Raw genomic sequence first — 72,089 nt, 5'->3', positions numbered from 1 at the left:
TTTGTTGAAGGTCGGCTATTTGGCTTTCCTGATCCTCGACATGGCCTAGGTAGGTTTCTACTTCAGCAAGTTTCTGCAAAAAGGGAAAAAGGTAAGAACAGGACCAGGTGATCCTCAAAGAAACATAATATACAGACAGGATACTCAGGTAGGATAGCAAACAGGGGCAATGATCCTTACTTCATTAACATAATCAAGAAACTGCTGGCGAATCAGGGGAAATCCTTGGAGATCCTCAGAAGTCTTTCTCTTCTTCCCCTTACCCCTAACAGGTGCTTTAGGGGCCGAAGCAGAGGGACTGGCAACAGAAGTCTTCTTTCTTGAAGACTTGACATTGGCAAGTTCATCAATCCCGAACTTGGAGGCAGACTTGGCAGACTTAGCAGATTTCCCAGCGCCTACACAATCAAAACAAGATAAGTTTTCTAACTAATTTAACAGTCTTGCATAGAACTTACTTTTTGGTAAGGATACTTACTTGACATTGTGGCAGATGCGGAGGATACTTCTTGTGAATCTTGGATGGTGACTTGAAAACTTCTGGTCTCAGGATCAAGCTTTTTGAAAGCTAAAACTCTCTCTCTTGCAGCAGGGGTCAACTTGAGATGAGCAATGGATATAGCTGCATAAAAAACAAAGAAGACATTAGTGATCCTCATTATAAGGAACAAGTCTGATGGCGATCCTCCCAGGATCCTCTATCCTACCATGAGTAGCCCACTCCTTGGGCAGATCCTCCCCGTTAGGGATGGTATCCCTCCTAACAAAGAAGAATTGTCGCTTCCAGTTGGTATCATTTTTGGTGACCTTAAAAATAGGGTGATCCTCTCCGGCTTTCCGTTTCAGCAAATATCGATAGGAACCAAACGTGGTAAGATCATAAAGATCAGCCAGCTCCGCCATCCCTAAGTCAATCCCCTCCTGCTCAATGATCCTCTCGAAGGTATACAAAACCCTCCAGATCATCGGCATGGCTTGGATATAAGATATGCCGGTCAAGGAAAAGAAGGATTGGGTGAAGGCTGGAAAAGGATACGAATATCCTATGGTAAACGGAGTTGCAGGAAAAGCCACCCATGTGTCGGAGACAAAGTCACTTAAAGCAGTGGGGGTGAAAGATTTAAAGACAACACTCGCCGGAAAACAGTGACGGATCCTATCGATGTGAGCATCAGAAAAGCAGCACCTCTCGGTGGGAGAATCCTTAATGATCCCTTGACCTTTCAAAGGGCTTTTCTTCTTGTGATCCTTGTGAGGAGAGTTCCGGAGCAACATATTCGCGGAAGAATAGAAAGAGAAAGAAAAACAGAGTAAGAGAAGGAAAGAAAAGAAGAAGAATACCTGATCGATCTTTCGGACGAGATTATAAAGGGAGTACCTCTTGAATTTAAATGCAGATTGATCCTAACCCTATCTCCTATTTATAATCATGATTTGCAGGGATTGTCACATCTATGACGTAAGGGTTGCAACGGCTAGTTCGAGATTAACGGCTAGTTATCCGAGTCGTTCGTTGAAGATAAGATCAAAGCAAAATATAACTCGTAAATTTACAATAAACTCCTTATATTTTGGGGGCAATTGTTAGGGCTGGATTTTTACAATACATGATCCTTACATGTGATCCTAGCCAGTGATCCTTGTTTCTTTGGCAGATAGTGATCCTCAGCAGAGTTCCAGGATCAGGATCACGGACCATCACAAGGATCCTCATGCTAACAGTTGCTTTCGTTAACTTTAATGTTGTTTTGCAGGAATGACTAGCAGGATCCGCTCTTAGCATCATAATCAAAGGACGCGTCTTTACAATTATAGCATGTGCTTAATCGGAGATGGACGTAGCAAAGGATATGGAAACTTGGCATGATTTAAGGGCGACAATTTAGGCTAGATTTACTTTTATTTCTAAAGGGGTAATGAGCTGATTATTAGTCTTTTTACCTAAAATAGGTCACCTACACTTGTATATATAACACTCTTCCCCATTCGGAAGGGGACACAACACAATTCTCACACGCTTAGACACTCGAAACTATAGTGACCCTTGTACTCAGCTCATTGTCATCCAAAGTTGTAACTATTTTTCTTATATTGAAGTTTGGTGATCGGTAGTTGCCATCACCCGAGGTTTTTTTATGCCGGAGATCATACATTGATCAGGGACTTTTTCCTCGTATAAATCATTGTGTCTTTGCATATTTCATACTAAAGTGATCCTTTACTTTTTCAATAAACCAAGCATCATACCCCGTTTACATAGAGTTTGGTTGCATTATCCTTGTGTGATTTTTGACCAAAACACCAAGTACATGGCTTCATCATCAAAGAATACCTCTACTGCAATGTCTGCGGTCAATTCATCTCAGGGCATTCCACCTTTGCCTCCACCACCTGCTGGATCTCAGAAAAATGCTGAGAAGAAACCAACTCCCATTTTCTCCAAACCTCCAACTTCTTCTGCTTCTTATACTCCTACTACTAGTGACATGTTTACTTTGATTTTGCAGATGAAGGAGCATATACAGCAGCAGGATAAGACCAACGAAAGGATTCTCAAAGAAATCGGAGATCTCAAGAAACAAAAGAAATCGGCAGAGGATCATTCCCCACTGGTGCCCAGATCTTTGAATTTTGATACTCCGGCGATAACTTCTCAGCCTTCAGTGATTCCAGATGTTCAATATGTGGGAGGACCAAAAGGAGTGCACTACGGATCAACAACAGTGACTCAGGTATCAGGTTCATATTTCCAACCAACAGGATCCTATCCTCAGCATATGGGATCCTTCACGAGTTCAGGAGAATACTCAGGAGCGCAGCAGATTCAAGGGTTCTGGCCGTTTCCAGGATCATCCCAGGTTCAAGGATCCTCCTTTGTTCCAGGATCATCCCAGGTTCAAGGATCCTCCTTTGTTCCAGGATCATCCCAGGTTCAAGGATCCTCCTTTGTTCCAGGATCATCCTAGGTTCAAGGATCCTCCTTCGTTCCAGGATCATCCCAGTTTCAAGGATCCTTCCAGATGCCAGGATCCTTAAGGAGTTTGCAAACAGGAAGTTCAGATGTCCATCAGGGAGATTTTATTCCGATGCAGACCATTGCTTCTACTGGTCCTTCGATCATTCCAGAGTCTCAACAATATGGGTTCACATCCGGTGTTCCTAATTTGAACCCGGTGGGAGGTAACACTTTTAATAATTCTCTTACCACTAACCATGGATTCATGCAGGATACAGGTATCAACCATGCCATGGCCAGAGAATTGCAAAAGTTAAAGGATATGATATCAAGTGTTCCAGGAGTGGTCAAACCTATCCCAGAGATTGCAGATGGAAGCCATAAGATATCTCGTTTTGCTCCACCAATCTGTGATGCTGAGATACCCAAAAGGTTCCATGTGCCAACCATGAAGCTGTATGATGGTTCAACGGATCCTGAAGAACACATAGCACAATACAGGGAGAGGATGGAGATCAATCCAATCCTAGAAAGGTTAAAGGAAGTATGTCTGTGCAAGGGATTTGGATCCACTCTTACTGGATCAGCTCTCAAATGGCTGCTAAGTCCTCCCCTACTCTATTACCTCATTTGCTAATCGAGTTAACCTATTTAATAATCAGTTTTCTTGTAGTAGAAAATTTGAACGTTTATCTAGTGATCTATATAGGATAACCCAGGGTCATAATGAATCATTGAGGAATTACATTACCAAATTTAGTAAAGAATCCTTAGACATTCCCAACCTGGATATAGCCACGGTTGTTGAGGCCTTTAAAATGGGATTACTTAGGGATTCATTGTTCTATGATGATCTTGTTATGACACCATGCAGGAACCTAGATGAGGTAAGAACCCGGGCACTCAGGTTCATTCGGCTAGAGGATGATAAGAGGATCCAGGAGAGATTAGCAGGATCCTCAAAACAAGAGAAGCAAGGATCCTCGTTCAAGAACAACAAGTTCAGATCCTATAACAGATCTGATAACCAGAACGTGCATGTTATTGATCAAGAAGAGGATGATGAGGATTATCCTCCAATTTCTGAATATTGTTTTTCTGTTGATAACAATGAACTAATCCTTGCAATGCAGAATTTAGGTGATAAAACTAGATGGCCCAGGAAAAATGACAGACCAGCTGCAACCAAAGATAAATCAAAGTGGTGTGCATACCTTGAAGATTTTGGGCATCTAACAGAAGAATGCATTGCACTGAGAAAAGAAATTGGATACTTGTTGAGCAAGGGGCATTTAAAAGAATTATTGGGGAGAAAGAAGTCAAGGACTCAGGATCCTGAAAGGATCCCTGAGAAAGCTCCGGCCCCTCCAGCAGATGCACAAGTAATAAACTTTATTTCTGGAGGATCAGACATTTGTGGCACATGCTTCTCCGCAGCTAAAAGGCATGCAAAGGAAACCAAGATGGATAATGGAGACAGGCCTGTCCGAACATCCAGTGTCTCTGAAGGGAAAGTCATAACCTTTGATGAGGATGATCGTGTTGATATCCAGGATCCTCATCACGATGGTTTAGTTATCAGTCTTTTCATTTCTAACCATTTTGTCCGCAGGATCCTTATAGACGGAGGAAGTTCTGTGAACATTATCCAGCTTGATGGTCTAAAGAAGATGGGTATCCCCGAATCAGATATCATACCGAGATCCTCTGTGCTCGTGGGATTCAGTGGCGAAACTAAGAATACTCTGGGGGACATTAAACTCCCAATATACATCGAAGGCCTACACTCTTATAAAAAATTTTGTGTTATTGACTGTTTATCTTGTTGTAATGTTATCCTTGGCAGGCCCTGGATACACGATATGAAGGCAGTCCAATCCACCTACCATCAATGTGTGAAGCTCCCTAGTCCTTGGGGAATAGTGAAGATTGATAGTGATCAACAGGAAGCTAAGAACTGTTACACTTCATCGATGAAACCAGCCTCGAAGTCAAGGGAGCAATAGCAATCAAAGTATCCTCCAAGGAATGTCTTGGAGGCAAGAGAGAAGGATGTAGTAGAAATCCTCATGGATCCTGGTGATCCTGAATCCAAAATCTATATCGGATCAGGGATCCTTGGCAAAATGAAAGAAGACCTCATATCCTTCCTCAAAAGGAGGAAAACTACCTTTGCATGGAAACATGAGGATATGACAGGTATATCTAAAGATATTATCACTCATAAACTTGGCATTGACAGGTCATTTAAACCAATCCATCAAAAAAGGAGGAAGTTTGCACCGGAAAGAAATGCCATAATCCAGGAAGAGGTAGAGAAATTGCTCCGAGCAGGTATTGTTATGGGTGAAATTCTGAGCCCATATCCTGATTTTCTATCTTGATTTTTTATTAGTTGTATATGATCAGGATACCAGATCAGGATACCGGATCAGGATTCCGTATCAGGATACCAGGCCAGGATATTGGTAATATCCTGAGGCAGTATCCTGACTATTACTAACGATTGGCTTGTAAAACGTTGGTTGCAAGGTACCAACGTTAAAAGACTTGATCTACCTGAAGATTCGCTCAAGGTGGTTGAAAAATGGACGTTGATGGTGGAAGAATGGGTCTTGTAACGGTCAGAAAGGCATATTCCGCGAGAATATCGGATGTTGGTCAATGTTATTGACATTGTAACGGTTATATGAGCTGAAGACCCGGTTTTGTAGTCAATAAGCACGTGGAAAACAAGTAGAAAGAGTCCCCCAACGTTCAGAATGGAATATTCCTAGCATCCCGGAATAATAGGAGAGTTAGTTTGTTTTTGTAACTATATAAAGGGGCGATCGGATCATAGGTAGACACAACTTTTCACATACTTTCACTCACACTCTTTGCTCTCTAGCTACTAGCAACCACTACACACAAACACTTGTACTCAAATCTCGTTGTAACACTTAGCGATCCGATCAATATCCTGCACTGTATCCTGACGTTTGAAGTAATAGAAGAACAAGGCAGCTGCGATTGTCGGCTCCCGAGGTTTTATGCCGGCGATCTAGATTGATCAAGGGCTTTCCTCGTATATTTACTTTTTTGCTCATTGTTTGATCACAGATACGGCTCTATATCCTGAGCCGTATCCTGAAACTGTTTTTGCAAATAACTCAATTAACATATTTTTGAACACATTCTCTTAGCACACTACCTCACTTAACTAATTTGATCACTTAATTGCTTCGGTAATTTTTGACCAAAACAATTTGGCGCCCACCGTGGGGCAAGTGGTGCTATTTCTACTAAAAACTTTTGCAAAATCGTTACTTGGTTTTCTATTTTCAAAACTTTTTGCTACATTATTTTCAATGGCCTCGAGATTAAACATGAGCTCTTCCACCATGTCAGCTACAACCTCTGCAACAACTGGTTTGGTGCTTCCTCCTCCTTTACAAGTTCAAGCTCCTTAAAGAGAAATGAAAGCCAAATATCCTGAGACACTCCTTCCGTTCAGAATGTCAACAGATCTGGTGTTCCAGGGAGAACTCCTGTTATGGTTTCTAATGATAAAATTTTAACTTTGTTTGGTGATATACACGATCAAATGAAGAAACAACAGGAGACTAACCAAGTCATAATGAAGGAAATACAACTCTTGAAGTCCAACTCCAAGAGACCTGCTGAGGATACTGATACCCATCTGCAGGCCAGGATGTTGAACTTTAGTTCAGCAGTATATACTGAGGATAATCAGGGCAATATCATACCGAGTCGTTCTCAGAGCAATATTCCGGAGATACCCTTAATGGCTAGAATGTCGACTGTGAGGGATCCAGGATATGCTCCAGGATACGCTCCAGGATATGGCTAGAACCGCCAAAATGGTAACTTGTCTGTTAACACCAGTATCCTTGTTACTAATAATCGTGGATCATTGCAGGATACAGGTGTGACATCAGCGATAACCAGAGAGCTTCAAAAGTTGAAGGATATGATATCAAGTGTGCCTGGGATAGCGCAGCCTATACCGGAAGTATCCCGGGATAGTCACAACATATCCCGCTTTGCTCACCCCATTTGTGATGCAGAAATCCCAAAGAGATTCCAGACTCCCAACGTGAAGCCGTATGATGGGACGACGGATCCTGAGGAACATATTGCCTAGTATAGTGAGAGGATGGAGATTAACCCTATCCCGTCAGATCTTAAAGAAGCATGCTTGTGCAAGGGCTTCGGCTCTACCTTAACAGGATCAACCTTAAAATGGTTGTTAAACATTCCTCCTCACTCAATTACTTCTTTTGCTCATTTGGTTAACTTGTTTAATAATCAATTTTCTTGCAGCCGGAGTTTTGAAAAACTAACAAGTGACCTTTACAGGATAACACAGGGGCCTCAAGAGTCCCTAAGGGATTATGTGAACAAGTTCAGTCGGGAATCCTTAGACATCCCGCATCTTGATGTTGCAACAGCTGTGCAAGCTTTCAAGATGGGGCTGCAAAAGGATTCTCAATTTTACCAAGACCTTGTAATGAACCCATGCAGGAACTTGGACGAAGCTCGAAACAGGGCCCTAAGATATATTCGATTGGAGGATGACAGAAGGATGCAAGAGAGGATGAATGCATCCTCAACATATGAATCAACTAACAGGAAGTCAGAATCCCCGCACAAACCATACCGCTCTAAGCCGTATGGTAGAAATGATAACAAGAGAGTGAACGCTGTTGAAGACGAGGATCCTGAAGAATATCCTGAGTTATCTGAATATTGCTTTTCTGTTAACATTCCTGAATTGATGTATGCCATGCAGGGTTTAGGAGACAAGGCTAGGTGGCCTCGAAAGAATCAGCAAAAAGCTGATTGGAAAGATAAGTCAAAATGGTGTGCCTTCCAGGAAGATTTTGGACATGTGACTGAGGATTGCATTGCCCTGAGGAAAGAAATAAGCTATCTTCTGAGCAAGGGTTATCTGAAAGATCTCTTGGGAAGAAAGAAGAATAAAGGCCAGGATACTGAGAAGGATCCTGAACGAGCAGCCTCACCTCCCGCAGATGCCAAGATAATCAACTTCATTTCGGGAGGGTCCGACATTTGTGGGACTTCTTATTCGGTGGCAAAAAGACATGCAAAAGAAGCTAAGGCTGAGAGGGGAGACAAACCTGTCAGGATGACTACCCTCACTACTGACAAAATGATCACATTTGATGCTGATGACAGGGATACTGTCCAAGATCCTCATCACGATGCTCTAGTAATAACGTTATATGTGGCTAACCATTTTGTACGCAGGATATTGGTTGATAATGGCAGCTCCGTCAATATAATCCAACTAGAGACTCTGAAGAGAATGAACGTGTCTCCGATGGATATCACTTCAAAGTCCACCGTGCTTGTTGGGTTCAGTGGAGAGGCTAGGAACACAGTGGGTGAGATAAAGTTACCGGTATATGTTGAAGGAGTCAACTCGATACAACGTTTCTGTGTGATGGATTCTCTATCCTGCTATAACATCATACTGGGAAGACCATGGATTCATGATATGAAGGCTGTTCCATCAACATATCACCAATGCATCAAGATCCCTACTCCTTGGGGAGTTGTGAAAGTTGATAGTGATCAGCAGGAAGCGAAAGAATGTTACTCATCCTCGATGAAATCCTCGACCAAGCCTAGTGCAGCATAGCAATTAAAGATGCGGGCCTAGGATATCGTGGAGGATCCGGAGCAGGATGTGAAGAAAATTTTCCTGGATCAGGATAATCCTAATATCTCGGTGCTCGTAAGAACCAATATCCCTCAGGATATTGAGGAGCAGTTAACTAACTTTTTGAAATGCAGGATGTCAACATTTGCATGGAAGCATGAGGATATGACATGTGTTAGGGGAGGATTTTCTAACAATTAGTGATCCTTATCTGCTGTCCTAACTAGTGATCCTTACTTCTGTGACAGATAATGATCCTCAGAAGAGCTTCAGGATCAGGATCATGGATCACCCTGAGGATCCTCATACTAACGATTGGCTGTTTGTGTTTCGTATTGTTTTGCAGGAGTATTGAGCTTGACTTGGTCTTGGAAACGTTACTACGGAATATTCCACGGGTATTTCGCACACATTTGAATAGAAATGGACGTTGTGGAGAACGTGAGAGCATGGCACAAAAGTCGGACAATTAGTTAGCTTAGTTAGCTTTCATTTTTAAAGGGGTGACGAGCTAAAATTAGAACACTTAGCCATTTTCGGTTACACACACACTCTCGTACAATTGCAGTCTCAAAGCTCTCAACAAACACTTAACAATTCTCACACTTTTACACGATTAACCATAGTGATCCTTGTACTTAGCTCGTCACTATCCGAAGTTGTAAACTTTTATTGATTTATGTGAGCTTGGTGATCGGTAGTTTCCATCACCCGACGTTTTTTATGCCGGAGATCATTCATTGATCAAGGGCTTTTTCCTCGTATAAATCCTTGTGTTGTTTGTGCAATTTACATCGAAGTGATCCTTATTATTGTTCTTCATTTCAAGCATCATTCCCCGTAACTAAGAGTTTGGTTGCATTATCCTCGTTAGATTTTAACCAAAACAGTTTGGCGCCCACCGTGGGGCAATTGGTGCTTCATTTCTAAGAAAGTTTTCTGTTGGTGATCATTCCGGTTCATTGCATACAAGTACATGGCTTCATCATTGAAGAATACCTCTACTGCAATGTCTGCGGTCAATTCGTCTCAGGGCATTCCACCTTTGCCTCCACCACCTGCTGGATCTCAGAAAAATGCTGAAAAGAAACCAACTCCCATTTTCTCTAAACCTCCAACTTCTTCTGCTCCTTACACTCCCACTACTAGTGACATGTTTACTTTGATTTTGCAGATGAAGGAACATATACAGCAACAGGATAAGACCAATGATAGGATCCTCAAAGAAATCGGAGATCTCAAGAAACAAAAGAAAGCGGCAGAGGATCATTCCCCACTGGTGCCCAGATCTTTGAATTTTGACACTCCTGTGATTACTTCTCAGCCATCAGAGGTTCCAGATGTTCAATATGTGGGTGGACCAAAAGGAGTGCACTACGGTTCAACAATAGTGACTCAGGCATCAGGTTCATATTTCCAGCCAGCAGGATCCTATCCTCAGCATATGGGATCCTTCATGAATTCAGGAGCCTACTCAGGAGCGCAGCAGATTCAAGGATTTTCCTTTGTTCCAGGATCATCCCAGGTTCAAGGATCCTCCTTTGTTCCAGGATCATCCCAGGTTCAAGGATCCTCCTTTGTTCCAGGATCATCCCAGATTCAAGGATCCTCCTTTGTTACAAGATCATCCCAGGTTCAAGGATCCTCCTTTGTTCCAGGATCATCCCAGGTTCAAGGATCCTCCTTTGTTCCAGGATCATCCCAGGTTCAAGGATCCTCCTTTGTTCCAGGATCATCCCAGTTTCAGGGACTCTTCCAGATGCCAGGATCCTTGAGGAGTTTGCAAACAGGAAGTTCCGATGTCCATCATGGAGATTTTATTCCGATGCAGACCATTGCTTCCACTGGTCCCTCCATAATCCCAGAGTCCCAGCAATTTGGATTCACATCCGGTGTTCCTAACTTGAACCCAATGGGAGGTAACACTTTTAATAATCCTCTTACCATTAACCATGGATTCATGCAGGATACAGGTATCAACCATGCTATGGCCAGAGAGTTGCAAAAACTGAAGGATATGAAATCAAGTGTTCCAGGAGTGGTCAAACCTATCCCAGAGCTTGCAGATGGAAGCCATAAGATATCTCGTTTTGCACCACCAATCTGTGATGCTGAGATACCCAAAAGATTCCATGTTCCAACTATGAAGCTGTATGATGGTTCGACGGATCCTGAGGAACACATAGCACAATACAGGGAGAGGATGGAGATCAATCCAATTTCAGAAAGGTTAAAGGAAGCATGCCTATGCAAGGGATTTGGATCCACTCTTACCGGATCAGCTCTCAAATGGCTGCTAAGTCTTCCCCCTTACTCTATTACCTCATTTGCTAATCTAGTTAACTTATTCAATAATCAGGTTTCTTGTAGTAGAAGATTTGAACGATTAACTAGTGATCTATATAGGATAACCCAGGGTCATAATGAATCATTAAGGGATTACATTACCAAATTTAGTAAAGAATCCTTAGACATTCCCAACTTGGATATAGCCACGGCTGTTGAGGCCTTCAAAATGGGATTGCTTAGGGATTCATTGTTCTATGATGATCTTGTTATGACACCGTGCAGGAACCTAGATGAGGTAAGAACCCGGGCACCCAGGTTCACCCGACTAGAGGATGACAAAAGGATCCAGGAGAGATTAGCAGGATCCTCAAAACAAGAGAAGCAAGGATCCTCGTTCAAGAACAACAAATTCAAATCCTATAACAGATCTGATAACCAGAACGTGCATACAGTTGATCAAGAAGAGGATGATAAGGATTATCCTCCAATTTCTGAATATTGTTTTTCCGTTGATAACAATAAACTAATTCTTGCGATGCAGAATCTAGGAGATAAAGCCAGATGGCCTAGAAAAAATGACAGACCGGCTGCAACCAAAGACAAATCAAAGTGGTGTGCATACCATGAGGATTTTGGGCATTTAACAGAGGAATGCATTGCATTGAGAAAGGAAATTGGATACTTATTGAGCAAGGGGCATTTAAAAGAATTGCTGGGTAGAAAAAAGTCAAGGACTCAGGATCCTGAAAGGATCCCTGAGAAAGCTCCGGCCCCTCCAGCAGATGCACAAGTGATAAACTTTATTTCTGGAGGATCAAACATCTGTGGTACATCCTTCTCAGCAGCTAAAAGGCATGCAAAGGAAGCTAAAATGGATAATGGAGAAAGACCTGTTCGAACATCAAGTGTCTCTGAAGGAAAAGTCATAACCTTTGATGAGGATGATCGTGTTGACATCCAGGATCCTCATCACGATGGTTTAGTTATTACTCTTTTTATTTCTAACCATTTTGTCCGCAGGATCCTTATTGACGGAGGAAGCTCAGTGAACATTATCCAGCTAGATGTTCTGAAGAAAATGGGTATCCCTGAATCAGATATCATACCAAGATCCTCAGTGCTCGTGGGATTTAGTGGCGAAACCAAGAACACCCTAGGGAACATTAAACTCCCAATTTATGTTGAAGGATTACATAATTATCAAAAATTTTGTGTTATTGACTGTTTATCTTGTTGTAATGTTATCCTTGGCAGGCCCTGGATACACGATATGAAGGCAGTGCCATATACTTACCATCAATGTGTGAAGCTCCCTAGTCCTTGGGGAATAGTCAAGATTGATAGTGATCAGCAGGAGGCTAAGGATTGCTACACTTCATCAATGAAACCAGCCTCGAAATCAAGGGAGCAATAGCAATCAAAGTATCCTCCAAGGGATGTCTTGGAGGCAAGAGAGCAGGATGTGGTAGAAATCCTCATGGATCCTGATGATCCTGAATCCAAAATCTATATCGGATCAGGGATCCTTGGCAAAATGAAAGAAGATTTTGTATCCTTCCTCAAAAGAAGAAAGACTACTTTTGCATGGAAGCATGAGGATATGACAGGTATATCTAAGGATATTATAACTCATAAACTTGGCATTGACAGGTCATTCAAACCGATCCATCAAAAAAGGAGGAAGTTTGCACCGGAAAGAAATGCCATTATCCAGGAAGAGGTAGAGAAATTGCTCCGGGCAGGTATGATTAGAGAGGTCAAGTATCCAAGATGGTTGGCCAATGTGGTTGTTGTTCAAAAGAAAAATGGAAAGTGGAGGGTATGTGTCGATTTTACAGATTTAAATAAGGCATGTCCCGAGGATCCTTTCCCATTACCCCATATTGACTCCATGGTGGATGCAACGGCGGGTCATGAACTGTTGACTTTTATGGATGCTTCATCTGGATTTCAACAAATTCAGATGGAACCATCCGATAAAGAGGATACGGCTTTTATGACTCCAACCGGTATATATTGTTATATAGCTATGCCGTTTGGATTAAGGAATGCAGGTGCAACATATCAAAGGCTGGTGAATATGATGTTCAAGGATCAGATTGGACAAACAATGTAGGTTTACATAGACGATATGGTGGTAAAATCCATAAAAGCTGAGGATCACCTAAGGGACTTGGAGGAAGCATTTGATATCCTTGACAAATATAACATGAAACTTAATCCTTCGAAATGTCACTTTGGTGTTAAAGCAGGTAAGTTCTTAGGATACATGGTGACCAAGAGAGGCATTGAAGCTAGCCCGGAACAGATCAAAGCCTTAGTGAATATCAAATCCCCTGCCAATGCTAAGGATGTCCAAAGATTAACAGGCAGGATAGCAGCTTTGAACAAATTTATATCTAAATCCTTCGAAAAGTGCAAAGAATTCTATGATATCCTAAGGAAGAACAAGAAATTTGAGTGGACTGAGAAGCATGAGAGTGCTTTACGAGCTCTCAAAGATTACCTATCCTCAGCCCCAGCCTTGATGAAACCAGAGAAAGGAGATGTGTTATCCTTATATCTTGCAGTATCCTCAAAAGCAGTAAGTGCAGTCCTTGTTAAGGATCATGAAGGTACACAACATCCTGTCTATTATGTATGTAAGAGTTTACTTGATGCCGAATCCAGGTATTCACACCTTGAAAAGCTTATTCTTGCATTAATTATGGCATCCACGAAGTTGAGACATTATTTTGAAACTCATGTTATCGTTGTTAAAACTAATTTTCCAATTAAGAATGTCCTCAGGAAACCAGAGATGTCAGGAAGGATGGCTAAGTGGGCAGTGTAGCTTAGTGCCTATGATATAAGATATGAGCCCAGGACAGCCATCAAATCCCAAGCATTGGCCGACTTTGTGGCTGATTTCAGTAGTGATTTACAAAAAGAAGCTGCGTTAGAAGTCCAGCAGCTAGAAGAGACCAAGGATCCTCAAACGTTAAAGGCACAGGGCTTGGTATACTACTAAAATCGCCACAGGGGGACATAATACCCCACTCCATAGCTTGTGAGTTCCAAACCACTAACAATGAGGCTGAATATGAAGCCTTGATTGCTGGTTTACAAATTGCTAAGCATATGGGGATCAAGTACCTTGAGGTACATGTAGATTCATTATTAATTACAAATCATTTTAATGGATCCTATACTGTTAAAGGTGAAAAGCTAACCAAATATTTAGAGATAGTCAAAGAATTAGCACTCTCTTTTGTTTCCTTTAGTTTGACACAGGTACCAAGGGAAGAAAATACAGAAGCTGATGCATTGGCTAATTTAGGATCATCTTTGAAGATCCCGGAGGATATAAGCATTCCCATTATCCATATCTTGGCTCCTGCTATCGAGGATCATGTGGCCATGGAAATAGGGGAGGATTCTGCAATTATCCCTAGTGAGGATACTCAATCTAATCCAGGATCAGGATCATGGATCTCACCAATCATGAGATACTTACAACACGAAGAGATTCCTACGGGAGAAAATCCTAGGGCTTTCAAAATTAAGGTATCTCAATTCACAATCTTAAATAATATGTTGTATAAGCGATCTCTTTCAGGACCATATTTAAGATGCATCGAGGATCCTGAAGTCCAAGAAGTTTTAAAAGACTTCCATGAAGGAGATTGTGGAAACCACACTGGGGGCAGGGCATTGTTCTCAAGGATCCTAAGGACAGGATACTACTGGCCAACTATGAAAAGGGATGCTGTGGAGTATGCTAAAAAGTGTGATCCTTGTCAGAGACACAGCAATATCCTTCATCAGCCGGCTGAATTTCTACATCCTATATCCTCCTCTTGGCCATTTATGAGATGGGGGATGGATATAGTTGGTAAGCTCCCTAAGGCACCTGGTTGGAAAGTGTTCATGCTTGCTATGACTGATTACTTCTCCAAGTAGATAGAGGCTGAAGCTTTTGCCCAAGTCAGAGAAAAGGAAGTTATATCCTTCATTAAAAGAAATATTATAACTAGATTTGGTATTCCTTCTGAAATTATATGTGATAATGGTTCCCAATTTATTGGGGGCAGAACCACTAACTTTTGTGACAACTGGGGGATTAAGATGATAACATCAACACCAGTCCACCCACAAGCCAATGGTCAAGCAGAATCATCCAACAAGATCATCATCAACAATTTGAAGAAGAAGCTTGGATCCAAGAATGGGAAATGGGCAGAAGAATTACCTTATGTGCTTTGGGCTGATAGGACAACACCTAAGAATGCTACTGGTCAAACACCATTCTCTTTGGTATTTGGGGCAGAATCAGTGATCCCAACAGAAATGGTAGTTCCAACTGCTAGAATAAGTACGCGTGATCCTGAGGAAAATGATGTGAACCTGGCTCAAGACCTGGATACTATTGAGGAAATCAGGGATCTGACTAGGATAAGGATGGCTAGTTATCAACAAAGAATGGCTGGTGCTTACAACAAAAATGTTAGGATCAGGAAATTTCAGATTGGTGATATGGTATTAAGGAAAGCATTTCAGAATACCACCAATCCTGCTGATGGAAAACTGGCACCAAAATGGGAAGGCCCTTATTTGATTGAAGCTAAAGCAGGAAAGGGGGCATATAGATTTCTGACCATGGAAGGTGATTTGTTACCAACAGCTTGGAATGCTGTCCATTTGAAGAAATATTTCATGTGAGCAGGATCCTCCTGCCACGTATGATCCTTACATTAGGGGTATCCTTGAAGGATCCTTAAAGCATCAATGATCCTTACTCTGGTAATGTCCTAATCTTGAACTATTTATTTACTTATTTTCTCATACAAGGATAAGGATCATGTGTCCTTTATCCTTCTCTCACAAGATTTTGAGTTTTGAAAGTTCAGGTATTCTTAGCATAATGTTGATTATCTACAGAAGCAATCCAGATCCTTGGGTTTAACCCCAGTTATTTGGGCTTGACCCCAGTTCCGCCTGTAGCGCACGATGATCCTGGTATAGTTCAAGGCATTGGGACCAGTACTTGCTTTATTGGCTGATAATTCCATTGTACTGGCTATACCTAGGATCCTACGTACAATGGTAGACGTACCATACATCCGTTCCTAAGGTTTCAATGTTTCCACGTTAGCTAAGGTTTTGGCATTATCATGTCACTAAGTTTGGATAGTCGCCAGTTAGGGCCATACTCCAGTTTACATACGATCCTTGGGCTTGTCCCCAGTTATCCTTGGGCTTGTCCCCAGTTATCCTTGGGCTTGTCCCCAGTTATACTTGGGCTTGTCCCCAGTTGCTAACTCTTATCTTATATTGGCTTAGTCCCAAGTTATGCTCTATTTCAGGTCTTTGAAGTTAAACAACTAAGGATCCTTGATCCTTATTTCTCTCTAAGGTTTATCTTATAGTTATCCTGATTATGGTTAGGATCCTAACTTGGATCCTCAGGTATGATCCTTAATTGTTTTTAATTCTATTCATTTTTTCTTTGAGTAACCCTTGAAATTTGACAACTAATCTTGTAATCCTTAAAATGTATACTACCTTTTGGGATTTTTCAACTACAGGATATTTGATCAAGGATCATATCCTAAATGTTTTCAATCTGACTTATTTAAAACTGCTGATTTAATAAGTGTATACCAAAACAACTGAGAATCAAAGGAACTAAAAGGATAACAACACAAGATAAGCGACAAAAGATTAGGATTTTATTTATTAACAAAAAGACTAACCCTTAAAGGTTGTCAAAATTACCTACCCCAAGCATCTACCAGCAAAACGTGGCCCGTCCGCTGGGGTAGGTAAAGGGTGTCCATGATAATAGGTTTGAAGTTGTGCAGGAACATAAAGGCGGCAGGATCACAATGGTTTCATCCCCCAAACAGAGGATCCCTCCACCATTTGCAATCCTGCCTATTGTCTGAAGGATCCTTGATCCTTAAACCTAAAGCTATTGTTCAAGAGTACAGACCATCATTGTTCAACAAAACAAACTACCATCAAACAAAATAAAATTGGGCTCCGGCTATGTCTAGAAGTTTCCTTCATCGCCCAATCCTGCAGCCTAGACCTTTGCTGCAACACCACCTCCTGCTCCACTTGCTTCACCACCTTCACCCTTGCCTCCAGCCTCAATGGTCAGGATCTCTTCAGCCTCTTCTTCATCCTCCGGTTCAGCCAGCCTTGCCTTCCAGCCCTCCACATCCCAGATGTTCTTGTCAAAAGCAGGATCCTGAGCTTCCATGGCCATTTACAGCTGGGTCTTGTACATTGCTATGGCGGTGGAGACCTTGGCATCTTCGGTGATCTCGTGCCTCTCATAGTCAAAGTTGATCAACACCTTGGCCGTTTCGTTTCTGGCATTCTGGAGATCCTTCTGAAGATCAGCTATCTTGAGGTCCTTCAGCACTACAACTTGTTGAAGATCAGCAATCTTGCTATCCTGATCCTCAACATGGCCAACATAGGTCTCAATCTCAGCAAACTTCTGCAAGGAAGACAAAGGATAATGTCAGAACCAAATGATCCTCATATCAGCAGGATATAGGGGCAGAGATGGTGATCCTTACCTCATTGAAGTAGTCCAGAAATTGTTGGCGGATCAAGGGGAGACCTTGCAAATCCTCAGCTTCGGAGGCCTTTCTCTTCTTGCCTCCCTTTCCTTTGAGGGGTGCCTTGGGGATCGAGGCTGACGGGCTGGTAGGAGCTTTTCTCTTGGAGGATCTGACGGTGGTGAGATCGGCGACGCTGAAATTTGAAGCAGACTTGGTGGATTTTCCAGCACCTACACAACCAAAACAAGATAAGTATCTTAATTTCACTTATATTTCATTATTTATTTGAATTATTAAGCAAGGATACTTACTTGACATCGTGACAGAACTAGAGGATACTTCCTGAGAATCTTGGGTGGTAGTCTTGAAAGTTCTTGTTTCAGGGTCAAGTCTCTTGAAGGTCAAGAGTCTCTCTTTAGCAGCAGGAGTCAATCTGAGATGTGAAACGGAGATAACTGCACAACAAGAAAGCAAAACAATATCAGTGATCCTCATATTATAAAGTTCTCTGGTGATCCTTCTCAGGATCCTCCATCCTACCATGGGTAGCCCACTTCTTGGGTAGATCCTTCCCATCAGGGATAGAATCTCTCCTGACAAAAAAAGAAGCGTCGCTTCCAGTTGGTATCGTTTTTGGTAGCCTTGAAGATCGGATGCTCCTCCCCAGGTTTTCGTTTGAACAGATAACGATGGGAACCAAAGGTGGTAAGATCATACAGTTCTCCCAACTCAGCCATGCCTAAATCTATCCCCTCCTGCTCGATGATCCTTTCAAGGGTGTTTTGGTCAAAAATCACACAAGGATAATGCAACCAAACTCTCTGTTAACGGGGAATGATGCTTGTAATGATGAATAAAGAAAAGGATCACTTATATGTAAACTGCACAAGTGACACAGAGATTTATACGAGGAAAAAGCCCTTGATCAATGAATGATCTCCGGTATAAAAAACCTCGGGTGATGGAAACTACCGATCACCAAACTTCAATATAATAAACAATGTTTACAACTTTGGATGATAACAAGCTAGGTACAAGGATCACTATGGTGTAGTATGCTAGAGCGTGTAAGAAATGTGTCGTGTCCTCCGAATGCTTGAGAGTGCCCTTTATATAAGTGTGTGTGGTTGAATTTAGGTAACTCACCTAACTACTAGCTCGTTACCCCTTTAGAAACAGAAGTAAATTTAGCCTAACTAATTGCCCGTAATTTGTGCTAAGTTTCCATATTCTCTACAACGTCTATTTCTGGTTATGCATGTGCGAAATTAGCGTGAAAGATTCCTTAATAACGCTGCCAAGACCAGGTCCAACTCGTAATTCCTGCAAAACAACATTAAATTCAAAGAGAACAATCGTTAGTACGAGGATCCTTAGGATGATCCATGATCCTGATCCTGAAGCTCTTCTGAGGATCACTATCTGCCACAGAAACAAGGATCACTGTTAGGATATCATGTAAGGATCACATGTCATTAAAAATCCTGCCTTAACAATTGCCCCCAAAATATAAGGAGTAATTATATAATATTAACGAGTTATATTTTGCTGATCTTATCTGTAACTAACTCAACGGATATATAGACGTTGTAAACGAACTATCCGTTGTACTCCTGACGTCACGGAGATGACAGCCCTGCACAAATCATGATTATAAATAGAGATAGGGATAGGATCGTTTGCATTTAAAATCAAGAACTTCTCCCTTTATAACCGCAACCAGAGGATTGAACAGGTATTCCCCTTCATCTTCTCTCTTGTTTGCTCTGTTTTTCTTTTCGTATCTATTTCGTTCAAAAAATGTTGCTCCGGAATTCTCCTGCCAAAGATCAGCAGAAAGAAAGCCCCTTCAAGAGCCATGGGATCATCACGAACTCTGCTAAAGAACGCTGCATCTTCGTTGATCCTCAGATTGACAGGATTCGGTGCTGTTTTCCTGCAAATACTGTGTTCAAAGCCTATGATCCTACTGCCCTGAGCGATCACACCTCCGATTCATGGGTTGCCTTTCCTGTGACCCCGTTTGCCATAGGTTACACGTATCCCTTTCCAGCCTTCACCCAGGCCTTCTTCTCTTTGACCGGCATATCATATATCCAGGCTATGCCGATGATCTGGAGGGTTTTGTATACCCTTGAGAGGATCATTGAGCAAGAGGGGATAGACTTAGGTATGGCCGAGTTAGGTGAGCTGTATGATCTGACCACCTTTGGTTCCCATCGTTATCTGTTCAAACGTAGACCTGGGGAGGAGCATCCGATCTTCAAGGCTACCAAGAATGATACTAACTGGAAGCGGCGGTTCTTTTTTGTGAGGAGAGATACCATCCCTGGTGGGAAGGATTTACCCAAGAAGTGGGCTACCCATGGTAGGATAGAGGATCCTGGAAGGATCACCGTAGAGCTTATCCTTTAGTATAAGGATCACTGATATTCTTTTGTTTTCTCGTTGTGCAGCTATCTCTGTTTCTCATCTTAGGTTGACTCCTGCTGCAAAAGAGAGACTTTTGGCCTTCAAGAAGCTTGATCCTGAAATAAGAACTTTCAAGGTTACCACCCAAGATTCTCAGGAAGTATCCTCCGGTTCTGTCACAATGTCAAGTAAGTATCCTTTTTTAAAGAGTAATTATATAATGAGAGTCAAATAAAATTAAGATACTTATCTTGTTTTGGTTGTGTAGGTGCTGGAAAATCCACTAAGTCAGCTTCGAAGTTCAGCATCACCGATCTCACTAACGTCAAATCCTCAAGGAAGAAGACTCCTGCTAGCCCAAGTGCTTCTATCCCCAAGGCACCTATTAGGGGAAAGGGAGTCAAGAAGAGAAAGGCCTCTGAAGCTGAGGATTTGCAAGGTCTGCCCCTGCTCCGCCAACAGTGTCTGGATTACTTGAACGAGGTAAGGATCACTGTCCCTGCTTGTGTATCCTGCTAGTTTTGAGGATTACTTGTTTCTGATGTTACTCCTTGTCTTCCTTGTAGAAATTTGCTGAGATAGAGACATATGTTGGCCACGTTGAGGATCAGGATCGCCAGATTGCTGACCTTCAACAGGTTGGTGTGTTGAAGGATCTCAAGATAGCTGATCTTGAGAAGGAGCTTTGAGCCACCAAGGGGGAAGCCACCAAGATGCTGATCAACTTCGACTATGAGAAGCACGAGATCACCCAGGATGCCAAGGTCTCTGCCGCGATAGCTATGTACAAGATCCAGCTGCAAATGGCCATGGAAGCTCAGGATCCTGCTTTTGACAAGAGCACCTGGGACGTCGAAGGCTGGAGGGCTAGGCTGGCTGAACTGGAGGATGATGAAGAGGCTGAGGAGATCCCGATGCTTGAGGGTGGAGGCACTGGCAAGGACCAAGGTGGCGAGGCAAGCGGAGCTGGAGGCGATGGTGCAGCGAAGGATTGAGCTGCAGGATTGGGTGATGATGGAAATTTCGAGACTTAGCCGGAGCCCAATTTTTTTTGTTTGGTGGTTGTTTGTTTGGATAGTTTGATGGTTTGTACTTTGAACAATAGTTTTTAGGGTAAGGATCCATGATCCTTTTGAACAATAGGTAGGATAATAGGTGGTGGAGGGATCCTCTGTTTGGGGGATGAAGCCACTTGTTATCCTGCCGATCTTTATTTCCTGCACTGCTATGACCGCATGAACAATGGACACCCTTTGCCAACCCATGTGGATGGGCCAAGTTTTGCTGGTAGAAACGTGGGTTGGCAATTTTGACAACTTTAAAGGGTTAAATATTTTGTGAATGAATAAAACTTTAACTTTTGACTTATCTTGTGATGTTATACTTGTATATCCTTTAAACTCTCAATTGTTTTGATTTATACTTGTCTGAGTAAGAAAAGTTAAGCAAATTATGTTTAAGAAATTTAGGATATGATCCAGGATCAAATATCCTATAGTCGAAAACTTCCAAAAAGTAGTTAATTTTAAGGATCATAGGTTCAGTTGTCAAAGTGTAAGGGTTATTCAAAATAATGAATGAAATCAAAACAGTTAAGGATCATACCTGAGAATCCAAGTTAGGATCCTAACCTTTAATCAGGATAACTGTTAGGGCTAGATTTTTATGACCTATGATCCTTACATATGATCCTAACAAGTGATCCTCGTTTCTTTGGCAGATAGTGATCCTCAGAAGAGCTTCAGGATCAGGATCATGGATCATCCTAAGGATCCTCATACTAACGATTGTTCTCTTTATATTTAATGTTGTTTTGCAGGAATCACGAGTTGGACCTGGTCTTGGCAACGTAATTAAGGAATCCTCCACGCAAATCTCGCACACGTATAACCAAAAATAGACGTTGTGGAGAATATGGAAACTTAGCACAATTCAAGGGCAATTAGTTAGGCTAAATTTACTTCTATTCCTAAAGGGGTAACGAGCTAGTAATTAGGTGATTTACCTAAAATACGACCACACACACTTATATAAAGGGCACTCATCGGCATTTGGAAGACACAACACATTTCTTACACACACTAGCATACTACACCATAGTAATTCTTGTACCTAGCTCGTTACCATCCAAAGTTGTAAACATTGTTTGTTATATTGAAGTTTGGTGATCGGTAGTTTCCATCACCCGAGGTTTTTTATGCCGGAGGTCATTCATTGATCAAGGGCTTTTTCCTCGTATAAATCTTTGTGTTACTTGTGCGGTTTACATTCAAGTGATCCTTTACTTTGTTCATCATACCAAGCATCATTCCCCGTTTACAAAGAGTTTGGTTGCATTATTCTTGTGTGATTTTTGACCAAAACAGTTTGGCGCCCACCGTGGGGCAATTGGTGCTTCAATTCTGAGAAATTTTGTTCATTTCATTTATTTCGGTTCATTACCTTCAACCACATGGCTTCTCCAGCGAAGAACACTCCAAGCTCTATGTCGGCGGTCACTTTTTCACAGGGCATTCCGCCTTTGCATCATCTCCCCCTTGCATTCCAGAAGAATGTTGAGAATTCTCCGAAAAAGACAACCCCCGTTTTCACAAAACCAACTGTTGTTTCTTCCTCTACACTTACTAACAGCGATTTTTATGCTTTGATTGTGCAGATGAAGGATCACATGCAGCAGGTCAAAACTAATGGCAGGATCCTTCGCGAAATTGATAAAATCAGCAGAGGATCACTCCCCTTTGATGTCGTGGTCGCTGAATTTCGACACTCCGGTCATAACTTCCCAGAACTTTGCAGCTCCACATGTCCAATACCAGGGTGGATCAACAGGAATACGTTCTGGATCATCAGCAATGTCTCAGATTCAAGGATCCTCTCGGGTTCAAGGATCCTCTCAGGTTCAAGGATCCTCGCAGGTTCAAGGATCCTCGCAGGTTCAAGGATCCTCTCAGGCTCAAGGATCCTCTCAGGTTCAAGGTTCCTCCTTCCAGAGTTTAGGTGACAAGGTTAGGTGGCCAAGGAAGAATGACAAACCGTCTGCCACCGAAGACGAATCGAAATGGTGTGCTTACCATGGGTATTCTGGTCATCTCATAGATGAGTGCATAGCATTTAGGAAGGAGATAGGTTATCTTTAGAGCAAAGGATACTTGAAGGAATTGCTTGGAAAGAAAAAGTCAAGGATCAAGTATCCAGAGAAAATTCCTGAAAAAGCTCCTCCTCCACCATCCGATGCTTGAATCATCCATTTTATCTCCGGAGGTTCTCAGCAGCTAAGAGACGTGCAAAGGAAACAAAGATGGAGAATGGGGGCAAACCTGTTCGGACCTCCATCCTTACCCAGCAGAAAGTGATATCATATGATGAGGATAACTGTGCGGACATTCAGGATCCTCATCACGACGGTGTAGTTATTACATTATTTATATCTAACCATTTTGTTCGCAGGATTCTCATTGATGGGAAAAGCTCAGTGAACATAATCCAGTTGGATGTCCTCGATAGAATGGATATCCTTGAATCCGATATTGTCCAAAGATCATCTGTCCTTGTGAGATTCAGTGGAGAGACAAAGATTACATTGGTGGACACCAAACTTCCTATCTACATAGAGGGAGTAAATTATGTTAAAAAAAAATTTCTATGTTATTGATTGCTTATCTTGCTGTAACGTTATCTTTGGCAGGCCATGGATACACGATATGAAGGCAATCCCTCTCAACATATCATCAACGTCTCAAGGTCCCAACTCTATGAAATATGGTGAAGATAGAAAGTGATCAGCAGGAGGCAAAAAACTATTACACTTCTTCAAAGAAGTCAGCCTCCAAGGAGCAAGACATCATGGAGGCAAGAGAGCAAGACGTCAAGGATATTATGTTGAACTCAGAGGATCCTGAATCCAAAATTTTTATAGGATCTGGGATCCTAGACAGTATTTAGCAAGATTTAGTATCCTTCTTGGAAAGAAGAAAATCTACCTTCGCTTAGAAACATGAAGATATGACAGAGGATATTATCACTCATAAACTTGGCATTGACAGGTCATTCAAACCAATCCACCAAAAAAGGAGAAAGTTTGCACTTGAAAGGAATGTCATTATCCAAGAAGAGGTAGACAAATTGCTCAAAACAAGTTTGAGTGGACTGATAGGCATGAAGCTGCACTTAACGATCATCTATCCTCAGCACCAGCCCTGATGAAACCAGAAAATGGAGAATCGTTATCCTTATACTTAGCTATTCCAGCTAAAGTAGTAAGTTTGATCCTAGTTAAGGATCATGAAGGCTCTCAACATCCGGTATACTATGTAAGTAAAATTCTACTTGATGCTGAGGCCAGGTATTCTCATTTGAAGAAATTAATTCTTGATTTAATTATGGCTTCTGCTAAACATGGACATTATTTTGAGACTCACACCATTATTGTGAAAAGTAACATTTCTATCAAGAATGTTCTCAGGAAAACTGAAATAGCAGGTAGAATGGCAAAGTGGATAGTCAAGCTTAAGTATGAACCTAGGACTGTCATCGAGTCCGAAGCTTTAGCTGACTTTATGGCTGATTTCAGTAGTGATATACAAAGGGAAGCTGAATTGGAAGTTCAACAACTTGAGAAGACCAAGGATCCTTGGACACTCTTCATGGATGGAGCTTCAAATGTTAAAGGAACTGGACAAAGCACACTACTAAAATCGCCACAGGGGGACTGGACAAAGCCCCAATCCATTGCATGTGAATTCCAAACCACTAATCATGAGGCAGAGTATGAGGCCTTGATAGCAGGTTTGCAATTAGCTAATAATATGAGGATCAGGTATCTTCAAGTATATGTAGATTCTCTATCAATTACTAATCATTATAATAGTTCTTACACTGTCAAATGTGAAAAGCTAATCAAGTACTTAGAAATAGTCAGGAAACTGGCAGATTCTTTTGCTTTTTCAGTCTACCACAGGTACCCAGGGAAGAAGATAACTAACCTTGGATCATTCCTAAAGATGCCAGAAGATGTGAAAAATACTCATCACCCATGTTTTAACTCCTGCAATTGAGGATCACGTAGCCATGGAGATAGTGGAGGATTCTGCAATCATACCTGGTAATCCTGCACAGTCGAATTCAGGATCCTGGATCCTTCCAATCCTAAGATATATACAACATGGAGAGATCCCTACAAGACAAAATCCTAAAGCTTTCAAAGTCAAGGAGACTGTGGAAACCACACTGGGGGCAAAGCACTATTCTCAAGGATCCTTAGAACAGGATACTATTGGCCTACCATGAAGACGTATGCTGTGGAATACACAATGAAGTGTGATGCTTGTCAAAGACACAGTAATATTCTACACCAACCAACATAACATCTGCATCCTAAGAAGAAGCTTTTGCTCAAAGTCAGAAAAAAGGAAATGGCCAGTTATCAACAAAGAATGGTTGGAGCGTACAACAAGAATGTCAGGATTAGAAGATTTCAAGTTGGTGATTTTGTGCTAAGAAAAGCATTCCAGAACACTACAAATCCTTCTGATGGCGAGCTAGCACCAAAGTGGGAAGACCCCTATCTAATTGAAGCTGAATCAGGAAAGGGGGCATATCATTTGTTAACAATGGATGGTGATCTCCTACCAAGAGCTTGGAATGCTGTTCATTTCAAAAATACTTTAAGTAAGAAGGATTAGGGATCCTCAGCGATACCGGTATTCTGATTAAGGATCTAGGATCCTCAAAGGATATATGATTCTACATTTGGTAACACATTACTTTCATTTTCATTTTCATTCATTTTATACTTGTTACTTATTATAAGTTAAAGATGTTAATCAGTTAACATCTATTTTCACAAAGTTTAAGCTTTTGCAGAGTTGTTATCATTTTACAGAAGATCAAAGTGGTTGGCCAACCCTCCAAAGTTTTGGGCTTGTCCCCAGTTTGGGCTTGTCCCTAGTTTTCGCCTGTAGCGCACGATGATCCTGGCATAGTTCACGTCTTTGGGACCAGTACTCGCTTTAGGGGCTGATAACCTCATCGTACTGGCTATACCCAGGATCCTACGTATAATGGTAGACGTACCATACATCCGTTCCTAAGGTTTCTAACGTTTTCACGTTAGCTAAGGTTTTGGCATTTTCATGTCACTAAGTTTGGATAGTCGCCAGTGAGGGCCATACTCCAGTTTACATACGATCCTTGGGCTTGTCCCCAGTTATCCTTCGGGCTTGTCCCCAGTTATCCTTTGGGCTTGTCCCCAGTGATCCTTTGGGCTCGTCCCCAGTTATCCTTTGGGCATGTCCCCAGTTACTAACTTATCTTTTATATTGGCTTAGTCCCAAGTTATGTTCTATTTTTCAGGCTTTCGAAATTAAACAATTAAGGATCCTCAATCCTTATTATCCATTAAAGTTTCACTTATGGTTATCCTGATTAAAGGTTAGGATCCTAACTTGGATCCTCAGGTATGATCCTTAACTATTTTCAATTTCATTCATTATTTGTTTGAATAACCCATAGACTTTGACAACTGAACCTATGATCCTTAAAATAAACTACTTTGAAAATTTTCGATTATAGGATATTTGATCCAGGATCATATCCTAAATTTCTTAAACGTAATTTGCTTAACTTTTCTTGCTCAAACAAATACGTATCAAAACAATTGGAAATTAAAAGGATAACAATACGAGATAAGTCAAAAATATTAAGAGTTATTTTATTAACAAAGGTTTAAAACCCTTCAAAGTTGTCAAAATTGCCAACCCACGTTTCTACCAGCAAAACGTGGCCCGTCCACATGGGTTGGCAAAGGGTGTCCATTGTTTGTGCGGTCATAGCATGCAGGAAATTTAAAGGCGGCAGGATAACAAGTGGCTTCATTCCCCAAACAGAGGATCCCTCCACCACCTATTATCCTACCTATTGTCTAAAGGATCACTGATTCTTACCCTAAAGACTATTGTTTAAGTTACAGACCATAATTGTTTTAAAAATATCAACAACCACAAAAAAAATTGGGCTCCGGCTATGTCTAGAAGTTTCCTTCATCGCCCAATCTTGCAGCTTAATCCTTAGCTGCACCATCACCCCCAGCTCCACTTGCCTCTCCAGCATGATCCTTGTCAGCACCCTCAAGCACCGGGATCTCCTCAGCCTCCTCATCATCCTCCAACTCTGCCAGTCTCGCCTTCCAGCCCTCCACGTCCCATGTGCTCTTATCGAAGGCAGGATCCTGAGCCTCCGTAGCCATCTGCAGCTGGATCTTATACATGGCTATCGCGGCAGAAACCTTGGCATCCTGGGTGATCTCATGCTTCTCATAATCAAAGTTGATCAGCATTTTGGCAGCATCACCCTTGGTGGCCCGGAGCTCCTTCTCAAGATCAGCAATCTTAAGATCCTTCAGCACACCCACCTGTTGGAGGTCAGCAATCTGGCGGTCCTGATCCTCGACGTGGCCAACATACGTCTCTATCTCAGCAAATTTCTGGAAAACAAGGCATAACATCAGAAGCAAGTGATCCTCAAAACTGTCAGGATACACAAACAAGGGCATTGATCCTTACCTCGTTGAAGTAGTCCAGGAACTGTTGGCGGAGCAAGGGCAGACCTTGGAGATCCTCGGCTTCAGAGGCCTTTCTCTTCTTTCCTTTACCCATGATAGGTGCTTTAGGGGCTGAAGCGGTTGGGCTGGCAGCAGGAGTCTTCTTCCTTGAGGATTTGACATTTGTAAGATCAGCAATACCGAACTTGGAAGCAGACTTAGAGGATTTTCCAGCACCTACACAACCAAAATAAGATAAGTATTCTAATTAAACTTGAAAATCCTACATAGAATTACTTTTTAAATCAGGATACTCACTTGACATTGTGACAGAGGCAGAGGATACTTCTTGAGAATCCTGGGTGGCAACCTGGAAAATTCTTATCTCCGGATCAAGCTTCTTAAAGGCCAGGAATCTTTCTTTTGCTGCAGGAGTCAACTTCAGATGTGAAACGGAGATAGCTGCACAACAAGAAAACAACAGAACATCAGTGATCCTCATACTAAAGGACAAATTCTATGGTGATCCTTCCAGGATCCTACCATGGGTAGCCCACTTCTTGGGCAAATCCTCCCCACTAGGGATGGTATCTCTCCTTACAAAAAAGAATCGTCGCTTCCAGTTCGTGTCATTCTTGGTAACTTTGAAAACAGGGTGATCCTCTCCAGTTTTTCGTTTGAACAAATATCGGTGGGATCCAAAAGTGGTAAGATCGTACATCTCAGCCAACTCCGCCATACCAAGGTCTATCCCTTCTTGTTCGATGATCCTCTCAAGGGTGTATAACACCCTCCAGATCATCGGCATCGCCTGGATATAGCAGATGCCGGGAAGGGAGAAAAAGGATTGAGTGAACTGAGGAAAAGGATACGAATATCCTATCAAGAAAGGAGTGACCGGGAAAGCTACCCAAGTCTCAGAGATGAAATCACTCAAAGCGGTAGGACTGAAGGACTTGAAGAGAGTGTTCGTCGGAAAGTATTGACGGATTTTGTCGATTTGAGGGTCGGTAAAACAACACCTCTCTGTAGGGCAATCCTTGATGATCCCTTGACCCTTTAAGGGGCTGTTCTTTTTGGGATCCTTGCATGGAGAATTCCGGAGCAACATACTGAACGAGATACGAAAAACAGAGCAAGAGAGAAGAAGATGAAAAGGAGAATACCTGGTTGATCTTCTGAATACGGTTATAAAGGGAGTTGCTTTGAATTTAAATGCATTCGATCCTACCCCTATTTCTATTTATAATGATGATTTGTGCAGGGCTGTCACTTCCATGACGTCAGATCGCGACGAATAGTTCCATCTTAACGGCTATATATCCGTTGAGTTAGTTATGGATAAGACCGGCAAAATATAACTCGTTTATATTAGATACATACTCCTTATATTTTGGGGGCAATTGTTAGGGCTGGATTTTTATGACCTATGATCCTTACATATGATCCTAACAAGTGATCCTCGTTTCTTTGGCAGATAGTGATCCTCAGAAGAGCTTCAGGATCAGGATCATGGATCATCCTAAGGATCCTCATACTAACGATTGTTCTCTTTATATTTAATGTTGTTTTGCAGGAATCACGAGTTGGACCTGGTCTTGGCAACGTAATTAAGGAATCCTCCACGCAAATCTCGCACACGTATAACCAAAAATAGACGTTTTGGAGAATATGGAAACTTAGCACAATTCAAGGGCAATTAGTTAGGCTAAATTTACTTCTATTCCTAAAGGGGTAACGAGCTAGTAATTAGGTGATTTACGTAAAATACGACCACACACACTTATATAAAGGGCACTCATCGACATTTGGAAGACACAACACATTTCTTACACACACTAGCATACTACACCATAGTAATTCTTGTACCTAGCTCGTTACCATCCAAAGTTGTAAACATTGTTTGTTATATTGAAGTTTGGTGATCGGTAGTTTCCATCACCCGAGGTTTTTTATGCTGGAGGTCATTCATTGATCAAGGGCTTTTTCCTCGTATAAATCTTTGTGTCACTTGTGCGGTTTACATTCAAGTGATCCTTTACTTTGTTCATCATACCAAGCATCATTCCCCGTTTACAAAGAGTTTGGTTGCATTATCCTTGTGTGATTTTTGACCAAAACAATAACCATAAGAAAAACTTTAATGGATAATAAGGATTGAGGATCCTTAATTGTTTAACTTCGAAAACCTGAAAATAGAATATAACTTGGGACTAAGCCAAAAAGACAAGTTAGTAACTGGGGACAAGCCCAAAGGATAACTGGGGACAAGCCCAAAGGATAACTGGGGACAAGCCCAAAGATCATAGGTGAACTGGAGTATGGCCCTTACTGGCGACTATCCAAACTTAGTGACATGATAATGCCAAAACCTTAGCTAACGTGAAAACGTTAGAAACCTTAGGAACGGATGTATGGTACCTCTACCATTATACGTAGGATCCTAGGTATAGCCAGTACGATGGAATTGTCAGCCCCTAAAGCGAGTACTGGTCCCAAAGACTTGAACTATACTAGGATCATCGTGCGCTACAGGCGAAACTGGGGACAAGCCCAAGGATAACTGGGGACAAGCCCAAACAACTGGGGTTAAACCCAAGGATCTGAATTACTTCTGAAGATTGTCGACAATATGCTAAGGATACCTGGACTATCAGAACTCAAAATCTCGTGAGAGAAGGATGAAGGATACATGATCCTTATCCTTAAATAAGAAAATATGTAAATAAGAGTTCGAGCTTAGGACATTACCAGAGTAAGGATCATCGATACTTCAGGGATCCTTAAAGGATACTTCTAATGTAAGGATCATATGTGCCAGAAGGATCCTGCTCACATGAAATATTTCTTCAAGTAGACAGCATTCCAGGCTCTTGGTAACAAATTACCCTCCATGGTTAGCAGTCTATATGCCCCCTTTCCTGCTTCGGCTTCAATCAAATAAGGGCCTTCCCATTTTGGTGCCAGTTTCCCATCAGCAGGATTGGTGGTATTCTGGAATGCTTTTCTCAATACCATATCCCCAACTTGGAATTTCCTTATCCTGACATTTTTGTTGTAAGCACCAGCCATTTTTTGTTGGTAGCTAGCCATCCTTATCCTAGCCAAATCCCTGATTTCCTCAATAGTGTCTAAGTCTTGAATCAGGTTCTCATCGTTTTCCTCAGGATCACGGGTACTTGTTCTAGCAGTTGGAACCACCATTTCTGTTGGGATCACTGATTCTGCCCCAAATACCAAAGAGAATGGTGTTTGACCAATAGCATTCTTGGGGGTTGTCCTATCAGCCCAAAGCACATAAGGTAATTCTTCTGCCCATTTCCCTTTCTTGGATCCAAGTTTCTTCTTCAAATTGTTGATGATGATCTTGTTGGATGATTCTGCTTGACCATTGGCTTGTGGGTGGACTGGTGTTGATGTTATCATCTTAATCCCCCAGCTGTCACAAAAGTTAGTAGTTCTGCTCCCAATAAATTGGGAACCATTATCACATATAATTTCAGAAGGAATGCCAAATCTAGTTATGATATTTCTCTTAATAAAGGATATAACTTCCTTTTCTCTGACTTGGGCAAAGGCTTCAGCCTCTATCCACTTGGAAAAGTAATCAGTCATAGCCAGCATGAACACTTTTCCACCAGGTGCCTTAGGGAGCTTGCCAACTATATCCATCCCCCATCTCATAAATGGCCAAGAGGAGGGTATAGGATGTAGAAATTCAGCCGGTTGGTGAGGGATATTGCTGTGTCTTTGACAAGGATCACACTTCTTAGCATACTCCACAGCATCCCTTTTCATAGTCGGCCAGTAGATCCTGTCCTTAGGATCCTTGAGAACAATGCCCTGCCCCCAGTGTGGTTTCCGCAATCTCCTTCATGGAAGTCTTTTAAAACTTCTTGGACTTCAGGATCCTCGATACATCTCAAATATGATCCTGCAAGAGATCGCTTATACAACATATTATTTAAGATTGTAAATTGAGATACCTTAATTCTAAAAGCCCTAGGGTTTTCTCCCATAGGAATCTCCCCGTGTTGTAAGTATCTCATGATTGGTGAGATCCATGATCCTGAACAGGATTGAGTATCCTCACTAGGGATCATTGCAGAATCCTCTTCTATTTCCATGGTCACTTGATTTTCAATAGCAGGGGTCAGGATATGGATGATGGGGATACTTATATCCTATGGGATCTTCAAGGATGATCCAAGATTAGCCAATGCATCAGCTTCTGTATTTTCTTCCCTTGGTACCTGTGTCAAACTAAAGAAAACAAAGGAGAGTGCCAATTCTTTGACTATCTCTAAATATTTGGTTAGTTTTTCACCTTTAACAACATAGGATCCATTAAAGTGATTAGTGATTAACAATGAATCCACGTATACCTCAAGATACCTGATCCTCATATGCTTAGCAATTTGCAAACCAGCGATCAAGGCTTCATATTCAGCCTCATTGTTAGTGGCTTGGAATTCACAAGCTATGGAGTGGGGTATTATGTCCCCCTGTGGCGATTTTAGTAGTATACCAAGCCCCGTGCCTTTAACATTTGAGGATCCATCAGTATGTAGTATCCAAGGATCCTTGGTCTCATCCAACTGCTGGACTTCCAATTCGGATTCCTTTTGTAAATCACTACTGAAATCAGCCACAAAGTCTGCTAATGCTTGAGATTTGATGGCTGTTCTTGGTTCATATCTTATATCATGGGCACTAAGCTTTACTGCCCACTTAGCCATCCTTCCGGACATCTCTGGTTTCCTTAGGACATTCTTAATTGGAAAATTAGTTCTAACAACGATAACATGGGTTTCAAAATAATGTCTTAGTTTAGTAGATGCCATAATTAGTGCAAGAATAAGTTTTTCAAGGTGTGAATACCTGGTTTCAGCATCAAGTAAACTCTTACTTACATAATAGACAGGATATTGTGTACCTTCATGATCCTTAACAAGGACTGCACTTACTGCTTTTGAGGACAATGCAAGATATAAGGATAACACATCTCCTTTTTCTGGTTTCATCAACGCTGGAGCTGAGGATAGGTATTCTTTGAGGGCTTGTAAAGCACTCTCATGCTTTTCAGTCCACTCGAATTTCTTGTTCTTTCTTAGGATATCATAGAATTCTTTACACTTTTCTTAGGATTTGGATATAAATCTGTTTAAAGCTGCTATCCTGCCTGTTAGCCTTTGCACATCCTTAGCGTTGGCAGGAGATTTGATATTCACCAATGCTTTGATTTGTTCCGGGCTTGCTTTAATGCCCATCTTGGTTACCATATATCCTAAGAATTTACCTGCCTTTACACCAAAGTGACATTTTGAAGGTTTAAGCTTCATGTTATATCTGTCAAGGATATCAAATGCTTCCTCCAAGTCTCTTAGGTGATTCTCAGCTTTTATTTATTTTACCACCATATCATCTATATATACTTCCATAGTCTGTCCAATCTGATCTTTGAACATCATATTCACCAGTCTTTGATATGTTGCACCTGCATTCCTTAATCCAAACGGCATAGCAATATAACAATATAAACCGGTTGGGGTCATAAAAGCCGTATCCTCTTGGTCAGATGGTTCCATCTGAATTTGTTGGAATCCAGATGAAGCATCCATAAAGGTTAATAGTTCATGACCCGCCGTTGCATCCACCATGGAGTCAATGTGGGGTACTGGGAAAGGATCCTTGGGACATGCCTTATTTAAATCAGTGAAATCGACACATACCCTCCACTTTCCATTTTTCTTTTGAACAACAACCACATTGGCCAGCCATCTTGGATACCTTACTTCTCTAATCATACCTGCTCGTAGCAATCTCTCTACCTCTTCCTGGATAATGGCATTTCTTTCTGGTGCAAACTTCCTCCTTTTTTGATGGATTGGTTTGAATGACCTGTCAATGCCAAGTTTATGAGTGATAATATCCTTAGATATACCTGTCATATCCTCATGTTTCCATGCAAAGGTAGATTTTCTTCTTTTGAGGAAGGATACGAGGTCTTCTCTCATCTTGCCAAGGATCCCTGATCCGATATAGATTTTGGATTCAGGATCATCAGGATCCATGAGGATTTCGTCCACATCCTGCTCTCTTGCCTCCAAGACATCCCTTGGAGGATACTTTAATTGCTATTGCTCCCTTGATTTCGAGGCTGGCTTCATTGATGAGGTGTAACAATCCTTAGCCTCCTGCTGATCACTATCGATCTTGACTATTCCCCAAGGGCTAGGGAGCTTCACACATTGATGGTAGGTGGATGGGACTGCCTTCATATCGTGTATCCAGGGCCTGCCAAGGATAACATTACAACAAGATAAACAGTCAATAACACAAAATTTCTGATAATTATGTAATCCTTCCACGTAAATTGGGAGTTTGATGTCCCCCAGGGTTCTCTTAGTTTCTCCACTAAATCCTACAAGCACGGAAGATCTTGGTGTGATATCTGATTCAGGGATACCGATTTTCTTCAGAACATCAAGCTGGATAATGTTTACTGAGCTTCCTCCGTCAATTAGGATCCTGCGGACAAAATGGTTAGAAATAAAGAGAGTAATAACTAAACTATCATGATGAGGATCCTGGATGTCTACGCGATCATCCTCATCAAAGGTTATCACTTTTCCTTCCGAGACACTTGATGTTCGAATAGGTCTTTCTCCATTATCCATAATAGCTTCCTTTGCATGCCTTTTAGCTGCTGAAAAGGATGTACCACAGATGTCTGATCCTCTAGAAATAAAGTTTATCACTTGTGCATCTGCCGGAGGAGCTGGAGCTTTTTCAGGGATCCTTTCAGGATCCTGAGTCCTTGGCTTTTTTATTCCCAACAACTCTTTTAAATGCCCCTTGCTTAGCAGATATCCAATTTCCTTTCTCAATGCGATGCATTCCTCTGTCAAATGCCCAAAATCCTCATGGTATGCACACCACTTTGATTTATCTTTAGTTGCGGCTGGTTTGTCATTCTTTCTAGGCCATCTGGCTTTTTCTCCTAGATTCTGCATCGCAAGGATTAGTTCATGGTTATCAACGGAAAAACAGTATTCAGAAATCGGAGGATAATCCTCATCATCCTCTTCTTGGTCAACAGCATGCACGTTCTGGTTGTCAGTTCTGTTATAGGATTTGAATTTGTTGTTCTTGAAAGAGGATCCTTGCTTTTCTTGTTTTGAGGATCCTGCTTGTCTCTCCTGGATCCTCTTGTCATCCTCTAGCCGGATGAACCTGAGTGCCCGAGTCCTTACTTCATCTAGGTTCCTGCATGGTGTCATAACAAGATCATCATAGAATAATGAATCCCTAAGCAATCTCATCTTGAAGGCCTCAACAGCCGTGGCTATATCCAAGTTGGGAATGTCCAAGGATTCTTTATTAAATTTGGTTATATAATCCCTTAATGATTCATTATGACCCTGAGTTATCCTATATAAATCACTAGTCAATCGTTCTAATTTTCTGCTACAAGAAAATTGGTTATTGAATAAGTTAACTAAATTAGCAAATGAAGTAATAGAGTAAGGGGGAAGACTTAGCAGCCATTTGAGAGCTGATCCAGTAAGAGTGGATCCAAATCCCTTGCATAGGCATGCTTCCTTTAACCTTTCTGGAATTGGATTGATCTCCATCCTCTCCCTGTATTGTGCTATGTGTTCCTCGGGATCCGTTGAACCATCATACAGCTTCATAGTTGGAATATGGAATCTTTTGGGTATCTCAGCATCACAAATCGGTGGTGCAAAACGAGATACCTTATGGCTTCCATCTGCAATCTCCGGGATAGGTTTGACCACCCCTGGAACACTTGATATCATATCCTTCAGCTTCTACAGTTCTTTGGCCATAGCATGGTTGATACCTGCATCCTGCATGAATCCATGGTTAGCGGTAAGAGAATTATTAAAAGTGTTACCTTCCATTGGGTTCAAGTTAGGAATGCTGGATGTGAATCCATATTGCTGGGATTCTGGGATGATGGAGGGACCAGTGGAAGCAATGGTCTGCATTGGAATAAAATCTCCTTGATGGACATCTGAACCTCCTGTTTGCAAACTCTTCAGGAATCCTGGCATCTGGAGGGATCCTTGAATCTGGGATGATCCTGGATCAAAGGAGGATCCTTGAACCCGGGATGATCCTGGAACAAAGGAGGATCCTTGAACCTGGGATGATCCTGGAACAAAGGAGGATCCTTGAACCTCGGATGATCCTGGAACAAAGGAGGATCCTCGAACCTGGGATGATCCTGGAACAAAGGAGGATCCTTGAACCTGGGATGATCCTGGAACAAAGGAGGATCCTTGAACCTGATGTGCTCCTGAGTAGGCTCCTGAATTCACGAAGGATCCCATATGCTGAGGATAGGATCCTGCTGGCTGGAAATATGAACCTGATGCCTGAGTCACTATTGCTGAGCCGAAGTGCATTCCTCTTGGTTCACCCACATGTTGAATGTCTGGACCTCTGATGGCTGAGAAGTAATCATCGGAGTATCAAAATTCAAGGATTTGGGCACCAGTGGGGAATGATCCTCTGCCGTTTTCTTTTGTCTCTTGAGATCTCCGATTTCTTTGAGGATCCTGTCATTAGTTTCATCCTGCCGTTGAATACGATCCCTCATCTGCAAAATCAAAGTAAACATATCACTAGTACTGGGAGTAGAAGAAGTTGGAGCAGAAGAAGATGGAGGTTTAGAGAAAATGGAAGTTGGTCTCTTCTCAGCATTTTTCTGAGATCCAGCAGGTGGTGGAGGCAAAGGTGGAATGCCCTGAGATGAATTGACTGCAGACATCGCTGTAGAGGTATTTTTCAACGATGAAGCCATGTATGTAACGATCCGGAATGATCACCAATGGGAAACTTTTTTATGAATGAAGCACCAATTTCCCCACGGTGGGCGCCAAACTGTTTTGGTCAAAAATCACACAAGGATAATGCAACCAAACTCTCTGTTAACGGGGAATGATGCTTGTAATGATGAATAAAGAAAAGGATCACTTATATGTAAACTGCACAAGTGACACAGAGATTTATACGAGGAAAAAGCCCTTGATCAATGAATGATCTCCGGCATAAAAAACCTCGGGTGATGGAAACTACCGATCACCAAACTTCAACATAATAAACAATGTTTACAACTTTGGATGATAACGAGCTAGGTACAAGGATCACTATGGTGTAGTATGCTAGAGCGTGTAAGAAATGTGTCGTGTCCTCCGAATGCTTGAGAGTGCCCTTTATATAAGTGTGTGTGGTTGAATTTAGGTAAGTCACCTAACAACTAGCTCGTTACCCCTTTAGAAACATAAGTAAATTTAGCCTAACTAATTGCCCGTAATTTGTGCTAAGTTTCCATATTCTCTACAACGTCTATTTCTGGTTATGCATGTGCGAAATTAGCGTGAAAGATTCCTTAATAACGCTGCCAAGACCAGGTCCAACTCGTAATTCCTGAAAAACAACATTAAATTCAAAGAGAACAATCGTTAGTATCAGGATCCTTAGGATGATCCATGATCCTGATCCTGAAGCTCTTCTGAGGATCACTATCTGCCACAGAAACAAGGATCACTGTTAGGATATCATGTAAGGATCACATGTCATTAAAAATGCTGCCCTAACAAAGGGTATGTAAAACCCTCCAGATCATCGGCATGGCTTGGATGTAAGATATGCCGGTCAGGGAAAAGAAGGATTGGGTAAAAGGTGGAAAGGGATATGTGTAACCTATTGTTTTGGTCAAAAATCACACAAAGGATAATGCAACCAAACTCTATGTAAACGGGGTATGATGCTTGGTTTGTTATGAAAGTAAAGGATCACTTCTGTGATAAAGATGCAAAGACACAATGATTTATACGAGGAAAAAGCCCTTGATCAATGAATGATCTCCGGCATAAAAAACCTCGGGTGATGGCAACTACCGATCACCAACTTCAATATAACAAAAATATGATTACAACTTTGGATGATAATGAGCTGAGTACAAGGATCACTATTGCTTTTGGTGTCTAAGTGTGTGAGAGTTGCCTTGTATGTCGTGTGTCCTTCCGAATGAGGAAGAGTGGTATTTATACATGTGTAGGTGATCTATTTTAGGTAGCTAAACTATTATTCAGCTCATTACCCCTTTAGAAATGAGATACAATCTAGCCTAAATAGCCGCCCATAAATCAAGCCTAGTTTCCATATCCTGTGCAACGTCTTTCTTCGATTAAGCTCTTGCCATATTTATGAAGACGCGTCCCTGGATCATGATGTCTAGAGCATATCCTGCTAGATGTTCCTGCAAAACAATATTGTATTGAGCGGAAGTAGCCGTTAGTATAAGGATCACTATAATGTCCCATGATCCTGATCCTGAAGTCCTCCTGAGGATCACTGTCTGCCAAAGGAACAAGGATCACTGGTTAGGATCACTTATAAGGATCACGTATAATAAAAATCCAGCCCTAACAATTGCCCCCAAAATATAAGGAGTTAATTGTAAATAGACGAGTTATATTTTGTTTCGATCTTATCTCTAACGGGCGACTCCGAATAACTAGCCGTTACACATGGACTAGCCGTTGTGATCATTACGTCATAGATGTGACAATCCCTGCAAATCATCATTATAAATAGGAGATAGGGTTAGGATCCTTCTGCATTTAAATTCGAGATATCTTCCCTTTATAATCGCTACCGAAGACTGATCAGGTATCTTCTTCTTCTCTCTTTCTCTTCTTTCTTCTCTTTGCTCTGTTTTTTCTACTCCGTCTCTGTTTCTGTTCCGTCACAAACATGTTGCTCCGGAATTCTCCACACAAGGATTCCAAGAAGGATAGTCCCCTGAAAAGCCAAGGGATCATTAAGGATTCTCCTACGGAGAGATGTTGCTTTACCGATGCTCATGTAGATAGGATTCGTCATTGCTTTCAGGCGGATGCCGTTTTCAAATCCTTCACATCCACTGCCTTGAGTGATTTTACTTCAGATACCTGGGTGATCTTTCCTGCAACTCCATTTATCATAGGATATTCGTATCCTTTTCCGGCCTTCACCCAATCTTTCTTTTCTCTGACCGGTATATCTTATATCCAAGCTATGCCGATGATCTGGAGGGTCTTGTATACCTTCGAGAGGATCATCGAGCAGGAGGGGATTGATTTAGGGATGACAGAGCTGGCCGCACTTTATGATCTTACCACGTTTGGTTCTCATCGATATTTGTTGAAACGGAAGGCCGGGGAGGATCATCCTGTTTTGAAAGTTACCAAAAATGACACAAATTGGAAGCGTCGTTTCTTCTTCGTGAGAAGGGATTCCCTCCCTAATGGGAATGATCTGCCCAAGGAGTGGGCTACTCATGGTAGGGTAGAGGATCCTCGAAGGATCACTATCAATCCTGTCTCATTTGATGAAGATCACTAATATCTCTTTTCCTTTTGCAGCTATTTCCATCGCTCATCTCAAGTTAACCCCTGCTGCAAGAGAAAGAGTTTTAGCTTTTAAAAGGCTTAATCCTGAGGTCAGAAGTTTTCAAGTCACCATCCGAGATTCACAAGAAGTATCTTCCGCATCTGCCACAATGTCAAGTAAGTATCCTTACCAAAAAGTAAGTTTTAGGTAAAAAATATTAAATTAGTTAGGAGACTTATCTTGTTTTGATCGTGTAGGTGCTGGGAAATCCGCTAAGTCTGCCAAATCTGCCTCCTTGTTCGGGATTGATGATCTTGCCAAGGTCACGTCTTCGAAGAAGAAGACTTCGGTTGCTAGTCCTTCTGCTTCAGCCCCTAAATTACCCATTAGGGGTAAGGGAAAGAAGAGGAAAGTTTCTGAGGATCTTCAAGGATTTCCCCTCCTCCGTCAGCAATTTCTTGATTCTGTCAACGAGGTCAGGATCACTGCCCCTGTTGGTTATCCTGATGGTTTTTGAGGATCACCCGTGTCTGACGTTATATCCTGTTGTTTTTGCAGAAACTTACTGAAATAGAATCTTATGTTAGCCACGTTGAAGATCAGGATCGCCAGATTGCCGACCTTCATCAAATGGGTGTGCTGAAGGATCTCAAGATCACTGATCTTGAGAAGGAGATCCGGGCTGTTAAGGATGAGGCTGTCAAAGCATTGATCAAGTTCGATTATGAGAAGCATGACATTACTCAGGACGCTAAAGTCTCTGCTGCGATAGCTATGTACAAGATACAACTGCAGATGGCCATGGAGGCTCAGGATCCTTCCTTTGATAAGAGCACATGGGACATTGAGGGCTGGAAGGCAAGGCTAGCAGAGTTGGAGGATGACGATGATGTTGAGGATATCCCTATGCTTGAAGGTGGAGATGCCGGTAAGGATCAGGGGGAGGCAAGTGGAGCTGGTGGTGATGGTGCAGCGAAGGTCTGAGCTGCAAGATTGGGCAATGATGGAAACTTCTAGACATAGCCGGAGCCCAATTTTTTAAATTTTGATAGTAGTTGGTGGTGTTTGAAACAATTATGGTCTGTAATCTTCGAACAATAGTTTCTTAGGGTTAAGGATCCTGGATCCTTTGAACAATAGGTAGGATTGCAAAAGGTGGAGGGATCCTCTGTTTGGGGGATGAAGCCTTTGTGATCCTGCCGCTTTAATTTTCCTGCACAAAGCTAAGACCGCATAGACAATGGACACCCTTTGCCAACCCATGTGGACGGGCCACGTTTTGCTGGTAGAAATGTGGGTTGGCAATTTTGACAACTTTTTGAAAGGGTTAATGATCCTTTTGTTTAATAATATAACTTAACTTTTCTGGCTTATCTCGTGTTGTTATCCTTATCTTCTTGTTTCTTAGTTGTCTTTGTAATATATTTGCAAGAGTTGAAAATATATTTAATAAAATTAGGATATGATCCTAGATCAAATATCCTGATATTGAAAATATTCAAAGTTTTTTAGTTCAAGGATCATAGGTTTGGTTGTCAAAGTATAAGGGTCGGTTAGGATAATGAATATAATCAAAATAGTCAAGGATCATACCTGAGGATCCAAGTCAGGATCCTAACCTTCAATCGAGACAATCGTGGATAAGACTTTGATGGATAATAAGGATTAAGGATCCTTATGTGTTTTACCTTTGACAAACCTGAAAAACGAAGCACAACTTGGGACTAAGCCAATGTAAGAAGTAAATTAGTAACTGGGGTCATGCCCAAAGGATAACTGAGAATGATCCCAGAGGATCACTGGGGACAAGCCCAAAGGATAACTGGGGACAAGCCCAAAGGATAACTGGGGACAAGCCCAAAGGATCGTATGTAAACTGGAGTATGGCCCTTTCTGGCGACTATCCAAACTTAGTGACATGAAAATGTCAAAACCTTAGCTAACGTGAAAACGTTAGAAACCTTAGGAACGGATGTATGGTACGTCTACCATTATACGGAGGATCCTAAATATAGCCAGTACAATGAGGTTGTCAGCCCCGAAAGTGGGTACTGGTCCCAAAGACGTGAACTATACCAGGATCATCGTGCGCTGCTGGCGGAAACTGGGGATAATCCCAAGGATAACTGGGGTTGGACCCAAGGATCTGCGGTGCTTTTGAAGATCTTTGACGATATGCTGAAGATACCTGAACTTATTGTCACACCCCCAAAATTCACCACGCGGAACACCGCCGCTTGGGAGCATGACTGACCAGGATCAAGCCATCAATCATATTGAACATAGCATAACATAAATAAAGTAGTTCGTAAAACCTCATTCAATACAATTGATGTTTCAAAACAATCATAGTATCAGTAGCGGAAGCATAAGTAAATAACCCAAGTAAACCATAAGTTCAATTATTCGAAATGTTTAAACATAGCGTTCATAATCCACTGCCCACAACGTCCCGCTCCTCCAGTGCAAGCTCCATAAGTACCTAAGGTCCTGCAAGGCATGCAGCAGATAATCAACAAACTAGTTGAGCGAGTTCACAGTTAATAGTTTAATTTGGGTAATAATGCGTTTGTTCAATTAAGTTTCGTATCGTATCAGTTCCATCGCGGCCTCACAGGCATGTGTGCGAAGATTATGTTCGTTAGTTCGCGACCATAGTCCTTACCGACCAGGGTGTGTGCGAAGGCAATTTATCAGTTCGTTTGCGACCATAGTCTTTACCGACCAGGGTGGGTGCGAAGGCAGTTGAGTAGTTCGTAAGCATCAACAGTTTAATCGTTCGTTACAGTATCAAAGTATGCACAAGTAATCATCCAACCCATTCCCACCCTGGGAACCCATGCCTTGGCTGTGTGAACTCACCTTGGTTTGCTCGGTATGCTAGGTTATGCACTCACAAGTAATTTATTCACGTCCTATCGTATGCACGTATAACAAATCAGTTCATGTTCACAACGATACGCATGCAATTTAATGCTCACATAACAGTCAGTTTGCATATCGACACAACACGTATTATTTCACAGTAGAACACCAGCTATCATTCGATTCATGGTCATCTTTCGACACATTAGAGATCTTTCGACTAACAGGTATCATAGCTATCTTTCGAACAGAATGTTATGTTTCGAACTTAATGTTATCATTCGGTCATTGCTATCCTTCGGTCAACACTATGTTTCGAACATCTAGTATCTTTCGGTATCTTTCGGTTACTACCATGTTTCGAGTAACTGATATCTTTCGATGGATATCAGTTACGTTACAAGTTTCCAAGTTTTGCTGTGATTATCAATTAACACTAATATCACAAATCAGTTAACATCAACCAGATCAAACAAGCATAATTCCCATGTTTATCAAGAACCCTAATCTGAATAACCAGATCATTCAAGCTACAAGATTATTCAAACCATCCGATTTACACATATGTTTTGATTACATAAACTTGTCCGATTACAATATCCAGCCGATTATTAATCTGGTTAACATACATATCCAATTCGTATACAAATCCGAGGAACATCCAAATTCTACCAATCATTCACAACCGAAAAACATACAACCCTAATATCTTTCAAAGCATACATACTATCCGATCACGATATGAACAATTTGGTTAACATATATCCGACTAGTATACGTATCCGATAAATCATACAATCCACATATTACAAGTAAATCGGTAAATCATATAATCACATACACCTTGAATACTAACCGGAATTGAGAGCAAAAAAAAAAAGAAATTGTTCAGCAAATAATCTCCGGGTGTTTGTAATTGCCGTCACACACACAAGGGAACCGAAAGCTCTAGGGTTTTGCCGATCAAAAATGTTATTACGTAAAGTTTCTAATCCAACTTATATTAAATCGGCAGTGGGCCAAGGCCCATTTGAAAGACTGGACCGAAACATATCGAAGGATATGTTTCGTGCTCGAATAATGTCGAAGGATATGTTTCGGGGTCGAAGGTTATCCTTCGTGGTCCTTCGAACTACATGTTATCCTTCGAGGGCTAGGTTTAAAGTTAATATTATAATAATAACAATTCTAATATTATTTTCTATCACCACAAATAGTAACATATAGGCAGAACGACAATATATTCTATTAACACACAACTCGTATAATTCAAGTCCACAATCCAACAACTAAACAGTCAAAGTCAAAGTCAACGCGCAATAAATGCGAAAGTGAAAGTCAAACACTCGAGTTGTCACATTATCCCCAACTTAAAAGAAATTTCGTCCCGAAATTTAGTACGCACTTACTGAGGAAGCTAGGTGTCGTTCACTGGTTTTCCTGGGGTGTCACATTATCCCCCCGTTGGTTTGGAATTTCGTCCCGAAATTCAGTAGTAGTAGCTTCAGCCTCAGAAGTGGATGCATTGGTTTCGAATAACTGGGGATACTTTTCTCTCATCTGGTCTTCGCGTTCCCATGTATACTCTGGGCCACGCTGGGAGTTCCAACGAACTCGCACAAGAGGGATTCTCTTGTGTTTGAGGACCTTAACATCCCGGTCCGTGATTTCAACTGGTTCCTCGACGAACTGCAACCGCTCGTCGATAGTGAGTTCCTTAAAAGGAACTATGAGGGTCTCATCTGACAGGCACTTCTTCAGATTCGACACGTGAAATACATTGTGAACTGCACCGAGTTCAGGAGGTAGGTTTAATCTGTAGGCTACCTTGCCAATCTTTTCTAAGATTTCGAACGGTCCGACGTACCGCGGATTCAGTTTGCCTCTTTTACCAAAACGAACCACACCCTTCCAGGGTGAAACTTTCAATAAAACCCGGTCCCCGACCTCAAATTCCAATGGCTTTCTACGCTTGTCCGCGTAGGCTTTCTGACGGTCGCGTGCTGCCGCCATGCGTTGCCGTATCTGTGCTATCTTTTCTGTGGCGTCCACAACAATCTCTGGACCCGTAATTTGACTATCCCCCACCTCTGCCCAACAGAGAGGTGACCGGCATTTACGTCCGTACAATGCCTCGAATGGAGCGGCTTGAATGCTGGTATGGTAACTGTTATTGTACGAGAACTCCACCAAAGGGAGGTGCTTTTCCCAGCCGTTGCCGAAATCGATAACACACGCTCGGAGCATGTCTTCTAGAGTTTGAATAGTTCGCTCAGACTGCCCATCCGTCTGAGGATGATATGCTGTGCTCATGTCTAATCGTGAGCCGAAGGATTTGTGCATCGCTTGCCAAAGCTCTGACGTGAATCGTGCATCGCGATCCGAAATAATAGAAGTGGGCACTCCGTGCCTCGAAACAACTTCTTTAAGGTAAACATCTGCTAGGGTGGAGAACTTATCCGTTTCCTTGATAGCCAAGAAGTGAGCAGACTTTGTGAGTCGATCAACGATTACCCAAATAGTGTCATTCCCACGCTGGGATCTAGGCAAGCCCGTAACGAAATCCATGGAAATTTCTTCCCATTTCCACTGCGGTATCTTGGGCTGCTGAAGTAGACCAGCTGGCTTCTGATATTCGACCTTGACCCTCGCACAGGTCAAACATTTTCCAACGTAAGTAGCGATGTGAGCCTTCATACTAGGCCACCAATAAGTAGTGCTGATGTCGTGGTACATTTTATCCGACCCTGGATGTACCGAATAGCGAGACTTGTGAGCTTCATCCATTACAAGTTCGCGTAACCCGCCATAAAGTGGGACCCAAATACGCCCCGTTACGTAGTAAGCACCGTCTTCCTTTTGTTCCATGCGTTGCCTTGAACCGCGTAAGGCTTCAGCTTTAACGTTTTCGGGTTTCAGAGCTTCCATCTGAGCAGCTCGTATCTGTGCAGGAAGACTGGACTGAATAGTAAGCTGTAGCGCTCGCACGCGTTTAGGTAGAGTGTCTTTCCGACTAAGGGCATCAGCCACAACATTGGCCTTGCCTGGATGATACTTGATGGCGCATTCGTAGTCGTTCAGTAGTTCAACCCATCTTCGTTGACGCATATTCAAATCTTTTTGCTTAAGGATATGCTCGAGACTCCTGTGATCGGTGTAAATCGTGCACCTGGTACCGTACAGGTAGTGTCGCCATATCTTAAGCGCGAAAACAACAGCTCCCAGCTCTAAATCGTGCGTCGTGTAGTTCCGTTCATGAACCTTGAGTTGCCGAGAAGCGTAGGCTATCACTTTATCACGTTGCATCAATACACAACCAAGCCCCTGTATCGATGCGTCACAATAGACCACGAAGTCATCCGTGCCCTCTGGCAATGAAAGAATAGGTGCGCTGCAAAGCCTATCCTTTAAGTACTGAAAAGCGGTCTCCTGTGTATTACCCCATCTGTAAACGACACCTTTCTGTGTAAGCATAGTGAGTGGTTGCGCGATCTTGGAGAAGTCTTTAATAAATCGCCTGTAGTAACCTGCCAAACCCAAGAATTGGCGTATTTCTGTCGGTGTACGTGGTGCTGGCCAGTTTCTGATCGAATCAACCTTGGATGGATCGACATGAATCCCATCCCTGTTTACCACATGGCCTAAGAAGTGGACTTCACGAAGCCAGAAGTCGCATTTTGAAAACTTTGCGTACAGTTGCTCTTTTCGAAGAAGTTCCAAGATAATACGTAGATGCTGCTCATGCTCCTCCTGACTCTTGGAGTAAATCAAAATGTCGTCGATGAAAACGATGACGAACTTGTCGAGATAGGGTTTGCACACCCTGTTCATGAGATCCATGAAGACTGCAGGTGCGTTTGTAAGCCCGAATGGCATGACCAGAAACTCGTAGTGACCATAACGAGTTCTGAAAGCAGTTTTGGAGACGTCCTCATCCCGGACTCTCAGCTGATGATACCCTGACCTCAAATCGATCTTGGAATAGTAACACGACCCTTGCAACTGGTCGAATAAGTCATCTATGCGTGGAAGAGGGTAACGGTTCTTCACCGTCACCTTGTTGAGTTCACGGTAGTCGATGCACATCCTGAACGTACCGTCTTTCTTCTTCACAAATAACACTGGAGCTCCCCAAGGCGAAGAGCTTGGACGAATAAAGCCCTTTTCCAAGAGCTCTTGCAGCTGCTTCGACAGTTCTTCCAGTTCGGTTGGAGCTAAACGATACGGTGCGCGGGCTATTGGTGCTGCTCCAGGAGCTAACTCAATCTGAAACTCGACTTGACGATGAGGCGGTAAGCCTGGTAAATCTTCAGGAAACACCTGAGGGAAGTCGCGTACAACTGGTATATCCTCCAGCTTCTTTTCCTTTGCTGATGCATCAGTAACGAGAGCCAGAATGGCAGTATGCCCCTTTCGTAAACATTTCTGCGCCTTCAAGTAAGAGATGATGCCAACCACAGCACCACTCTTGTCGCCCTGAACTTCGAGAGGTTCTTGACTGGAGCGAGGAATACGAATAACCTTTTCCTTGCATAAGATCTCTGCGTGATGTTGAGATAACCAATCCATGCCGATGACGACGTCGAAGCTACCCAAGACTATGGGTATAAGATCAATCGTGAAAGTCTGACCCGCTAGAACAATGCTACAACCCTTGACTACATGAGCGGCTTCTACACTTTTACCATTCGCTAGTTCTACGACGTGTTTAGTGTCTAGAGGTGTTGGTGTACGTTTTAATAAGTTACTCATTTTCATGGACATATAACTTGTATCAGCACCCGAATCAAATAAGACAGTAACATAAATATCGTCGAGAAGAAACTTACCCATAACCACATTGGGATCATTCACTGCATCTCCTCGACCCAACACAAAAGCACGACCACGAGCTTCATTGCCGTTGTTGTTTCCCCCGTTGTTGTTGTTACCATTACCCTGATTGTTGTTATTCCCGTTGCCCTGGTTGTTGTTGTTATTGCGATTCTGGTTCAACTGGGGACAATCGCGTTTGTAGTGACCTTCAGCCCCACACTGGAAACACCCCCGGTTTCCACGCTGTGGCTGCTGCTGCTGATTCTGTGGAGCTGGCGGTGGAAGTTGCTGGTTCTGATTCACTGGTCGCGCGCTTCTACAATCTTTGGCCTCATGGCCCATCTTGTGGCATCTTTGACATTGACTCCTGCGACATCTTCCACTGTGGTGTTTGTTGCACCTGTTACACCACGGGTGATTTCCCTTATAACCACTATGTCCCTGACTGCCCGATGACTGCTGACTCGGACTCTGGTAATCGTTGGTGCGACGTTGCTGAGTTTGGGACTGAACAGACGCTGATCCCCTGCTGGAATCCCCGTCCCACTTTCTTTTATTCTCGCTGGGTGTGGCAGAAGTAGCAGCAGTGGGAGTGACTGTAGTAACAGCTGTAGCAGTAGCGCCGACACGCTTCGGCAGTTTATTCTGATCCACTGCCTGATCGGTGATGCGGTGAGCGAGACGCTGTATTTCCTGGATATTGTTGAGGTTAGCCGACGTAACGTGGCTCTGTATTTCTGGTGCCAAACCTTTGAGATACAACTCAATTCGCTTGTATGGAGGATCTACCATAGTTGGACATAACACAGCCAACTCATTCGATCTTTTGGTGTAAGCTTCGATTTCCGAACCAACCATTTTCAAGTTATACAACTCGTCCTCCAACTTGTGAATGTCTTCTCTAGTGCAGTATTCCCTCTTGATCAGTTCTTTGAATTCATTCCAGGGTGTGGCGTTAGCAGCTGCCAACCCTAAGATCTGCACTTGTGCGTTCCACCAAGTGAGCGCAATCCCTTCAAGTGTGCCAGTGGCGAACTTCACCCTGCGAGCCTCAGGGCATTCACACATTTCGAAAACCGACTCGATCTTTTCAAACCAGTGGAGGAGTCCGACTGCTCCCTCCGTGCCACTGAACGAGCTAGGACGACAGTCCATGAAAGTCTTGAAGGTACACGCGGGTTGTTGCTGAGCGGGTTGACCTATTGTGTACGAATAGGACAAGGTTAAATACGAGAATTATTGTAGGATCTAAAGATCCTAGTGTCTATACTGCAGGGTATACTACCTGCTTGTGCGGCTGCAACTGCCGCAGCAACGAGAGCCTCTAGCTGGGCTTGAGTCATGGTAATTCGTGCGGCCATTGATCTTCACATCAAAGGCAACATAAGTGAGAAAGGTTCGCGAATAGTGCGATGACAGAAGAGTGTAAGCACATAAGTATTCTCATGCAATGTCAAGTAGTGAGCAAAGTAATGTAAGCATACTACGAGCAAGTTTCTAGGCAGTTCTAGCAAGCAGGTAATAAACATAAACCTTATTACCTAGGATGTTGAGTCTTGCACGTGGAGCGAAGCGTCGTTGTGGATCGTTGAGAGCACTGTTCTGGTTATAGTCTGGTTTTAATAAAAACGTTTTCCCATATTAAAACCAAGTTCTCTATAACCAATGGCTCTGATACCAATCTGTCACACCCCCAAAATTCACCACGCGGAACACCGCCGCTTGGGAGCATGACTGACCAGGATCAAGCCATCAATCATATTGAACATAGCATAACATAAATAAAGTAGTTCGTAAAACCTCATTCAATACAATTGATGTTTCAAAACAATCATAGTATCAGTAGCGGAAGCATAAGTAAATAACCCAAGTAAACCATAAGTTCAATTATTCGAAATGTTTAAACATAGCGTTCATAATCCACTGCCCACAACGTCCCGCTCCTCCAGTGCAAGCTCCATAAGTACCTAAGGTCCTGCAAGGCATGCAGCAGATAATCAACAAACTAGTTGAGCGAGTTCACAGTTAATAGTTTAATTTGGGTAATAATGCGTTTGTTCAATTAAGTTTCGTATCGTATCAGTTCCATCGCGGCCTCACAGGCATGTGTGCGAAGATTATGTTCGTTAGTTCGCGACCATAGTCCTTACCGACCAGGGTGTGTGCGAAGGCAATTTATCAGTTCGTTCGCGACCATAGTCTTTACCGACCAGGGTGGGTGCGAAGGCAGTTGAGTAGTTCGTAAGCATCAACAGTTTAATCGTTCGTTACAGTATCAAAGTATGCACAAGTAATCATCCAACCCATTCCCACCCTGGGAACCCATGCCTTGGCTGTGTGAACTCACCTTGGTTTGCTCGGTATGCTAGGTTATGCACTCACAAGTAATTTATTCACGTCCTATCGTATGCACGTATAACAAATCAGTTCATGTTCACAACGATACGCATGCAATTTAATGCTCACATAACAGTCAGTTTGCATATCGACACAACACGTATTATTTCACAGTAGAACACCAGCTATCATTCGATTCATGGTCATCTTTCGACACATTAGAGATCTTTCGACTAACAGGTATCATAGCTATCTTTCGAACAGAATGTTATGTTTCGAACTTAATGTTATCATTCGGTCATTGCTATCCTTCGGTCAACACTATGTTTCGAACATCTAGTATCTTTCGGTATCTTTCGGTTACTACCATGTTTCGAGTAACTGATATCTTTCGATGGATATCAGTTACGTTACAAGTTTCCAAGTTTTGCTGTGATTATCAATTAACACTAATATCACAAATCAGTTAACATCAACCAGATCAAACAAGCATAATTCCCATGTTTATCAAGAACCCTAATCTGAATAACCAGATCATTCAAGCTACAAGATTATTCAAACCATCCGATTTACACATATGTTTTGATTACATAAACTTGTCCGATTACAATATCCAGCCGATTATTAATCTGGTTAACATACATATCCAATTCGTATACAAATCCGAGGAACATCCAAATTCTACCAATCATTCACAACCGAAAAACATACAACCCTAATATCTTTCAAAGCATACATACTATCCGATCACGATATGAACAATTTGGTTAACATATATCCGACTAGTATACGTATCCGATAAATCATACAATCCACATATTACAAGTAAATCGGTAAATCATATAATCACATACACCTTGAATACTAACCGGAATTGAGAGCAAAAAAAAAAAGAAATTGTTCAGCAAATAATCTCCGGGTGTTTGTAATTGCCGTCACACACACAAGGGAACCGAAAGCTCTAGGGTTTTGCCGATCAAAAATGTTATTACGTAAAGTTTCTAATCCAACTTATATTAAATCGGCAGTGGGCCAAGGCCCATTTGAAAGACTGGACCGAAACATATCGAAGGATATGTTTCGTGCTCGAATAATGTCGAAGGATATGTTTCGGGGTCGAAGGTTATCCTTCGTGGTCCTTCGAACTACATGTTATCCTTCGAGGGCTAGGTTTAAAGTTAATATTATAATAATAACAATTCTAATATTATTTTCTATCACCACAAATAGTAACATATAGGCAGAACGACAATATATTCTATTAACACACAACTCGTATAATTCAAGTCCACAATCCAACAACTAAACAGTCAAAGTCAAAGTCAACGCGCAATAAATGCGAAAGTGAAAGTCAAACACTCGAGTTGTCACATTTATCATAACTCAAATGTTTCGTGAGTAGAGGATGAAGGATACATGATCCTTATCCTTAGGTAAAAAGTAAGAAAATGCAATAGTTTCTAGGATAAGCATATTACCAGAGTAAGGATCACTGATATCACCGGGATCCTTTAAGGATACTTCAATATAAGGATCACGTGCATGGAGGATCATGTTCACATGAAATATTTCTTTAAGTGAACAGCATTCCAGGCTCTTGGTAACAAGTTTCCTTCCATGGTTAGCAACCTGTATGCCCCCTTTCCTGCTTCAGCTTCAATCAAGTAGGGGCCTTCCCATTTTGGTGCTAACTTCCCGTCAGCAGGATTGATAGTATTTTGAAATGCTTTTCTCAACACCATGTCTCCGACTTGGAACTTCCTTATTCTGACATTTTTGTTGTAGGCACCAGCCATTCTTTGTTGGTAGCTTGCCATCCTTATCCTAGCTAGATCCCTGTTTTCCTCAATAGTATCCAAATCCTGAGCTAAGATTGTAGCATTTTCTTCAGGATCACGAGCACTTGTTCTAGCAGTTGGGATCACCATTTCTGTTGGGATCACTGCTTCTGCCCCAAATACTAAAGAGAAAGGTGTTTGACCAGTGGCATTCTTGGGAGTTGTCCTATCAGCCCATAGCACATAAGGTAACTCCTCTGCCCATTTCCCCTTCTTGGATCCTAGCTTCTTCTTTAGATTGTTGATGATGATCTTGTTGGATGATTCTGCTTGACCATTGGCTTGTGGATGAACTGGTGTTGATGTTATCATCTTGATTCCCCAACTGTCACAAAAGTTAGTGGTTCTGCTTCCAATGAATTGGGAGCCATTATCACATACAATTTCAGAGGGAATGCCAAATCTAGTTATAATGTTTCTTTTAATGAAGGATATGACTTCCTTTTCTCTGACTTGAGCGAAGGCTTCAGCTTCTATCCACTTGGAAAAATAGTCAGTCATGGCAAGCATAAATACTTTTCCACCAGGTGCTTTAGGGAGCTTGCCAACTATATCCATTCCCCATCTCATGAATGGCCAAGAGGATGGTATGGGGTGTAGTAATTCAGCTGGTTGGTGAAGGATATTGCTATGTCTTTGGCAAGGATCACATCTCTTAGCATACTCTACAGCATCCCTTTTCATGGTTGGCCAGTAGTATCCTGTTCTAAGGATCCTTGAGAATAATGCCCTGCCCCCAGTGTGGTTTCCACAATCTCCTTCATGGAAGTCTCTCAACACTTCTTCAATTTCAGGATCCTCAATACATCTTAAATATGGTCCTGCAAGGGATCGTTTATATAGCACATTATTTAAGATTGTAAATTGAGATACCTTGATCCTGAAAGCTCTAGGATTTTCTCCCATTGGGATCTCTCCGTTTTGCAAGTATTTCATGATTGGTGGGATCCATGATCCTGAATAAGATTGAGCTTCTTCACTAGGGATTACTGCAGTATCCTCTTCTATTTCCATGGCTACTTGATTTTCAATAGCAGGAGCCAGGATATGGATGATAGGGATACTTATGTCTTCTGGAATTTTTAAGGATGATCCTAGGTTGGCCAATGCATCAGCTTCCGTGTTATCCTCCCTTGGTACCTGTGTTAAGCTAAAAGAAACAAAAGAGAGTGCCAATTCTTTGACTATCTCTAAATATTTGGTTAGTTTTTCTCCTTTAACAGCATAGGATCCATTAAAGTGATTGGTGATTAATAATGAGTCTACATATACTTCGAGATATTTTACCCCCATATCCTTAGCAATCTGTAAGCCAGCAATTAAGGCTTCATATTCAGCCTCATTGTTAGTTGCTTGGAACTCACAAGCTATGGAGTGGGGTATTATGTCCCCCTGTGGCGATTTTAGTAGGATCCCGAGCCCTGTGCCCTTGACATTTGAGGATCCGTCAGTGTGTAGTATCCAAGGATCCTTGGTTTCATCCAGCTGCTGGACCTCCAATTCTGCTTCTTTTTGTAGATCACTACTGAAATCAGCCACAAAGTCGGCTAAGGCTTGTGATTTAATGGCTGTTCTTGGTTCGTATCTTATATCATGGGCACTAAGCTTCACTGCCCATTTAGCCATTCTCCCTGACATCTCCGGTTTCCTGAGGACATTCTTAATTGGAAAATTAGTTTTAACAACAATAGTATGGGTTTCAAAATAATGCCTTAACTTAGTGGATGCCATGATTAATGCAAGAATAAGTTTTTCGAGGTGTGAGTACCTGGATTCGGCATCAAGTAGACTTTTACTTACATAGTAGATAGGATATTGTGTACCTTCGTGATCCTTGACGAGGACAGCACTTACAGCGGTTGAGGATACCGCCAGGTATAAGGATAATACATCTCCTTTTTCCGGTTTTGCTAATGCTGGTGCTGAGGACATATATTCTTTAAGGGCTTGTAAAGCGTTCTCATGCTTCTCAGTCCATTCAAACTTCTTATTCTTCCTTAGGATATCGTAGAATTCTTTGCATTTTTCTGAGGATTTCGATATGAACCTGTTCAAAGCTGCTATCCTGCCTGTCAGTCTTTGAACATCCTTGGCATTGGCAGGAGATTTGATATTTATTAATGCTTTGATTTGTTCCGGGCTTGCTTCAATGCCCCTCTGGGTTACCATGTATCCTAAGAACTTTCCTGCCTTAACACCAAAATGGCATTTTGAAGGATTAAGTTTCATGTTGTAACTATCAAGGATATCGAATGCTTCTTCCAAGTCCCTTAGGTGATCCTCATCTTTCTTTGACTTGACCACCATATCATCTATGTACACCTCCATAGTTTTTCCAATTTGATCTTTGAACATCATATTTACCAGCCTTTGATATGTTGCACCTGCATTTCTTAGTCCAAAAGGCATGGCAATATAACAATATAAACCGGTTGGGGTCATAAAGGCTGTATCCTCTTGGTCAGATGGTTCCATCTGGATTTGTTGGAACCCAGATGATGCATCCATAAAGGTTAACAGTTCATGCCCCGCTGTTGCATCCACCATGGAGTCAATGTGGGGTAATGGGAAAGGATCCTTGGGACATGCCTTATTCAGATCAGTGAAGTCGACACATACCCTCCACTTTCCATTTTTCTTTTGGACAACGACCACATTGGCTAACCATTTTGGATATTTTACCTCTCTGATCATACCTGCTCGAAGTAGTCTCTCTACTTCTTCTTGGATAATGGCATTCCTTTCCGGTGCAAACTTCCTCCTTTTTTGATGGATTGGTTTGATAGACCTGTCAATGCCAAGTTTGTGAGTAATAATATCCTTAGATATACCTGTCATATCTTCATGTTTCCAAGCAAAGGTAGATTTTCTTCTTTTGAGGAAGGATATTAAGTCTTCTTTCATCTTGCCAAGGATCCCTAATCCGATATAGATTTTTGATTCAGGATCACTAGGATCCAAGAGGATTTCGTCCACATCTTGTTCCCTTGCCTCCAAGACATTCCTCGGAGGATACTGTAATTGCTATTGCTCCCTTGGCTTCGAGGTTGGCTTCATGGATGAGGTATAGCAATCCTTAGCCTCTTGCTGATCACTGTCGATCTTGATTATCCCCCATGGGCTAGGGAGCTTCACACATTGATGGTAGGTAGATGGAACTGCTTTCATGTCATGTATCCAAGGCCTACCAAGGATAACGTTGCAACAAGATAAACAGTCAATAACACAAAATTTTTGGTAATTATGTAATCCTTCCACGTAGATTGGGAGTTTGATGTCCCCCAGAGTTTTCTTCGTTTCCCCACAGAATCCTACAAGCACGGAGGATCTTGGTGTGATGTCTGATTCTGGGATTCCCATCTTCTTCAGGACATCAAGCTGGATAATGTTCACTGAGCTCCCTCCGTCAATAAGGATCCTGCGGACAAAATGGTTAGAGATAAAGAGAGTGATAACTAAACTATCATGGTGAGGATCCTGAATGTTAATGCGATCATCCTCATCAAATGTTATCATCTTCCCTTCTAAGACACTTGAGGTTCTAATAGGCCTTTCTCCATTATCCATTTTTGATTCTTTTGCATGTCTTTTGGCCGCTTAAAAGGATGTACCACAAATGTCTGATCCTCCGGATATAAAGTTAATCACTTGTGCGTTTGCCGGAGGTGCAGGAGCCTTTTCAGGGATCCTTTCAGGATCCTGGGTCCTTTGCTTTTTTCTCCCCAACAATTCTTTTAGATGCCCCTTGCTTAGCAGGTATCCAATTTCTTTTCTTAAGGCTATGCAATCTTCAGTTAGATGCCCGAAATCCTCATGGTATGCACACCATTTGGACTTATCTTTAGTCCCGGATGGTTTATCATTCTTCCTGGGCCATCTAGCTTTTTCACCTAGATTCTGCATTGCAAGGATTAGTTCATGATTATCAACGGAGAAACAATATTCTGAGATTGGAGGATAATCTTCATCATCCTCTTCCTGGTCAACAGCATGCACATTCTTGTTCTCATTCCTATGGTAGGATTTGAATTTGTTGCTCTTGAAGGAGGATCCTTGCTTCTCCGGTTTTGAGGATCCCACTTGTCTCTCCTGGATCCTCTTGTCATCCTCTAGCCGGATAAACCTGAGTGCTCGAGTTCTTACTTCATCTAATTTCCTGCATGGTGTCATAACAAGATCATCATAGAATAATGAATCCTTAAGCAGTCCCATTTTGAAGGCTTCAACAGCCGTAGCCATATCCAAGTTGGGAATGTCCAATGATTCTTTACTAAATTTAGTTATATAATCCCTTAATGATTCATTATGATTTTGAGTTATCCTGTACAAATCGCTAGTTAATTTTTCAAATTTTCTACTACAAGAGAATTGGTTATTGAATAAATTAACTAAATTAGCAAATGAAGTAATAGAGTAGGGGGGAAGACTTAGCAGCCACTTAAGAGCTGATCCAGTTAGAGTGGATCCAAATCCTTTACATAGGCATGCTTCCTTCAACTTTTCTGGGATAGGATTGATTTCCATCCTTTCCCTGTATTGTGCTATATGCTCCTCTGGATCCGTTGTGCCATCATACAGCTTCATGGTAGGGATATGGAACCTTTTGGGTACCTCTGCATCACAAATTGGTGGTGCAAAGCGAGATACCTTGTGGCTTCCATCTGCAATCTCTGGGATAGGCTTGACTACCCCTGGAACACTTGAGATCATGTCCTTTAGTTTCTGTAATTCCCTGGCCATAGCATGATTGGTACCTGTATCCTGCATGAATCCAAGGTTAGTGGTAGGATAATTATTTAAAGTGTTACCTCCCATTGGGTTCAAGTTAGGGAATCCATATTGCTGGGATTCTGGAACAACGGAGGGACCAGTGGAAGCAATGGTCTGCATTGGAATGAAGTCCCCTTGATGGACATCTAGACTTCCTGTTTGCAAACTTTTTAGGGATCCTGGCATCTGTAAGGATCCTGGTATCTGGGATGATCCTGGAACGAAGGAGGATCCTTGAACCTGGGATGATCCTGGAACAAAGGAGGATCCTTGAACCTGGGATGATCCTGGAACAAAGGAGGATCCTTGTGTCACACCCCCAAAATCCACACGCGGAGTATCACCGCTTGGGAGCGTGACTGACCAGGATCAAGCCACCAATCATATTGAACATGCAATTAATATCAAGTAAAATAAAAGTAAACCATCCATTCAACACGAAAGGTGTTCAAACAAAACCATAGTTTCAAAATGTAGCGGAAGCATAGTAAATAATCCAGTAGTAGTTAACAATTTTTAAGTGTCATAATAGTTCAACAGAAAAGCCACGATCCTTGTCCACAACGACCCGCTTCTCCAGTGCAAGCTCCAAGTACCTAACGATCTGCAAGGCATGTAACAGAATGATCAACAAACTAGTTGAGCGAGTTCACAGTTAATAGTTTAGTTTGGGTAATAATGCGTTCGTTCAATTAGGTCTCATATCGTATCAGTTCCATCGCGGCCTCACAGGCATGTGTGCGAAGATTAGGTTCATTAGTTCGCGACCGTAGTCTTTACCGACCAGGGTGTGTGCGAAGGCAATTGATCAGTTCGTTCGCGACCATAGTCTTTACCGACCAGGGTGTGTGCGAAGGCAGTTGAGTAGTTCGTTCGCGACCATAGTCTTTACCAACCAGGGTGTGTGCGAAGGCAGTTCGACAAGTATCATTTAAACATGCACAAACAATCATCCAACCCATTCCCACCCTGGGAACCCATGCCTTGGCTGTGTGAACTCACCTTGGTTTGCTCGGTATGCTAGGTTAAATGCTCACAAATAATCTGTCAAGTCCTATAGTGTGCATGTATACACAATCAGTACATCTTGGTAAAGTTTAACATGCAATCCAAGTCACTAAGCGTACTGGATAGTTAACATAAAGTAACACGTAAACAGTTATTCTCAGTCAAATCTGACATGAACTGTAAATCTACAAATATGAATTATCAATTTGCAAACATTGTGAACTTAACTGAATTAATCAAAATTAACATGCTTGACCGAGTTAACCCCCTTAACATACTTAACATAGTTGGCATGCATAGCACAGTTAACATGCCCTAGTTAACATACTTAACGTAGTTGACTTGTATAACAACTTTAACGAACTTAACTGATATAGCAAACTAACAAGCCAATCATTAACGGAGTTAATGCGTCCATGAAATCAACGGAAATCACTTGGGATGAAAACACCTCTGGCGGCGAAATCACCAAGCGACGAAATCACTTGCCCTCTATGTTTTCGTCTGGTGGGTGTTTCCATCTCCAACAGTTAATTCCGAACCCTAACAATCTTCATACACAATATTAAAAGGATTCACATTGTCAGTAGTTCACATGTTAGGCAATTAATAACATTCAGAAGACACATGCTATGCAAATAATGAAGTGGTGATTGTTTTCTTTTCATTGGTCTAAATGGATTCATTTCACAAGGGATAGCACATATAACAAGCACATGACTAGTGACAATCACATGCAACTATAAGAACAATGGCCGACAACATGATTCTTTTATCAACACCTCATTGGACCTCTCATTGTTTTGTTTTAAAAATTGTATTTTCTATATTCAAATCATTTGTTTCTCTAGCACTATTGGACCAAACCCATAACCAATTATCTTTGGTTGGCCGCCCACCCCACCAATTAAAATAGGTTAGCCGTTTACCAACATTAATCAAAAGGGTTGGTTTGGTTACAAGAAGGATTGGCTGCCACCCACAACCATTTCGGTTCTCTAGTATTAGTGGGCCAAGCCCACAGCCAATTGCCCTTGACTAGCCACCCTAACCCACCAATTAAAACATCACACGCATGACTCATAGATTGTCGATAGCCGTCATTTTCCACATGTAACATCCATTAAGCCAAATCAATTCACATAATCAATGACCACCTACTCTAACATGACATGTGCATTCTAACCCTTAGTCACTTATGATGAAGTGATCATGTGCACTAGCCGCCAATACTAAATTCATCAGATCTAATCTCAATCATGTGACAATGGATAAAATTCTTATTAATAAATATGGCTGACAATTCGTTACACACTTCAAGGGGTCATTGGACCAACTTATGACATGCAGTAAACAATATCAATTACATTATCAGGTTACTAAGATTCCTACCATACAATCAATTAAATCAATTACATAAAAAATCATATCATCGACAACTAATATCAATGAAAATTACGAGATGTCATTGGACCAACAGAAAACACAGTAGCCGACATGCAGGAATATTATTCAAATAATCGTTCTAACACATAATCATCGGATAATTATAATAGACACTAACCACGATGGTTCTTGAGGGTTTCGCAGTCACAAAGTTGCCGTCGAATGGGTGAGGAGGCTCTAGGGTTTGAGAGTTTTCTTTTGTAACCGATTTATGTGCACCTCCTAAATTAATATAATCATGTACAAGGGTTGGGCCTATGTTGGGCTTGGCGAATCAGATGGGCCAGCGAATCTAATCTATTTCGTCAAGGTTAGGTTTGGCGAAACACACTTGTGTTTCGTCGAGTCATTATTGGCGCACCACAACCCTGATTCGTCGAGTTGGTTTGATGGTGAATAAGTCTAAGCGTTTTATATCAACCCATGTTATATATAAATACAACAACAACAAATCACATAAGTGCACAATCGTATCACGTTTTATTAAACATAAAATGTACAGTTACAGGTCAACAAGTCAAGCAGCCAAAGTCAATGGTCAAAGTCAACGTGCATTTAAAGTCGAAAGATCGAGTTGTCACATTATCCCCAACTTGAAAGAAATTTCGTCCCGAAATTTGGTACGCACTCACTGAGGAAGCTAGGTAAGCTGTATTGTTCACTGGTTTTCCTGGGGTGTCACATCATCCCCCCGTTGATTTGGAATTTCGTCCCGAAATTCAGTAGTAGTAGCTTCAGCCTCAGTAGTGGTTGCATTGGTTTCGAATAACTGGGGGTACTTTTCTGTCATCCGGTCTTCGCGTTCCCAGGTGTACTCTGGGCCACGTCGGGAGTTCCAACGAACTCGAACAAGAGGGATTCTCTTGTGTTTGAGGACCTTAACATCCCGGTCCGTGATTTCAACTGGCTCCTCGACGAACTGCAACCGCTCGTCGATAGTGAGTTCCTTAAAAGGAACTATGAGGGTCTCATCTGATAGACATTTCTTCAGATTCGACACGTGAAATACATTGTGAACTGCACCGAGTTCAGCTGGTAGGTTCAGTCTGTAGGCTACAGGGCCTATTTTTTTTCTAAGATTTCGAATGGTCCGACGTACCGCGGATTCAGTTTGCCTCGTTTACCAAATCGAACCACACCCTTCCAGGGTGAGACTTTAAGTAAAACCCGGTCCCCGACCTCAAATTCCAATGGCTTTCTACGCTTGTCCGCGTAGGCTTTCTGACGGTCGCGTGCTGCCGCCATGCGTTGTCGTATCTGTGCAATCTTTTTTTGTGGCGTCCACTACAATCTCTGGACCCGTAATTTGACTATCCCCCACCTCTGCCCAACAGAGAGGTGACCGGCATTTACGTCCGTACAATGCCTCAAATGGAGCGGCTTGAATGCTGGTGTGGTAACTGTTATTATATGAAAACTCCACTAAAGGGAGGTGCTTTTCCCAGCCGTTGCCGAAATCGATAACGCACGCTCGAAGCATGTCTTCTAGGGTTTGAATCGTGCGCTCAGACTGCCCATCCGTCTGAGGATGATATGCTGTGCTCATGTCTAATCGTGAGCCGAAGGATTTGTGCATCGCTTGCCAAAGCTCTGACGTGAATCGTGCATCGCGATCCGAAATAATAGAGGTGGGCACCCCGTGCCTCGAAACAACTTCTTTCAAGTAAATGTCTGCTAAGGTAGAAAACTTATCCGTTTCTTTGATAGCCAAGAAGTGAGCAGACTTTGTGAGTCGATCAACGATCACCCAAATAGTGTCATTCCCACGCTGGGATCTAGGTAAACCCGTAACGAAATCCATGGAAATTTCTTCCCATTTCCACTGCGGTATCTTGGGCTGCTGAAGTAGACCAGCTGGTTTCTGATATTCAATCTTGACTCTCGCACAGGTTAAGCATTTTCCAACGTACGTAGCGATGTGAGCCTTCATACTAGGCCACCAATAAGTAGTACTGATGTCGTGGTACATTTTATCCGACCCTGGATGTACCGAATAGCGAGACTTGTGCGCTTCATCCATCACAAGTTCGCGTAGACCGCCATAAAGTGGGACCCAAATACGCCCCGTTACATAGTAGGCGCCGTCTTCCTTTTGTTCCATTTGTTGCCTTGAACCGCGTAAGGCTTCAGCTGTGATGTTTTCGGGTTTCAGAGCTTCCATCTGAGCAGCTCGTATCTGTGCAGGAAGGCTAGACTGAATCGTAAGCTGTAGCGCTCGCACGCGCTTAGGTAGAGTGTCTTTCCGACTGAGGGCATCAGCCACAACATTGGCCTTGCCTGGATGATACTTGATGGCGCATTCATAGTCGTTTAGAAGTTCAGCCCATCTCCGTTGACGCATATTCAAATCCTTTTGCTTAAGAATATGCTCGAGACTCCTGTGATCGATGTAAATCGTGCACCTGGTACCGTACAGGTAGTGTCGCCATATCTTAAGCGCGAAAACAACAGCTCCCAGCTCTAAATCGTGCGTCGTGTAGTTCCGTTCATGAACCTTGAGTTGTCGAGAAGCGTAGGCTATCACTTTATCACGTTGCATCAACACACATCCAAGACCCTGAATGGATGCATCACAATATACTACGAAGTCATCTGTGCCCTCTGGCAATGAAAGAATAGGTGCGCTGCAGAGCCTATCCTTTAGATACTGAAAAGCGGTCTCTTGCGTATTACCCCACCTGTAAACGACACCTTTCTGTGTTAGCATAGTAAGTGGTTGCGCGATCCTTGAGAAGTCTTTAATAAATCGCCTGTAGTAACCCGCCAAACCCAAGAATTGGCGTATTTCAGTCGGTGTACGCGGTGCTGGCCAGTTTCTGATCGAATCAACCTTGGATGGATCGACATGAATCCCATCCTTGTTCACCACATGGCCTAAGAAGTGGACTTCACGAAGCCAGAAGTCGCATTTTGAAAACTTTGCGTACAGTTGCTCTTTTCGAAGAAGTTCCAAGATCAGACGTAAGTGCTGCTCGTGCTCCTCCTGACTCTTGGAGTAAATCAAAATGTCGTCGATGAAAACGATAACAAACTTATCAAGATAAGGTTTGCACACCCTGTTCATAAGATCCATGAAGACTGCAGGCGCGTTCGTAAGCCCGAATGGCATGACAAGAAACTCGTAATGACCGTAGCGAGTTCTGAAAGCGGTTTTGGAGACGTCCTCATCCCAGACTCTCAGCTGATGATACCCTGACCTTAAATCATTCTTGGAATAGTAACACGACCCTTGCAACTGGTCGAATAAGTCGTCAATGCGTGAAAGAGGATAACGGTTCTTCACTTTGTCCTTGTTCAGTTCACGGTAATCAATTCCACATCCTGAAGGTGCCATCCTTCTTTTTCACCGATAATTGGTATCTAATAGATCTTGTAGCTCCCCAAGGCAAAGAGATAGGTTGGATAAATCCCTTATCCAAAATCCCTGGTAGCTGCGTCGATAGTCCTTCCGATTCTGGTGGAGCTAAGCGATACGGTGCTCGAGCTATGGGTGCTGCTCCTGGAGCGAGCTCGATTTGAAATTCGTCCAGGTAAATCCTTGCGAGACACCTGAGGAAAGTCGCGTACATCTGAATGGTCTTCCAACTTCTTTTCTTTCGCTGATGTGTCAGTAACGAGAACCAAAATTGCGGTGTGGCCCTTCCGTAAACATTTCTGAGCCTTCAAGAAAGAGGTGATGCCAACCACAGCACCACTCTTGTCGTCTTGAACTTCGAGAGGTTCTTGACCCGAACGAGGAATGCGAACAATCTTTTCTTTGCATAGGATTTCTACTTGCTGTTGCTGCTGGCGATTCCGATTTGCAAGCCGCGGGCTCAAGAATCCTTAGCTTCTGCTATACTCTGGCGATCACTATTCTTGTGCTGCTGTTGTGCTTGAGACCGAACGGTAGCTGAACCCTTGCTGGAATACCCATCCCATTTCCGCTTGTTGTCACTAGGAGTAGCGGGAGTAGCTGAAGGAGTGACTGTAGCAGTAGCGCTGACGCGCTTAGGCAGTTTATTCTGATCCACTGCCTGATCGGTGATGCGATGCGCGAGACGCTGGATTTCCTGGATGTTGTTGAGGTTAGCCGAGGTAACGTGGCTCTGTATTTCTGGTGCCAAACCTTTGAGATACAACTCAATACGCTTGTATGGAGGGTCCACCATAGTTGGACACAGCACGGCCAGCTCATTTGACCGTTTAGTATAGGCCTCGATCTCTGACCCAACCATTTTCAGGTGATACAGTTCATCTTCCAGCTTGTGAATGTCTTCACGAGTGCAATATTCCCTTTTAATGCGTTCTTTGAATTCGTTTCATGAGGTGGCGTTAGCAGTTGCCAACCCTAGTATCCGTACTTGCACGTTCCACCAGATTAGCGCGATTTCTTCCAAAGTACCAGTGGCGTACTTGACCCTGCGAGCCTCAGGGCATTCACACATCTCGAATACCGACTCGAGCTTCCCAAACCAATGGAGTAGTCCAACTGCTCCTTCTGGGCCACTGAATGTGTTTGGACGACAGTCCATGAAGTTCTTGAATGTGCAGGCATGTTGCTATGCGTTCTGACCCGTTGCGCGAAAAAGATAGGTCAAGGTTAAGCGCGAGAGTTGGGTCACGAGAGTAGGATCTAACATCCTAGAATAGGTCTGGAATAGCAGGTTATACCTCCTGCTTGTGCGGCTGCAAGTGCCGCAGCAACTTGTTCGTTAATGAGAGCCGTCAACTGGGCTTGAGTCATGTCAACACGTCCAGACATGATCGAACAGTAAAGGTAGCATAAGTAAGAATGGTTCACGAATAGTGCGATGACAGAAGAGTGTAAGCACATAAGTATTCTCATGCAATGACAAGTTGTGAGCAAAGTAATGTAAGCATACTACGAGCAAAGTTCTATGCAAATTCTAGCATGTAGGCAATAAACATAAACCTTATTACCTAGGAAGTTGAGTCTTGCACGTGGAGCGAAGCGTCGTTGTGGATCGTTGAGAGCACTGTTCTGGTTATAGTCTGGTTTTAATAAAAACGTTTTTCCATATTAAAACCAAGTTCTCTATAACCAATGGCTCTGATACCAATCTGTCACACCCCCAAAATCCACACGCGGAGTATCACCGCTTGGGAGCGTGACTGACCAGGATCAAGCCACCAATCATATTGAACATGCAATTAATATCAAGTAAAATAAAAGTAAACCATCCATTCAACACGAAAGGTGTTCAAACAAAACCATAGTTTCAAAATGTAGCGGAAGCATAGTAAATAATCCAGTAGTAGTTAACAATTTTTAAGTGTCATAATAGTTCAACAGAAAAGCCACGATCCTTGTCCACAACGACCCGCTTCTCCAGTGCAAGCTCCAAGTACCTAACGATCTGCAAGGCATGTAACAGAATGATCAACAAACTAGTTGAGCGAGTTCACAGTTAATAGTTTAGTTTGGGTAATAATGCGTTCGTTCAATTAGGTCTCATATCGTATCAGTTCCATCGCGGCCTCACAGGCATGTGTGCGAAGATTAGGTTCATTAGTTCGCGACCGTAGTCTTTACCGACCAGGGTGTGTGCGAAGGCAATTGATCAGTTCGTTCGCGACCATAGTCTTTACCGACCAGGGTGTGTGCGAAGGCAGTTGAGTAGTTCGTTCGCGACCATAGTCTTTACCAACCAGGGTGTGTGCGAAGGCAGTTCGACAAGTATCATTTAAACATGCACAAACAATCATCCAACCCATTCCCACCCTGGGAACCCATGCCTTGGCTGTGTGAACTCACCTTGGTTTGCTCGGTATGCTAGGTTAAATGCTCACAAATAATCTGTCAAGTCCTATAGTGTGCACGTATACACAATCAGTACATCTTGGTAAAGTTTAACATGCAATCCAAGTCACTAAGCGTACTGGATAGTTAACATAAAGTAACACGTAAACAGTTATTCTCAGTCAAATCTGACATGAACTGTAAATCTACAAATATGAATTATCAATTTGCAAACATTGTGAACTTAACTGAATTAATCAAAATTAACATGCTTGACCGAGTTAACCCCCTTAACATACTTAACATAGTTGGCATGCATAGCACAGTTAACATGCCCTAGTTAACATACTTAACGTAGTTGACTTGTATAACAACTTTAACGAACTTAACTGATATAGCAAACTAACAAGCCAATCATTAACGGAGTTAATGCGTCCATGAAATCAACGGAAATCACTTGGGATGAAAACACCTCTGGCGGCGAAATCACCAAGCGACGAAATCACTTGCCCTCTATGTTTTCGTCTGGTGGGTGTTTCCATCTCCAACAGTTAATTCCGAACCCTAACAATCTTCATACACAATATTAAAAGGATTCACATTGTCAGTAGTTCACATGTTAGGCAATTAATAACATTCAGAAGACACATGCTATGCAAATAATGAAGTGGTGATTGTTTTCTTTTCATTGGTCTAAATGGATTCATTTCACAAGGGATAGCACATATAACAAGCACATGACTAGTGACAATCACATGCAACTATAAGAACAATGGCCGACAACATGATTCTTTTATCAACACCTCATTGGACCTCTCATTGTTTTGTTTTAAAAATTGTATTTTCTATATTCAAATCATTTGTTTCTCTAGCACTATTGGACCAAACCCATAACCAATTATCTTTGGTTGGCCGCCCACCCCACCAATTAAAATAGGTTAGCCGTTTACCAACATTAATCAAAAGGGTTGGGTTGGTTACAAGAAGGATTGGCTGCCACCCACAACCATTTCGGTTCTCTAGTATTAGTGGGCCAAGCCCACAGCCAATTGCCCTTGACTAGCCACCCTAACCCACCAATTAAAACATCACACGCATGACTCATAGATTGTCGATAGCCGTCATTTTCCACATGTAACATCCATTAAGCCAAATCAATTCACATAATCAATGACCACCTACTCTAACATGACATGTGCATTCTAACCCTTAGTCACTTATGATGAAGTGATCATGTGCACTAGCCGCCAATACTAAATTCATCAGATCTAATCTCAATCATGTGACAATGGATAAAATTCTTATTAATAAATATGGCTGACAATTCGTTACACACTTCAAGGGGTCATTGGACCAACTTATGACATGCAATAAACAATATCAATTACATTATCAGGTTACTAAGATTCCTACCATACAATCAATTAAATCAATTACATAAAAAATCATATCATCGACAACTAATATCAATGAAAATTACGAGATGTCATTGGACCAACAGAAAACACAGTAGCCGACATGCAGGAATATTATTCAAATAATCGTTCTAACACATAATCATCGGATAATTATAATAGACACTAACCACGATGGTTCTTGAGGGTTTCGCAGTCACAAAGTTGCCGTCGAATGGGTGAGGAGGCTCTAGGGTTTGAGAGTTTTCTTTTGTAACCGATTTATGTGCACCTCCTAAATTAATATAATCATGTACAAGGGTTGGGCCTATGTTGGGCTTGGCGAATCAGATGGGCCAGCGAATCTAATCTATTTCGTCAAGGTTAGGTTTGGCGAAACACACTTGTGTTTCGTCGAGTCATTATTGGCGCACCACAACCCTGATTCGTCGAGTTGGTTTGATGGTGAATAAGTCTAAGCGTTTTATATCAACCCATGTTATATATAAATACAACAACAACAAATCACATAAGTGCACAATCGTATCACGTTTTATTAAACATAAAATGTACAGTTACAGGTCAACAAGTCAAGCAGCCAAAGTCAATGGTCAAAGTCAACGTGCATTTAAAGTCGAAAGATCGAGTTGTCACACCTTGGCCCTGGAATGATCCTGGAATAACGTAGGATCCTTGAAACTGCTGTGTCTCCGGATAGGCTCCCGAATTCCTGAAGGATCCCATGTACTGAGGATAGGATCCTACAGGCTGAAAATGTGAGCCTGATGTCTGAGTCATTGCTGCCGAGTTGAGATGTGATCCTCTTGACTCCCCTATAATTTGCACGTCCGGGATCCCTGATGGCTGGGAAGTGATCATTGGAGTGTCAAAGCTCAAGGATTTGGGCATCAGTGGAGAATGATCCTCTGCCGCTTTCTTTTGTCTTTTGAGATCTCCAATTTCCCTGAGGATCCTTTCGTTAGTTTCATCTTGCCGCTGCATACGATCCTTCATCTGCAAAATTAAAGCAAATACATCACTAGTACTGGGAATAGAAGAATTCATAGCAGAAGAAGATAGAGGTTTAGAGAAAGTGGGAGTTGATCTCTTCTCAGTATTTTTCTGAGATCCTGCCGGTGGAGGAGGCAAGGTGATCTGTGATGAGGTGACTGCAGACATCGCCGTGGACGTGTTCTTCAATGATGAAGCCATGTAACTCTTTGAAATGATTTCGAACAAAAGATTTTCTTATGAATGAAGCACCAATTGCCCCACGGTGGGCGCCAAACTGTTTTGGTCAAAAATCACACAAAGGATAATGCAACCAAACTCTATGTAAACGGGGTATGATGCTTGGTTTGTTATGAAAGTAAAGGATCACTTCTGTGATAAAGATGCAAAGACACAATGATTTATACGAGGAAAAAGCCCTTGATCAATGAATGATCTCCGGCATAAAAAACCTCGGGTGATGGCAACTACCGATCACCAACTTCAATATAACAAAAATATGATTACAACTTTGGATGATAATGAGCTGAGTACAAGGATCACTATTGCTTTTGGTGTCTAAGTGTGTGAGAGTTGCCTTGTATGTCGTGTGTCCTTCCGAATGAGGAAGAGTGGTATTTATACATGTGTAGGTGATCTATTTTAGGTAGCTAAACTATTATTCAGCTCATTACCCCTTTAGAAATGAGATACAATCTAGCCTAAATAGCCGCCCATAAATCAAGCCTAGTTTCCATATCCTGTGCAACGTCTTTCTTCGATTAAGCTCTTGCCATATTTATGAAGACGCGTCCCTGGATCATGATGTCTAGAGCATATCCTGCTAGATGTTCCTGCAAAACAATATTGTATTGAGCGGAAGTAGCCGTTAGTATAAGGATCACTATAATGTCCCATGATCCTGATCCTGAAGTCCTCCTGAGGATCACTGTCTGCCAAAGGAACAAGGATCACTGGTTAGGATCACTTATAAGGATCACGTATAATAAAAATCCAGCCCTAACACCTATGGTGAACGGGGTAACAGGAAACGCAACCCAGTTATCAGAAATGTGATCGCTGAGGGTGTTGGGATCAAAGGATTTGAACACCGTGTTCGCCGGGAAGCAGTAGCGGATCCTATCGATTTGTGGATCGGAGAAGCAACATCGTTCTTTAATGGAATCTTCAATGATTCCTTGGCTTTTTAGCGGGCTGTTCTTCGTGTGATCCTTGGAAGGGGAGTTTCGGAGCAACATTTTGGTAGAATAATTGAAAGGAAAGAAAAACAGAGCAAGCAAAGAGAGAAGATGAAGGGAAGAATACCTGTTTGATCTTCTGAATGCGGTTATAAAGGGAGTAGCTTTGGAATTTAAATGCATACGATCATATCCATATCTCCTATTTATAATGATGATTATGCAGGGGTGTCACTTCTGTGACGTCATAATGCAACGGATAGTTCGATATTAACGGCTATAAATCCGTTGAGTTTGTTGCAGATAAGATCAAGAAAACATAACTCGTTAATTTTACATTTTACTCCTTATATTTTGGGGGCAATTGTTAGGGGAGGATTTTCTAACAATTAGTGATCCTTATTTGCTATCCTAATTAGTGATCCTTACTTCTGTGACAGATAATGATCCTCAGAAGAGCTTCAGGATCAGGATCATGGATCACCCTAAAGATCCTCATACTAACGATTGACTGTTTGTGTTTCGTATTGTTTTGCAGGAGTATTGAGCTTGACTTGGTCTTGGCAACGTTACTATGGAATATTCCACGGGTATTTCGCACACATTTGAATAGAAATGGACGTTGTGGAGAACGTGGGAGCATGGCACAAAAGTCGGACAATTAGTTGGCTTAGTTAGCTTTCATTTTTAAAGGGATGACAAGCTAAAATTAGAACACTTAGCCATTTTCGGTTACACACACACTCTCGTACAATTGCAGTCTCAAAGCTCTCAACAAACACTTAACAATTCTCACACTTTTACACGATTAACCATAGTGATCCTTGTACTTAGCTCGTCACTATCCGAAGTTGTAAACTTTTATTGATTTATTTGAGCTTGGTGATCGGTAGTTTCCATCACCCGAGGTTTTTTATGCCGGAGATCATTCATTGATCAAGGGCTTTTTCCTCGTATAAATCCTTGTGTTGTTTGTGCAATTTACATCGAAGTGATCCTTATTATTGTTCTTCATTTCAAGCATCATTCCCCGTAACTAAGAGTTTGGTTGCATTATCCTCATTAGATTTTTAACCAAAACAACAAGTATATCCAAAGAAATTATCACTCACAAGCTTGGAATTGACAGGTCATTCAAGCCTGTACAGCAAAAGAGAAGGAAGTTCGCCCCTGAACGAAATGCAATTATCCAAGAGGAAGTTGAAAGATTATTGAAGTCCAAGATGATCAGAGAAGTCAAATTCCCTAGATGGCTAGCAAATGTGGTAGTGGTTTAAAAGAAGAATGGGAAATGGAGAGTTTGTGTAGACTACACAGACCTAAACAAAGCTTGTCCAAAAGACCCGTTCCCTCTTCCACATATCGACTCAATGGTGGATGCTACTGCCGGGCATGAAATGTTGACTTTCATGGATGCATCCTCAGGATTTCAGCAGATTCAAATGGAACCTTCTGACCAGGAGGATACTGCCTTCATGAAACCAACATGTATTTATTGTTATACGGCTATGCCTTTTGGTTTGAAAAATGCAGGTGCAACATACCAGAGGTTGGTAAATATGATGTTTAAAGAAAAGCTGGGGGACACCATGGAGGTATAAATTGATGATATGGTGGTAAAATCAAAGAGAGCCCAGGATCACCTCCAGGATATTAAGGGAGCATTTGATATCTTGGACCAGTATAACATGAAGCTAAATTCTGCTAAGTGCCATTTCGGAGTAGGGGCAGGAAAATTCCTAGGATATATGGTGACCAAAAGGGGAATAGAGGTGAGCCCGGAGCAGATCAAAGCCATCTTGGATATTAAATCACCTTCAAATATGAAAGACGTTCAGCGATTAACAGGGAGAGTGGCAGCACTAAACCGATTTATTTCAAGATCCTCAGAAAAGTGCAAAGAATTCTATGATATCCTGAAAAAGAATAAGAAATTTGAATGGGGTGAGAAGCATGAAGCAGCCCTGCGGGATTTGAAGCAGTATCTTTCAACCGCACCTCTATTGATGAAGCCTGAGGATGGTGAACCATTATCCCTGTATCTTGCAGTGTCAGGGAATGCAGTAAGTGCAGTCCTTGTAAAGGATCACGAAGGTCAGCAGTATCCTGTTTATTATGTTAGCAAAAGTTTATTAAATGCTGAAACTAGATATTCTCACCTAGAAAAGTTAATATTGGCTCTAGTTATGGCATCAACAAAGCTTAGACATTACTTTGAGACACATAGGATTCATGTTAAAACTAATTATCCTGTTAAAAACGTGCTTAGGAAACCAGAGATGTCCGGTAGGATGGCTAAGTGGTCGGTAAAGTTGAGTGCTTATGACTTAGTATATGAACCTAGAAATGCCATAAAGTCCCAGGCTTTAGCTGACTTTGTGGCTGATTTCAGTAGTGACATTCAGGATGAGGTAGACCTAGAAGTCCAGCAGTTAGGAGAATCCTCAGGATCCTGGACATTATATACTGATGGTGCATCTAATGTAAGAGGAGTAGGATTGGGAATACTACTAAAATCGCCACAGGGGGACATATTACCCGAGGCTATTAGGTGTGAGTTCCCTGCTACTAATAATGAAGCAGAGTATGAGGCTTTAATTGCAGGATTAGAATTGGCTAGGAAGATGAGTATTAAGAATTTGCAAGTATATGTTGATTCCTTGTTAATTACTAATTTAACGGATCCTATGCAGTCAAGGGTGAGAAGTTAATCGAATACCTCGGTATTCTCAAAAAATTTGCAGGATATTTCGATGTTTTTACACTTGAACAGGTACCAAGGGAGGATAATGCTGAAGCAGATGCCTTGGCAAATCTGGGATCATCGATCAGGATACCAGATGGGACCCAAATACCAATATTACATATCTTATATCCTGCAACGAATCCTCGGGATAAAGAAGTAGCAGGTATTCAGGATCCTGGAGTGGAGTATCCTGAGAAGAATCCTACATCCTGGATGACTCCAATCATGAGATATCTCAAAGAAGGACATATCCCCGAAGATGAAAATCCTAAGGCATTTAGGATGAAGGTATCATGATTCACTATTATAAACAATGTTTTGTACAGGAAATCTCTTGCAGGACCGTACTTGAGGTGCTTGGCGGATCCTGAAGCTAAAGAAGTGCTTCAGGATATACATGAAGGAGATTGTGGTAACCACACTGGGGGCAAGTCATTGTTCTCCAAAGTATTAAGGACAGGATATTCTTGGCAATCGATGAGGAAAGATGCTGCAGAATATGCTCGAAGATGTGATGCATGTCAAAGGCATAGTAACATATTAAATCAACCAGCTGAACCACTATATCCTATAACGTCCCCTTAGCCGTTCATGAAATGGGGGATGGATATAGTAGGGAAGTTACCAAAAGCTCCGGGAGGAAAAGTCTTTATGCTAGCAATGACGGATTATTTCTCTAAGTGGGTTGAAGCTGAAGCATTTGTCCAAGTTAGAGACCAAGAAGTAGTATCCTTCATAAAAAGGAATATCCTGACCAGGTTTGGGGTACCAGCTGAAATCATTTGTGATAATGGGTCCCAGTTTATAAGCAAGAGGACTACTGACTTTTGCAAGAGTTGGGGAATCAAAATGATCACGTCTACTCCGGTGCATCCTCAAGCGAATGGACAAGCAGAATCCTCAAACAAATAATTGTCAATAACTTAAAGAAGAGACTTGGAGCCAAAAAAGGAAGATGGGCACAAGAATTACCCTTTGTTTTGTGGGCTGATAGGACAATGGTAAAGAATGAGACAGGCCAAACCCCAGTTTCCTTGGTATTTGGAGCAGAAGCAATGATTCCAACGGAAATGGCGATACCTACTGCAAGATCTATCCTACAGGATCCTGAACAGAATCCTGAAGCCTTATGTCAAGAATTAGATACTATGGATGGAACAAGGGACGCGGCAAAGCTAAGGATGGCAGCATATCAACAGAGGGTATCCGGAGCATACAACAAGAATATAAGGACTAGGAGGTTTCAAGTCGGAGATTGGGTGTTAAGATAAGCTTTTCGGAATACTACGAATCCTACTGATGTAAAATTGGCCCCAAAGTGGGAAGGACCCTATGAGATTGAATCCGAATCAGGAAAAGGAGCATACCGACTCAAGAATATGGAGGGGGATATGCTACCAAAATCCTGGAATGCTATACATCTAAAGCTCTATTTCATGTGAGTTTGGAATTTAATTTCTAACTCAGGATGGTATGAATTCTATCTCTTTTAATATGTTTAATATTATTTTCTCTTTTGAACTGATTACTGACTTAAGTATCGGAGGGGTGTTAGCCAAGCTAACACCCATCTTAGTTAAGGATGTTTTGCAGAATATGCTTCAGGATATACCTCAAGGATATACACTCGGGATAATTCGGAAGATTAGAGGATTGGCCCCCTCTCTCACGTTTAAGGGATCCTGATCCCTTCACATGTTTAAAGGTATTCACCTTTCTCACGAATTGGGTTTAAACACCCCGCCTGGAGCGCAAGTTATCCAGGGATAGTTCAAGGTGGCGGGACCAGTTCATGTAAAAGTGGCTGACAATTTCGTTACTGTTGGCTATACCCTGGATCCTTAAGGTATATGAGGATTGATCACCCTCTCTCGTGAAAGGGTATTTTCATACTCTCTAAGGTTTAAAGGTTTTCACCTTTCTAAGTCTTGGAGTTTATACACTCCCGCCTGTAGCGCACGAAAACAAGAGTGTTTTCACACTCTTCTAAGGTATAAAGGTTTTCACCTTTCTAAGTTTCGGGGTTTCCACACCCTCGCCTGTAGCGCACGAAACGTGGGTAAAATCCCCAGTAAAACTCAAAGACTTA

This window comes from Helianthus annuus, chromosome 16 (genome assembly GCF_002127325.2).
Source record: "Helianthus annuus cultivar XRQ/B chromosome 16, HanXRQr2.0-SUNRISE, whole genome shotgun sequence".
Lineage (NCBI taxonomy): Eukaryota > Viridiplantae > Streptophyta > Magnoliopsida > Asterales > Asteraceae > Helianthus > Helianthus annuus.
The sequence above is the reverse complement of the archived record's forward strand: the minus strand, read 5'-3'. Positions refer to the sequence as shown.